The sequence below is a fragment of the Onychostoma macrolepis genome, chromosome 21, assembly GCF_012432095.1.
Source record: "Onychostoma macrolepis isolate SWU-2019 chromosome 21, ASM1243209v1, whole genome shotgun sequence".
Taxonomy (NCBI): Eukaryota; Metazoa; Chordata; class Actinopteri; order Cypriniformes; family Cyprinidae; genus Onychostoma; species Onychostoma macrolepis.
Window position 1 is genome coordinate 30,636,007 of NC_081175.1, and position 72,089 is coordinate 30,708,095.

The 72,089-nt window shown below is 37.6% G+C and overlaps 2 protein-coding genes across 6 annotated transcripts in view; both read left to right on the forward strand.

Annotated features, from left to right (window-relative positions):
- The first annotated feature begins 5,177 nt into the window (after positions 1–5,177).
- Positions 5,178–58,922, forward strand: znf462 (zinc finger protein 462). 5 transcript variants are annotated; one of them, XM_058757342.1, is made up of 13 exons: positions 5,178–5,306; positions 28,266–28,522; positions 28,632–34,006; positions 35,045–35,182; positions 38,598–38,950; positions 41,418–41,536; positions 43,847–44,038; positions 46,077–46,347; positions 47,429–47,565; positions 50,027–50,250; positions 51,333–51,552; positions 53,279–53,390; positions 56,102–58,922. In XM_058757342.1, the coding sequence occupies exons 2-13, from the start codon at positions 28,297–28,299 to the stop codon at positions 56,289–56,291; spliced, it is 7,557 nt and encodes a 2,518-aa protein (XP_058613325.1). In that variant the 5' UTR covers positions 5,178–5,306; positions 28,266–28,296; the 3' UTR covers positions 56,292–58,922. The 5 variants fall into 5 exon arrangements, with proteins under 5 accessions (XP_058613325.1, XP_058613328.1, XP_058613327.1 ...); XM_058757345.1 differs by having other exon boundaries at positions 41,418–41,467; XM_058757344.1 differs by having other exon boundaries at positions 38,601–38,950.
- Positions 58,923–66,264: 7,342 nt separating this feature from the next.
- The window catches only part of rad23b (RAD23 homolog B, nucleotide excision repair protein), a 15,273-nt gene continuing 9,448 nt past the window's right edge, over positions 66,265–72,089 (forward strand). The window contains exons 1-3 of the mRNA XM_058758609.1: positions 66,265–66,482; positions 70,109–70,190; positions 70,446–70,525. Coding sequence (XP_058614592.1) covers positions 66,417–66,482; positions 70,109–70,190; positions 70,446–70,525 — 228 coding nt within the window. The 5' untranslated portion in view covers positions 66,265–66,416. The remainder of the gene's footprint in view (positions 66,483–70,108; positions 70,191–70,445; positions 70,526–72,089) is intronic.

The window sequence follows — 72,089 nt, forward strand, 5'->3', positions numbered from 1 at the left end:
GGAATTCACTCTTAAAAATAAAGGTGCTTAAAAGGTTCTTCACAGCGATGCCATAGAAGAACCATTTTTAGTTGCACAAAGAACCATTCAGTCAAAGTAGTGAGTGTACAGCTTGTATAACAGTGTAAATTTGCTGTCCCTCAAAATAACTCAACACACAGCCATAAATGTCTAAACCACTGGCCACAAAAGTGAGTACACCCCTAAGTGAAAATCTCCAAATTGGGCCCAATTAGCCATTTTCTCTCCCCGGTGTCATGTGACTCGTTAGTGTTACAAGGTCGCAGTGATATCACGCAGTGCATGTGGAAATAGATATGTACATTTCCTGAAGAAAATGTGAGTGGTGCATGCCGTGGCATATCACTGCGCCTGCTGCGGCCATGTTACGGCAGCAAACTTCCTTGATTATTACGCCGGAATGGGAGCATAGTTCCTAATCATATCGGCCTAGAAAATCGCAACTTCTCATTTTCCGACGGTCTTAGTACACGATAGAACTACAGAAGAGTCAAGTTTTAAATAGAAAAAATATCGAAACTCTTTGGTCATTTTTGCACGCGATGCTACCGGTCTAATCGGATTCAATGATCTATGCTAAGCTATGCTAAAAGTGCTATCGGCTGAATAGATTCCAAAACGGTAAAACTCAACTTATTAACTCTGAGGGAGTTGGAGAATGAGCCTATTTCCAAAAAAAAAAAAGTGGAGTGTTCCTTTAAAGAACCATCTCTTTCTTACCTTTGTATAACCTGAAGAACCTTCTTTCGCTACAAAGAACCTTTTGTGAAACAGAAAGGTTCTTCAGATGTTAAAGGTTCCATTTAGACGAAAAGGTTCTTCTATGGCATCGTGAAGCACCTTTATTTTAAGAGTGTAGTTCAGACAAAAACTGCAAAAAAAAAAAATGACCCTTATGACTGCTTTTGTGATCCAGGTTCACATAAAATTATTATTCAAGACAGTCCTGAGGTTATTTTTCAGTGCATAATGACCTGAAGGTTTGTTTATGGTATTAAGCTGTTGATTTATACTTCTCTGTGATTATTTTTGACATACGGTAAACTGAAATGGGTTGGACAGTGTTTTTTTTAGAGTTTAAAAAGCATAATTTCTTCCAGTGAGATAAGATGTTTCATGCTTTAGGTTTCCTCCAGATCTCTCCATGCATCTCCTGTAATTGATCTGACCGCTGACGCGACGCGTCCGAGCCACGTGACCGCCGTGACGGAGCTCGGTCGAGTATATTTGGATCCTCGTGCTGTGTTTTGTCTTGTTGAGACCCGCAGACCCGTCCTCAGCAGGACCATCTGAGGGTTTGACGTCTGTTTGTCTGTTTTTAGCCGCTCTGGAGGAGAACCTGGCTGGGTTTTCCCGGTGCAGTCTGTCCTGGTCCTCCCAAATTAATCAGATTTACCGCGCCGACCATATGTCGAGACAGCGTGAACCTAGCCACCCTGATCCCAGATCAGCCTCCTCTGAACACGAGAACCATCAACAACCGCTGATGATGCTGCCGCTTCTGCACTGGCTCTCAGCAATAAAGGTTCTTCAGAGGTTTAAAGATTGCTCATTTTAACACGTGTGATCATGCATTTCCTTATTAGCCTAAATCATGTCTAAAAGCAGTCCAGACATATAAAAGCCTTTGCATTGTTTGAATGAAATCTTTGATTTCTCTTAAAGGAATAGTTGAGCCAAAAATGAAGATGTTCTCTTAGGTCATCCAAGATGAGGATGAGTGTGTTTCTTCATCAGGTTTATTGAAATGTGTCTCTGCATCAGTGTCTCAGTAATGGATGCTCTGCAGTGAATGGGTGCCGTCAGAATGAGAGTCTGATAAAAACATCACAATAATCCACAGCACTCCAGTCCATCAGTTAACATCTGGAGAAGACAAAAGCTGAAACACATCCATGATCCATAATAACTCTACCTCCAGTGAAAAAGTGCATCTGCTGTTGTCTCTCATCAAAATCCAGCCACATATTTGTTTAGAGCTGTTTTTGCTTGATCTGCAGATTTCTCTCCTGATTCAGACCAGAACACTTCTTCACTGGAGGAAGAGTTATTATGGATTATGGACGTCTTGATGCTGGATGTGTTTCAGCTTTTGTCTTCTCCAGATGTTAACTGATGGACTGGAGTGGTGTGGATTATTGTGATGTTTTTATCAGCCGTTTGGACTCTCATTCTGACGGCACCCATTCACTGCATTGGTAAAACTTATTGTAAATGTGGTTTCATGCTGATCTTTGACTCTAAATTCAGTTTATTTGACTGTCCTCAGGTGTTTAGGCCAGTAACGTCTGCACTGCTCTTCTAAGACGTCGCTAAACGTGTGAAACATTTAATGAGGTGCAACTGTGAGTCCTGAGGGGAAATACTTCGGTAAGTCATCACCTCGCAAGGCCGCTGTATATTACACCTGCCTTTGTGTCCAAATATTTACCTGAAACATGATGCAGTGAAGTCGAGCACGTAATAAAGATTTAGAGCTCACCTGAGACTAAACAGAAACATCTTCTGTTCTCTTTCATCAATATAAGTTGGTTTTATTTTGATGTTTCTCTCAAGGGTTGTGCTCGGAATAGAACACTAGCTCACTGCACAGTGTTCACTGGATACTGTCTGCTGTAAATTTTAATAGTATTTTGCAATGACTGATGTTCCAGACAGTAGTATGATGCATTTTTGTCACTCGACCTCATCGTGATGCATTACAAATACAGTCATTTGACATTTTTAATCGAATTTTGTCTGCAAATGTGTTAGCTTTTGTCACTGTGGGATATTCTGTGCATTGTGTCCTCTTGCATTTTGGCAACAGATGCAAAATTCACATTTTATATACTTTGGAAATATTTGGTAGTGTGCTATTTGGAATTTAACCAAGACTTTCCCATCAGTACTGCAGCAATTGGTCTCTAAATAACGAGAACTGTTTGACTGGCAGATAAAAAAATGAACTTTAAGTGGTCTTTATATTACTTTATGAACTATTTATTTTCACAGAAATACTTATGACTGTTGAACAGACTCTTGTTGCTTTGCTCGGCTCTTAAAAATGGTTAATGAATTCAGGTCAGATTTTCTGAAGACCTGATGAATTGATGAGAGATTTTATTTGAGTGAATGTTGAAACATCCACATTAAAAGTGTTTTTACAGTGATATTTTATATTCTCTCCAAGATTAATTGATTTTCTCTACAGTATATGAAGGTGGATGTTGAATAAAGGTGAAATATCAAGACATTTATTCTTCAGAAATGAGTGCATCAGTGAAGCATCCACAGTATAAGAATTATGAAACTCATGTTGAGTTTAAGTGCTCTTTACCAGTAGGACAGGAGGTTTTTAACTTTTAAGTCTGACTTTACTGACATATTCTTCATATCTTGATGCATTTATGGCATTGCATTTACATTTACGCATTTGGCAGACGCTTTTATCCAAAAGTCAGTTCGTGCATTCCTTGGGAATCGAACCCATGACCATTTGAGTCGAACATTATGTTGAATGTCATTCAAAGCAAAAATGGAAAACATTGCAAGTAACACTTTCCATGTCACTGATTTATGATTCGGTTGTTCTGTGTCAGTCAGACTCATTGAGTTAGTGGTTAAGGGCAGTTAAAAATCTAATTGACCATTGTGTCAAGTGGCCGTGGATAGCGAGGAAAGGGAGGAAACTGCTCAGTCCTGTCATTGGTTCACCGGCGGCCATAACTGCACCATACATTTAGATTTAGGATATTAAAAACGTTGTGGGAACATTGTTTTAAAATGTTTTTAAAACGTTGAAATGTCTAGTATATATTATAGCATTATTTAAAGGTTACAAAAACCTTTCTTACAACATTTTATTTTCCCTCAAAAATAATAACGTTTAATAACGTTAAAATGACTAGTTTTTTTGTCGTGATTAGAACATTATTTAAAGGTTCCTAAAACGTTTCTTACAAAGTTCTATTAATTTTATTTTTAACCCCAAATATAACATTATTTGAACGTTTATTTTTAATATTCCAAGAACAATAATATTTCTAGCTTACTAGTCATGATTAAAGAACGTTATTTAAAGGTTCCTAAAACCTTTCTTACAAAGTGCTGCTATTTATTTATTTTTTTTTTACCTCAAATTTAGTTATTGGAACATTTATTTTTAGTATTCTAAGAACAATAAAATGTCTGGCTTTCTTGTTGTAATAAGTACATTATTTAAAGGTTCCTAGAACGTTTCTTTCAAAGTTCTACTAACTATACTTTTTACCCCAAATTTAATGTTATCGGAACGTTTATTTTTAATATTCCAAGAACATTAAAATATGTAGCTTTCTTATAAAGTAGTTCCTATACGGGTTCTTTAATGTATTTATACTAAAATGTTTGAATGTTTATTTTTAACAAGTAGAAATGACACCATAAGGACGTTATGATAACGAACGTTTCTCAACATTCAACAGGTAACAATAACATCACGAGGACGTCGTTCTATTAATGTCTTCTCAACATTTTGAGAATGTATATCAAATATTAAGATAAAAGATTGCATAAAATAAGAACTTTTTTCTAACATTAATATAACTCTTAAAAAACGTTGTGAGAACGTTCCCTGTAGTCAGAAATGTCAAAACATGACATTACTGAGATGCCATCAGAACAGATGGTGCACGGCTTACACTGTACACCAGGTTCGGATGAAATCAACAAACACAACCACTCCACGAGATTCATAAAATGCAATTTATTTGGAATCAGTGACGCTAAAATAACATCACGTGACTGTGGTGTTTATACTGCGCTGGTTAATGAGCTTCATAGACGCGAAACCCATTGAAAAGGTTCCTGCATGGTGCTGGAGAACATATGAAACGCACGGCGGAGATACGCGCGCGCGGTCTGTAATGACGCGTCCTCATCATATGGCTCATCATAACGTGTCATAAGCGCCGTGAGGGGCTCCATGTTTGAGCTCCATTACTGCTGGAGTCATGAGAGGCTCTGTGGACCTTCCTCCTGTCTCACTGTCTCATCGCAAACTCTTGTGCACCCTCTGGTGCTTGCTAGACTCCAAAACTTCTTTGTGTTGCCTGCTTAGCAGATTGTCTTCCTTGTCTCTGAGGCTGCTCATTATTCAGAGACAGCCGGAGCTCAGGTCATCTGCAGCTGCCGTACTGAAGAAGAAGAAGAAGAAGAAGAAGGAGAAGGAGGAGGAGGAGAAGCAGCAGAAGCAAGAGGGAAGATGGCGATCATCCTGCTGCTCTAGACCGGGAACAAGTTCGCAGAAGATCCAGGATCCAGCCGTGAGTATTCGGTTTCACGATCGTCCACATCTCGCCTCGCTCCATAATAACGCGCTGGAGCTCGGGATCCGTGGAGAGGCGCTTTGGGAATGACCTGGAAATGCGCTTTTAATGCTTCCCAGACCCAAACCGAGCGAATCCTCCAAAAACGGGCACCTTGGAGCTCGTGCGGTGACGCGTCGCTGGAGCGTCTCCTCGCGTGTTTTCCTCCACTGGAAGGAGCGTCGCGCCGCCGGTGAGCGCATCCGAGCGGCGAAACGCGAAATGTGACTGGCGCTTTTCTGGAAGCCATTGCACGGATTTGGAGCTCCGCGTCCATTAGTCAGTCAGTCACAGACGGACGCGACGCGACGCGTGCAGACGCGCGCGCTACGCTCCCGTGACGTGACCAGAGTGTTACAATGTGGCGGCGTGAAAATAGCCTTGTTGTTTTTCCGCGACGGGCTCCAGGTGTTTGTCGCCGCAGGTGTAGAATGACACCGAGGCTTCCTCCAGAAAATGGAGTCTGGAGAACAAAGGTTGACTTTCTCCTGCTGCCACTGGCCACTGCATGGAGCTGGACGCGCGTTTGGTGACATTTCACGCTCGTTTGCACTTTTTTTTCTTCTTTCTATTAACTTGATTCTGCGTGAAGTTTGCCATGCGATAATATTTTCTGCCGCGGTAAATCCGCTTTTGGAGTAAACCGTTGAGTTTAGCGTGTTTGTGTAATGTTCTACAGTGGCCTACAGACGCTCCTCACGTAGTTCTGTAGAAGATCTCACAGGCTCAGAAATTAAGTTTAGTTTCATTTTAGTGGATGCATGCATTGCATTGCACGTTGAAGGCTGTAGAACTTACAAATGCCGAACTTTTCTTTATGTAGGCTACGCTTCCCTTTATGCACCTGTGTGTCGTTTGGGAGCAGATCTGAAGCTTCTGCTTGGAAGTGAGAGTGAACGTTTGTGCACTTGTCTGGCTGTGGTTTAATAATCTGACATGCATGTGTGATTGTGACATGTTCAGCGTTGCACACCATCAAAGCTTTTTGGTGAAAGGCAGTTGTTTCTCCATTGGCTCTCTCTCTCTCTCTGTGTGTGTGTGTGTGTGTGTGTGTGTGTGTCCTTCTGCAATCGCTCTGGCCACTGTGAAATCCCGCTGACAAAGACAGCGCGCTACACACACACACACACACTCTCAATGCGACAGACGCAGGCCAGAGGAACTCAAAATGGTGGCACGTCTCCCATGTCAGGGCAAACAGGTTCTCTCACATGAAGGTTACTGGCTGTTTTTAAGGGCCTGCTGCTGTCTGATGTTTCTAAGCAGGTTCTTTGTGGTTTATTGAGGCTGTGAGATCATTCTTTGTAATGTTTTCACTGGTGATTGAATGCAACAAAAAGCATTTTGCATGCAATGATGGTTTAGTTTGTCTTTGGGACTCGTTCTTCCACCTCCAAATCAGTCTTAGATGCATTTTGGGAAGGATTTTTGGAGGGGTCGGGGAGGGGGGATATGTCTGTGGTTTCACAGTAATGACTTTGATCTGGTCGAGCGTCTGACCTGGAAAAGCTAAAAGCCGTCTTATGCAACTGTTGAGCACACGGCGATGGCTCATGGTTCAAGCTCACCACTGACCCACTTTTCATGAAGATCCAGTCTGTTCAGCTCGCTGGAGAAGTGCTTCGATTGTGAACTTTGTTTTCAGTAAACCAGTCCACTAGAGAGAATATTTACTGTCGGTTTGCTTAACAGCGATTGGTATTGTTGTAGTATTTTTGGCCGTTGATTAGGTAGATGATTGTAGTTCGTGCTCGGAAGTTTGTCAAATCTGTTTATGACTTTCGGTGAAGCTCATTGCCACGTCCTTTATTGTCTCTTTGTCATGTTGAACACAGAAAACGAATGAATAGACACAAAGGCATCATCTATTTTTAATGATAAACCAATGAGGGTGAAGTTAACAGGGTAAACATGAGCTGTTCCAAACCCTAGTGAGCTGCCTACCTAGACAGCATCGCCACAGATTGTAAAATCGCTGCTCTTTACAGTGTTTGAGATGTAATGCATCAAGTGTATATAGCGTTTTCACAGTGCATAAAGTTTTAAAGCAAGCATGTCTGATGTAAATGTTAGTGTGCTGATTTATTAGGGTTTTGTGTAATTATAGCATGTAAACTCTCCTGAAGTGAACCGTGAGCCGAGTCTCCGCTGAGTTAGTTATGCTCGTATGACCCCTATGTAGACAGCATGAAGCTCAGTAGGGTTCAGAACAGCTGTACCCGTTGACTTTATTCCACGTTTAAAGCAGGATATTCATCCAAAGCTGCTGTTCATGAGTGTTTCGTAATAGAACCGTGACTGTCATGAATGCACTGTTGTTCTCCAGGTGTGCATTATGAGATTAGGCTATATTATGATAAAAGAAAAAGTTTCACAAATGCATCATTCCCAGTGTTGCCATCCAAATAATGCCCAAATTGAAGGCTATGAAAACAAATATAGTAAATGCATACATGTAAACTATGCTACACATTATAAATACAAATGTAAATGAATACAGTTAAAATAAGTTGTTTTTATTATTCATATCTCATCAAAATAATTGAACCTGTTTTAACTCAGTTTTCAAGATTTAAAAAAAAATGAAATTTACTTTTTTTACAGTGTGCAACAACTGCTTATGTCTTTATCTTGTAGGAAAATTTCAAATTGGGAGCACATAAATGACCAAAGGAAGTCATATTTAGGAGTGTGAAACTGAATTGTAGAGGTTACACGAGTTATTTTATGAGTGTTGACTTGAGTAGTATTAGTTTTTGCTGTGATATTGGTATTAAGATTTGTGAAATTTCACTGGTGTCTAAAATCGTTTATCGTGTTGATTGCCGATTATGTTCATTATTGATTTTACGGCCACACAATTTGGGGATAAAAAAATAATTGCGATTTTTCTGATAACAGTTTTGTGATTGCGCTTTAAAATGCAGTTTCTTTGTGTGATTATAATTATGTATGTGGCTATAAAATAATAATAATAATAATCGTTTGATGATGATGATTACTAGTAATCATATTGTTTTAAATTAGTGCTGTCAGACGATTAATCGCGATTAATCGCATCCAAAATAAAAGTTTTTATTTACGTAGTATATGTGTGTGTGTACTGTGTATATTTATTATGTGTATATATATATAAATACACATACATGCATGTATATATTTAAGAACAATGTTACATTTATATATTAATATATAATGTAAATATTTTCAAAACATGCTGTATTTATATATACATAAATATAAACAGTACACACACATATTATGTAAACAAAAATGTTTATTTTGGATGCGATTAATCGCGATTAATCGTTTGACAACGCTATTTTAAATGATTCTTTTTTTATTCGATATATGTAAATTGAGTTATGAAAAATAATTAATAATACTAAAACTAATAGTAGTTTCATATTACGTTACAGCTGTAAAATTACAACATTACTAGTACTAATAATCTTAATAATGGTTGTCTTAATTTCTTTTCTTCGTTGAGCTTTTATTTGGGTGGAAAACCAAAAAAGCGCTTCTCATTTTGGCTGTTTGCATAATTGCACCAAGCCACATCACAATTTTCAGTTTTATTTCAATTAATGGCGAGTCAGATAAAGCAGACGCATTGAACTCTGATCTCACGGAGGTTTTCCAGGCCGCAGATGTTTGTGTGCATGGAGTAATGTGGTGATTTCATTTGAATAATTTTGAATGTCAAAGGCTGCTTGTGTTATTAATAAGGTGAGCGATGTGGAGAAGCGTCCCGCGGCTCCAGGCTATCTTCTGCTTTCTTCAGGTCACCTTAATTGCTCTCATTGTCCGTGCATTTTAGCATCTCCGATGTCTCTGCGGAAGATGTTGTTGCTCCATCGTAACGTCTGCTTTATCTCTTAAAACTCATATCGAGATCTTTGACTGATGGCAGGCTTTAGTAAAGAGATGCACGTGAGATCACGGCTGATTAAATGCTTTCCTACAGGAGAAGCGTGCTGCGTCTCAGATTGTTTTTAAGGACGCTGCTCGTTCCAGACGGCTGAAGGGCTTCCATTTTGATGGTCGAGTGATCCGAGCTACAAAATGGACCTTTCAGTCGGATGAGGCCGCTGAAGGAGGCAGAAACTCACAGAAGCGCTGGAGTTCAGAGTTGTTCCTCAGGCGGCCTGACAGAGAGAGAATAAGCGAGACACACAAAAGCCAATTGAAATGGTCCAGTGGACGCTTTCTTGACGTGATGCATTGGTTTCTGGAGTCTCACACACATTCACTCTTATCTAAAGAAGCCATATGTTATGTAACGTTCTGCTGGACGTTAGAAACGTGCTGCATTTATTTACGTAACCTCGTTTGGGTCATAATTAGTTGTTGTGCTGCATGCTTTGTGTGTTTTAATTGAAATGCCACAAAACTAACAGTTTAAAGAACAATATTTCAAACAAACACTTGTCTGATAAATGAATGCATGTAAATATATATATACTCTAGAATCCAATATTCAAGTCTGGTGATGCATCTTCATGTCCATTATACATTAAATGCATAATACATGATACAGTTGCACCATAAACCCTGTGAACACTTAAGAATTGTCTATATTTTAGGGCTGCATGATTTGTGGAAAAAACTCTTTTTTTTTTTTGTGATTTGTACATTATACATTATTTTATGACTAAAATAATTAATAATTATAATATAATAACTGGTTATGATTACCAAAATAAATAAGTTAAATAAACAATATTTAAGAGAAATAATACAATAATACTGTTATTTTACATTACAAGTGTAAAATTACAATTCTAATTTTTAAATGAATAATCAATAAGAATAATAACATTTTAGGGCTGCATGATTTGTGGAAAACATTATACATTATTTAATGACTAAATTAATAATAATAATAATATTATAACTGGTTATGATTACCTAAATAAATTAAATTATTTAAGCGAAATAATACAATAATATTAATACTGTTATTTTACATTACAAGTGTAAAATTACAATTCTAATTTTTAAATGAATAATCAATAAGAATAATAAAATAATAATTTTTAAAAATCATTTTGAAACATTAAACCATTTAACACTTCCACAGTGTTTTCCTCATTGATTTCACACTGTTTTTGTTTTGAGATGAAGATCTGATCACACCGTAGTAAATGCAGAATTGCTTCTTGCGCGACTATTTCGTTGCACAAGTGTTTTCGGTCCTCGTTCCTCTGGCGGATCCTTTAGTCTGATTTCTTGGTTCTGCTGGCTCCTCTGACCTCAGATCAGCCTGAAATCTCATCCAGAACGCCGCCTTTATTTGCGTCTCACACGTGTCTCTCAGTCACACTATTCAAGTGCAGTTTATTCTGAGACTCTTGAGACCACAAGATGAACTTTTCTCTCCTCAGCGATGACCGAGCTGATCTGGCATGATTCAAGATCTTGAAGAAACTTACATGACACCCAGTAAAAATCTGCTCATCCAGATCTCATTTTGGTGTCATGACGTTATTTTGAGTCTTATGTGACAGTGAGAGGAGTTTTATAACAAGCATCATTACTCCAGTCTTCAGTGTCACGTGATCCTTCAGAAATCATTCTAATTTGCTGCTCAAGAAACATTTCTGATTATTATCAATGTTGAAAACAGTTGTGCTGCACAATATTACTTCAAATATTTTCCAACGTTAAAAAAAGAAATGAATACTATTATTCATCAAGGACGCGTTAAATCACTCAAAAGTGGTATTTATAATGTTGCAAAAGATTTCTATTTCAAATAAATGCTGTTCATTTGAACTTTCTATTCATTGCGAATCCTGTAAAATAAAATGTATCAAGATTTCCACAAAAATATTGTGCAGCACAACTGTTTTCAACATTGATAATAATCAGAAATGTTTGTTGAGCAGAAAATTAGAATGATTTCTGATCAGTTAATATGTGACCCTGCAGAAGCAGTCATAAGCAGCACAGCTATATTTGTAGCAATAACCAACAATACATTGTATGGGTCAAAATTATCCATTTCTCTTTTATGTCAAAAATCATTAGGATATTAAGTAAAGATCATGTTCCATGAAGATATTTAGTAAATTTCCTACCGTAAATATATCAAAACTTCATTTTTGATTAGTAATATGCATTGCTAAGAACTTATTTTATTTTATTTTTGCACCCTCAGATTCCTATCCTAACAAACCATACATCAATGGAAAGCTTATTTATTCAACTTTCAGATGACGTATAAATCTCAATTTCAAAATTGACCCTTATGACTGTTGTTTTTTATGACTGGCTCCAGTGTCACATATTACAGTATAATTTGAAGGTGGGCCTTCAAGTCCAAAAGGTTGAGAATCCCAGCTTTCTGTCATGATGTGGATGTTTGCAGTGAGTTGGTCGGTGTTCTGTTCTCTGATGATCCAGCAGTATCTGTGGCTCTGTGCTTCTGCAGGATCTGCAGATGTGTCTGGAAACATTCAGCGTTCTGTAGACGGCTCTGTTCCTATAGAGGCCGAGCGCAGAGGCAGGACAAGGCGTCCTTTGAGAGCGAACAGCGGCGTTGTTGTCGCAGATCCGCTCGGCTGGAAGGTGCCAGTGTCCAAGTCTGATTAAATATTGAAGAAGTTGGAGGGAAGCAAGCTCTCGTCGGTGAGTTAATATTAATGGATCGCTCGTCTTTCTGACGTGTGGCTACAAGAGCGTTTGGTTTGGTGCCGTCGAGTCAAACTGAGAGGTATGGATTCTCTGGAGAGGGACGCGGGACATTGGCATGTTGTGTTGCTATTTATAGATGTGAGTTTCTGGAGTCTGTCTGTTTGAGATCCTTCAGCTCCACGGTCATGGTTCATGTTCAGATTCTGGTTTTTCTTGCATGAACGTTCATAGTATTATTCTGCTTCTCCGTCTTCACTTACTCTTGAGTTTTCTTGCATTTTCTCCAAGTTTTAAAGGAGAAGCTTCATAATTCTGCGCAAGTGCATTGAACAGATCGTGATCAGATCAAACTAAATATGACAGAACTATGTGGATGATGGTCATTCCTAAGAAACGTACAGATATTGGCATAATCTAATCATACAAACACTTGAATGATTAACAATCAACAGCCTGGTACATTGATTATCCACAAGTGCTTTTGGTGCATGTTAAGCAGGTATTGTGTACAGTAAGCTCGGTCACTGTATAATTTGGCAGCCAACATGCACTTTTTTAGGTGTTATTGTCATGAGTTGAAATGCAGAATCATCCACGGTCTGTTATGCTTTCAGGTTAGTGAATGGTTGGTAACTGGTTCTTCCTGTACTCTTCCTGTACTTCCTGTACTGTGCTGCATTTTCAACACAAGCAGAAGAAAATATGATCTGCTTGTGGTGGCCGATTCCAGCATTAAAGATATAGCCTTTACAATCAAAATGTGAGATTACTAAAATACACTAACATTCAAAAGTTTGGGGTTGGTGAGTGTTTTTTTTTTGTTTTGTTTTTTTAAGAAGCTCACCAAGACTGCATATATTTGATCAAAAATGCAGTAAAATTATGAAATATTATTATAATTTAAAAAATATTATAAAAATATAAAACTATTTTCTATGTGAATGTTAAACTGTTATTTCTGTGATGCGCAGCTGTATTTTCAGCATCATTACTCCAGTCTTCAGTGTCACATGATCTTCAGAAATCATTCTAATTTGCTGCTCAAGAAACATTTCTGATTTTTTTTTTTATAAACCGTTGTGCTGCCTGATATTTTTGTGGAAACTGTGTTTTTTTTAGAATTCACAGATGTATAGAAAGTTCAAAAGAACAGCATTTATTTGAAATATAAATCTTTTGTAACATTATAAATGTCCAGACTGTCAATTGTGGCACTTAAAAAATGTGGGTTTCAGAGATAGTCCATTTAAAAGGTTTTTCTACCCCCAAAATATTGTCTGTAGGTGATTTTGGATCAGAGCAGCATGCTGAAACAATGTAAACAAACAGGCATGAATTTACACCGGGATTTGTTCTGAAGTGTCTGTAGCACATAATTATGGCTGTTAAAAGTAGTAAAGATTCACTGTTTGTATGAACTGATGATTATTTGCTGTAAACATTAGTTTCCATACAAACTCAATGCAAACATTTCTCAGACGTGTTCTTGCCTTTGTGGAAATGATTTTAACGACACATACAGGTCCTCTGACATCATGCAGTATGGCTGGTTAGATTAATGCTGTGCTGCAGATGACTCGAAGCTCAAGCACAGATGCGAGTGGACATTTCAAACGAGGTTGTTTCTTTAGTAAACACTTGATTTTTAGTCAAGTCCAAAACCTCCCAGGCTTCAGCTGGGAATAGTCCTTCATTAGGAGATCCAAATGGAAGAACATCTCTTGTCTTTGGTCGAGCGTGTCTTCACGCTTTGATGTTCTATGCGGTTTGATGGTAACACTTATTGGCTTGAGAAAACGGCCCGAATCAGGCCAAAGACAGAAAGAGAGCAGCGGAATTGGAACTGAAGGTTTCCTGAGGGAAAACGCTTCCTGGTTATTTTCCAGTGTTTTGGTCCTGAGCGTTTCATTCTTTTCCTCTTACAGTCGCTCCCAAAGCTCTGATGGCCTCATTGGATGCTGAAGCGTGAACGTTTATACAGTAACTTTTTTTGTTTAATGACACTATTTGTAGCATCTTGCCCTCTTGACCCTCAAAGTTTGTATAGTGCAGTAGTATACTGTGGTGTGGTGCAGTGAAGTATAGTATCGTGCAAAGTAGTGCAGTATAGTATGGTATAGGGTTGTGTAGTCTGGTGCAGTGAAGTATTATACAGTGCAGAGTGGTGTAGTATTGTGCAGTATAGTGTAGTGTGGTGCAATATAGTATAGTGCAGAGTAGTGTAATATAGTGCTGTAAAGTATTGTATAGTCTGGTGCAGTGAAGTATTATACAGTGCAGAGTGGTGTAGTATAATGCAGTGTAGAATTGTGTGGTGCAGTGAAGTATAGTATGGTATAGGGTTGTGTAGTCTGGTGCAGTGAAATATAGTATAGTGCAGAGTAGTGTTGTATTGTGCAGTGTAGTGTGGTGCAATATAGTATAGTGCAGAGTAGTGTAATATAGTGCTGTAAAGTATTGTGTAGTCTGGTGCAGTGAAATATAGTATAGTGCAGAGTAGTGTTGTATTGTGCAGTATAGTGTAGTGTGGTGCAATATAGTATAGTGCAGAGTAGTGAAATATAGTGCTGTAAAGTATTGTGTAGTCTGGTGCAGTGAAATATAGTATGGTGCAGAGTAGTGTAATATATTGCAGTGTAGTATTGTGTAGTTTAGTGTGGTGAAATAGTATAGTGTAGTGTAATATAATACAGGATAGATTTGTGTAGTTTAGTCTGATGCAATAGTATAGTGCAGTATAGTTTAGTGTAGTGCGGTGAAGTATAGTGTAGAGTAGTATTGTGTAATGTAGTTTATTGTGATGCAATATAGTATAGTGCAGAGTAGTGTAATATGGTGCAGTATACAGTTGTGTAGTACAGTGTTGTTTTGCGACGTGTAGTGTCTTGCAGTGAAGTATAGTGTAATGGAGTTCAGTGTAATGAAGCACAGTGTAGTACAGTACAGTATACTCTTGTGTAGTATAGTATAGTGTAGTGTCATTTACAACGTGGAGACCAATTGTTCAGTTTTTGTTTTCTGTGAAAACATTGTTTTGTTCTGTTTTAGTCTTATTTTCTGTGAAACTGAGATAAAATAGACATAAAAAAATAAAAATATTATTAAAAAAATCTAAACTATAATAAGTGTCTCAAGGATACTAAAATAACTCTAGTTGGAAGTTGTGTTTTCAAACATTGAAGTGTTGCCAATATAACTCAAGACATTTCCATTTACAGATCTTGGAGATCTTTTTCTTTTAATTAGTCTAAAAAAGATCTTAAATTTGTCTTCATAAAACCTGCACAAACCCTGGTGATTGTTCACCCAAAAATGATCTTTCACTTATTCTCCATCATGTCCTTCAAACCTGTATGATTTACTTTTTGTTGAACACAAAAGAAGATATTTTCAAGTGTGTTTTTGTGCTTTTATTTCCGTACAATGAAAATCGGTGGTGTTTTGGACCCCATTGACTTTCATTGTATGATCAAAAACAATTGAAATATTCTTCAAAATATCATCTTTTGTGTTCAACAGAAGAAACTCATGCAGGTTGAAACGGAATTCTCCTCCATGACTGCTCTCCAATACCATGCGTTTTCATGCATTTTTGATGCGAAAGATAGAAAGAAAGAAGAAAGAAACTTCGTGCTTGATGTCAAATGATGCAACATGCCATTGGTGGATGTGTTTCTCGTAACCAATCATGGCGCACCAAGCTTTAATATGCAGAAATTAGTCTTTTGAGATGATTTGGGTTTGAGTAAATGATGACTGTTTTTGGGCGAGGAATACAGGTTACACACCATAATCCAGCGCGCGAATGAAATATCTGTACATTTTTGGCGATCAGATTGGTGTTAAAGTGCTTGTGGAAAGCGTGACCTTGTTGAGTGGAGGATCTCCAAGAGTTTCATCCATCATCATTAGATAAAACGTTCCCACGCCTGAGGCCGGCAATTACTGAAGCTCAGAGAGGATGAAGTATGTCTTTTTCAATAATGCAGAGCTGAGATTGTGTCTTTGGTTACAAGTGTAAAGTAGCATTTTTTTTAATTACGAGACATTTCTTTGATATGCCTTAGAGCAGATATCAGATGCACATTGTGGTTTTATGGGAAGCATGTCGATCACTCGTGTGTGAATCTGATCAAATACACTGTAGAAACTGATGAATTTACTGAAAATACTGTTTGAGGCATGCTATGCTTTAATTCAGTACTTGCCGTTTCTTTGTCATTATTTGTGAAATGCACTAGCAGTTTGAGTGAAAATTGTTTAAATCTTATTTTTATGTTCTTTTTTTTCAGTGTAATGCTTTAATTATTTTGTGATGATTTGCAAAGGTTTACCGAATGGCATTGATATTTTATTGCTCAAATGTTGCACGTAGGGCTGGGCAAAGTTTTTTTCAATTTTTCTGGGCAATTTTTAATTGCACGAGTCTTAATGGCACTGCAGTATCAACTCCAATGTCTCTGATGTTTCTCCTGAAATAGACAAACCTGAATGAGACTCAGCCGCTCAGATATTGAGTTCCATACTGAGATGTTGCAGAGGTTTTGAGACGTGTGTTTCAGGAGACGTGATTTGTGTTTTCCTCTGACGTTAGTTTGTTTTCGAAGCACGAGGAAGCTGGTCGAGGTGTTGGTTCTCGTGTGATGCATGTCGGTCTCTCGAGAAAAGGCCAGCAGGGTTTGAAGAGTCAGGAAGATCTGCAGCCGTTGCCTTGAGGAGCACAAAATGGTGGATGACCAGTGTCGGCTGTGAAATGGAGTCGCTAGCGTTGATGCAGGAGATAATTCAGTCAGGATCAGTGGAGCGAGGTGACTCTTCAACCGCAGCCTGAGTTTCTCAGAAGCTTCAGCTGAACATCACTGATCTCTGCTGTCTGTTTCTGCACTCATTATGTTGACGCTTCCAAAATGTTTTTTTTTTTTTTTTGCAGTGATTCCATAGAAGAACCATTTTTTTGCTCCCAAAGAGCTTTCAATGAACAGTTCTTGGAGGAACCATTCATTATTGTGACCTTGGAATACAAAACCATTCATACATTTTGAAATTGAGATTTATACATCATCTGAAAGCTGAATAAATAATCTTTCCATTGATGTATGGTTTGTTAGGATCGGACCATATTTGGCTTGAGATGCAACTATTTGAAAATCTGGAATTTGAGGGAGCAAAAAAATCAAAATATTGAGAAAATCTCCTTTAAAGTTGTCCAAATGAAGTTCTTAGCAATGCATATTACCAATCAAAAATTAAGATTTGATATATTTACGGTAGGAAATTAACAAAATATCTTCATGGAACGTGATCTTTACTTAATATCCTAATGATTTTTGGCATAAAAGATGTATAATTTTGACCCATACAATGTATTGTTGGCTATTGCTACAAATATAGCTGTGCTGCTTATGACTGCTTTTGTGCTGCAGGGTCACATGGTCATATATAGTCTGAAGATCATTTTAATGTTCTAAAGAACCTTTTATGCAATTTCATGGATGGTAAAGGTTCTTCACGGAACATTAAAAACCTTTATTTTTAAGAATGTAGGGTAACTAGACCTCCTGTTTTCTGATCACAGTCCTGGTTTGTGGTGTCCTGTTCACTGGAAATATCCCTGGTTTACTGCACATTTAAAACGGCACGCAAAAACACTGCAAAAAAGTCCAACCAACTTTAGCAAAAAACTAAATTTATTTTATAAAAATATTAAATATTAATATTAAATACAATTAGAAAATGTTAAATCTGATCAAACACACTGTAGAAATTTACAGTATATTTGAATGTTAAATACAGTTTGTTTTCATATTTTGTTTAATTTTTGTAATTGGTTTTTGTAAAGACATTTTGTTATACTGTTTTGATCTGTTTTTTTTTTTGGTCACTATTTACTGTTTTTAATTATTTATTTGTTTTAGTTTTTTTTCATTGTATTAAAACTGGTTAAAGCTGCAGTCCGTAAGTTTTGCCTCTTTGTCGCCATCTCTGTTTGAAAACCTGGAATTGCAGTTACTAGTGGAATTATCTTGATGAATATGTTTTGAGGAGTATGTGTATCAGTCTGCACGGGTGTGGATACTGTACTTAGGAATCACAGATTCTAGCCTACGTCTTGGAATATATGACCCAAATAAGTCTTTTCACCGGATATTGTCATCTGAACGAGTAAGTAACAAGTCTGCCATGTTTGTTCTGACCAACTGAGGAAATCGCGCTACCAGTCGTGATTAAATCTAATGATTGGTTAGCTCATATCACATCAAACCGTGCAATTTATTATTATTATTGTTATACTTTATTCTTAAATTATTAATGTTAACAACATCAGCATTGCATGACAATGAGTATAGTGCACCATCAAATGATTTTTTGACATTTAATTATTCCAGCTGCTGTGAGAAAAGGCTATCCTCACATGCGATAACCTACTAGCCGGGACAACTTCTTTATGTTTACAGACGTGACATAATGACGCAGCGCCATGCTCGAATTTCCCACAAAATCCTACCCATACCACTCAGATTAGAAAACATTATTATAAGCTAACTGTTGTGAATCGGGCTAAAGCAAGGTGATAGTTTTGAACACTGGCTGGTTATGTACTTACTCAAATATTGATTTTTGGATCATTTTTAACCAAAAAAAGAATTAGAAAAGAAACAAGTGACTGTCATTATGAAGGAGTCGTTGAATCATTCAATCAATTTCGTAAAAAAATAAAAAGTTAATTTGGAAACTAAACAAGTGGCTGTCATTGAATTATTTATTCAAGCAGTTCGTACACTGTGATTCTTTCCGAATATAAACAATTGGCTGTCTTTGAATCATTGAATCATCCCCTTAATCGATTTGTTCAAAACATGGATTCAGCAAATGGCTGTCATTATGAATACATTTCAAATGATTTGTTCAGCACTGATTCTTTCAGAAAAGAAACAAGTGGCTGTCTTTTGAATCATTGAATCATTCATTTAATCGATTTAGAAAATAAAACGAGTGATTCATTATGAGTGAGTCATTGAATTCATATGATTCATTCAACAACACTGAATCATAGAGGAGTGAGACAAAGTAACTCAACAATGTGTCTAAAATGGAAGTTACTCAATATTTACTTGTTTATGGAGCCGTTGTATAGAAGCAGTATCATAGTTGTGCTGTTTTCTGTTTCTCGTGTGATATTGCTGATATATCAGTCCATTACTATGTGTTTTATAAAGAATGGAGTCTCTCAGGGGAGCTTCATTGTCTTGCTCATGGACAGACGAGTGGAGAATAATGCTCGTGTTTTTGCAGAAGGGGTTAGCGAGTCTTAAATCGACTCTTGGGAACGGCTTGTGTTGGATGCGTCTCAGAAGCTTCATGTTGGTTTGTTAATGGCTGACCTATTTCTGCTGCCATATGCTTCCTGGAAGGGATTTGCTTTGAAACATAAAAGCCAATGATTTGGATGGAGGAAGAAGATTATGAGCACATCACTCCAGAAGATCTCACATCTGTTGATATGAACGTCAGAAATGATGCGACGCGCTCATATTGATGCGTTTGGATGTTTGTGATTGTCTAATTAGTCACTCTTACCGGGAGTTTCTGCGTTCTTGTATTAGATTAGGATCTTTGCATTTGTTTGTTAAATTGGGTTATGTTTGAACACGAGATCAAAATATATAACCTCACATGTTTGGATTAATTACGATTTATTTATAGATTTTGTCTCTCACCAAGGCTGCATTTATTTGATAAAATACAGTAAAAATTTTGAAATATTTTTACAATTTAAAATAACTGTCAATATCTGTGAAAATGTAATTTATTTCTGTGATGCAGCTGTATTTTCAGCATCATTACTGCAGTCTTCAGCGTCACATGATCTTCAGAAATCATTCTAATATGCTGATTTGCTGCTCAACAAACTTTTCTGATTATTAGCAGTGTTCAAAATAATCAATCTTTAATTTCACCCCAAACGTTTGTAGTTTATCACAGTTTACACAAAAATATGATAATTATGGTATCATATTATTATGATTTCTGAAGGATCATGTGACGCTGAAGACTGGAGTAATGATGCTGAAAATACAGCTGCGCATCACAGAAATGCATTACAGTTTAACACACATTCACATAGAAAACTGCTGTTTTAAATTTTAATAATATTTCACAGTTTTACTGATTTTACTGTATTATTGGTCAAATAAATGCAGCCTTGGTGAGCAGATGAGTTTTGACCGCTAGTGTGTGCATTTCTGGGAAAGATTATTTTAAGAGCCTATGAAGCCAAATCTTTTATATTCTTCGATTCTCGAAGGATCTTTGAGGCTCTTTTGTAGACGTGATGTTGCAAACGGTCGGAGTCGTCGTTATGTGTTACTCATGCCATTTTTTTTCAATCCGGTTTATCAGGAAACTCCAGTGAGAACAGGAACCGGTTGTGTGTCTGATCTCATCTGGCAGATCTTTGGCGCGGACCGAGCTTTATCATGAGAATCATCTGAGACTTCTTCCTCATTTGAGGGAAGGCACATGACCCAGCGCTTTGAGGAACTAGAGGTTTGCAGAGCTGTTTCTCCTGCTGTAATGGAGAATATGAGAAGTTTTGTGACTGGCTGCGTTTCCTCCTCTTCTCTGGCCTCTCGTGATCTCGAGCGTTTTGTGCGATCGAAGGAGTTCTGGAACGTTCTCCAGCTTCAGAATGCTGGGTAGGTTTGTGCAAACCCTCAGTCCAGGGTTATTTTGGTTGCTTGCGTAACCTTTGTGTGCTCAACGAGGGCACCATTCCCGATTCAACCCAAAATAGCTCTCTGAGCGCGCTTTAGGAAGTGTTCTTCAGGAAACGGCCCGTTGTCTACCACGATGAGGTTTCTTTATATGTTCAAGCCTCTAGATGATGTTTGATGCATGTTGATTTGTTTGTGGTGACTCTTTAAAGGGACAGATCACCCAAAAATGTTCATTCTGTCGTCATTTATTTACCCTCATGTTGTTACATGTTTTTATCTTCTATGAAACATAAAAGAAGATATTTAAAATAAAAACAAATAACACTGGACCCCTTTGACTTTCATTTGATTGACAAAAACACCATAAAACATCCATAAAATGAAAGTCAAAGAGTCCAGTGTTGTTTGGTTCTTTGAAATGTCTATTTTATGTTCCACAGAAGACAGAAAGTCTCTTAGATCGTTTCTCTGAAGCTCTTCAATCTTTTTTTTAGAGTAAATTTTCAGTACAAATCTGATTCTGGGATAATATAAGTGTACTAGTAAGATGCTATTGAATTATTTTGTTGTTTTTTTACTAAAAACAAAAAACGAATTCAATATGCTATAGAATTTTTAGTAAACTAGAAATTAAAGTAAATCCATAAAAAAAAAAAGTGAAGAGAATTCCATTAGTTATGTACTAAATTAAGTTAAACTGAAATAAAAATGAATAAAACAAGCACACACATTACTAAACAACATTAAATTTCTCTTTCTTTTACTTTGACTATTACAACTTTTACGAAACCAAATTTATTGTATTAAATGGTAAATATAAAAATAAAAACTGATTCAAAATATGAATAAAAACTTATAGTATCTCAGTGATACTAAATGAAGACTGTATTGAACCCACTTCTTTGTCAAGTTAAATATTAATATAAATAAACCCAAATTTGACACAATGCTCCTCTTCATTTTATTTTCGCATCAACTGAAGTAGCAGTAGTTTTGACATCTCTGGTCCTGCTCCAGTGAGGTTTATGTGGCAGAAATCTGTTGATCGACCCTGTCGTGTGTTTTACATAATGTGTTCCATAAGCTTATATAACAAGCAGTTCTGCAGTGAGAACGACACACATGCTCCAAACCGCACGCTGAAGATCCCGTTCCACCCGTCTGCACGGACGCGAAGTGAAAGAACCAGATCTTCAGTTCCTGTATCATCTCCAGACTGTAGAAAGACAGAAACGTGTTTGAGGAAACAGTGCCTATATCTATCTCTGCTGCTGTCCTCGTTCGTTTTTAACCCTCATAATGCATCCAAAATCTATTTTCACATTCTGGGTCTGTTTGTCACAAATATTTTTTTCCAGTTAAAACCGTATTGTATCTGATCAGCAACTTCTGAAAAAAAAGTTTCAATGTTTTGAATGTTACAATGTTATTTTTGCATTTACCCCCTTTTATTAATTTAAGAAATTGAGAAATTCTTTGACATTTCAAAATAGACATGAACCACACCAAAACAAATATGATGTAAAATATACATAAATTTAGTTTCAATATTGAGAAGGAATTTGCTTTCGTTATATAATTGTATGAAATTTATAACAACATATAATTTAAGAATTACTGGTATTAACCCCATTGGAGTGAATAGAATTTAATGATTGAATTTATAAGTCATGAGTGCTCAAAACAGTCCAAATTTATAACAAAACATCAAAACAATATAAATATTACTCTGAAAAGTTTTCACGCAAAATAAATTCATTTTACTTGCATAAACTTTCACTTTCAGATTAAAAAAGTGTTAAATTTTTCATGCTGCAGTGGTTCATCAATAGACATGCACATATGCATGTTCATCAATAAAATAAAATTCAGTCCCAAAAGTGTGAGATATGCAGAAAAGGTGAATTATATTTTATAGAAGTGTTTTGACACTTTTTGACACCTAGTGGACCCATTTCTCAAGTCTGTGATGACACGTTTAACGGTCACCAGCATCGTAAATCCTCAAATTTTATATATATATATATATATATATATATATATGTATGTGTATTTATTTATTTATTATTTATTTTTTTTAATGAATGTACATTTATAGCACAATACTTTGTATTCTATCACCTTTGCTTCAAATTACAAAAAAAAAAAAACTGGTTAACATTAATGCGAGGGTGTTTCTGACTGCCGTTATCAGTCTCTCTCAATTTTTTTTCCTTTTTTTGACAGTCATGAAAACACTATCGTAAAGTTTTTCTTTTGCTATTTGAGCAAATGGGAATGCAAAAAATATATTTGTGGTACTCTTCCATTCACTGCTCTTGAAGTCAACCCAACTATGACGACTTCTGCTGCTGAGAAACACGGAAATGTGAAAAATGTCCGTGGTGAGCCATATGTACCCGGGTCAAAAATGACCCGGACCTGAAAAGTGTAACTTTAAAAAAATTATTGTACAAATATGTATAGATAGATAGATATATAGATATAGCCTACTGTGTATTTTGAAGGTCTTGAAGCATTTGATAAGTTTCGTTCACTTTCTAAAAATGGCATTTTTTGGAAATTATGTAACTCTTCTAGGTTAAAACAGACCTGAATACGGTTTGAAGGTTAAAATCTTGCAATATTTTTCCACAGAGGAAAGATCTGAGACTAACATGCTACTTCAGTGAAGCAGAATTGCCTGAGCTCTGAGCGATTAAATAGTCCTCGAGCGGCTACATCATTAAAAACTCTTAACGCACTCTATCTGTTTGTTACAATCGAGGTAAATATTAATACTAGTTTCTGGCTGTTTGGTTTTACCCTGTGTGATTTGTTCTTCAGCCGTCAACCCTCTATTCATTTGCTGAAAATGCTGTTAATCAGTGCGTCATTATTCGTTCATGAGAGCTGATTAGATGTTTCTGGTAAAACATAATGAAGAATGTGAATGTTTAGCCAGAGTCCTGTCCTGTCTCTCTCTCGCTGTCTGTTGTGTGAGATGGTGGACCAACGGTTAAGGACAAAACCCCTGTACTTCTAATCAGCTTAATGTTGGCTTATTCAGAGAGTGTCTTTGAGAGGGGCGGCTGCGCTGAGATCTGGATAGAGGAGGCTGTTAAGGCAGGTCGGCCGGTTGGTGATTAACAAGCGTCAGTAGACTTTGGAATCTGGTTTCGTTGGGATTGTTGGGATTGACCGGCGTTCACTGCTTCCAGTTTTTTCCCATCACTCTCTTGTCTTCCTCATTCTTAGCCCAAGGCTGCAGATGTTTTGTGAGCTCTGAAAGAGGGAAGTTCAAGCATGCTTTGCATTTTTAGACCCCCTCGTGAAGCTTTAGTTCCTCTGAGCTCGTTTTGAGGACGTGAGAGACTCTTGACTCTGTTCATGCTCAAAATCAACCAGTCAGCAGTCAACCAGAATAGACTAGTTAGTCTTGAGGAAGCCTGGTACAGTTAGGCTGGTTTAGGGTCATGGTGACCAAATGTCTTTGAATTTAGTGTTGAGAGCAGTGAAATGAAGACATTGATGTAAGGGACCATTCAAAAAAAAAAAAAAAGATGAGGGAAGTGGAAATTTCACTTGATTCAACTTGAACATTTAATTAGTTTATTATCAGATTGGCTGTGCAAGTCATTTAAACATCTTGTCTAGTTAAATCTTGAATTATTTTGAGTTGAAGTATTGGGGATTTTTACAGTAAATGGGGAAAAAATGCAGGGTCTAAAGATGTTTTTTAAAAATTGCAAATACTTGGCATGCACTGTCAACACATGAAAACCGGTAGAGCTCCTAATTCTTATACACTGTGTTGAAGTCTTTGGCACATAAGATGCTTGACAGAAACATTTGTTTTAAGACAGTTCTTTGTCTTTTACTTTAATGTGCCAGTAGGAAACTTCTCCAAGATGCTTGGAAGAACAACCAGTCGCCAAAGTACAGTACTGCGAGAAGTTTCAGCCACTGCTTGTAAGAGTTATTTATTAATCATGTTGATATTTGGTGCGTCCACCCTTTGCTTTGTCCCAAACACGTCTGTGTACCATTTTTAGGAAAGTTTGCTGGTTGTTCTAATGTCTTGGAGAAATTTCTGCAGTCAAATATAGTAGTGAATATTTGAAGTTGATCGAAAACGTTCATCAAAGTTGTCTTAAGGGAAGAACGCATTTTGGTTTTAGGACAACTTTGATGAAAGGTTTTGATCCACTTCAAATGTTGACTAGTGTATAAATAACCAAGTGTTTTTGTGAAGCATCTAATATGCCAAAGTGTTTAGCACAGCGCTGTACATGTTCCAGATGCACACCTTTGGACGCTCTGTAAATCTCTTTGGGTAAAAGCTTCTGCCAAATGTTTAAAGGATCTTTCAGTATCACGTTGAAGCACAACATGGTGCCAACATGTACAGCTCGCAACACCAAAATCGTGGGTTGAATTCTTATACACTGTGCTGAAGTCTTTGACACATTGGGTGTTTCACAGAAACATTTAAGTTTTTTGATCTGGTGCTTTAGTGTGTCTTCAAGATGCTTGTAACATCCAACCTGCGAGAAGTTTGTTTTTGAAAGTAATGTCGTAAAAAGGATTATGTGCATTATTTATCACATCAATATTTGGTGTGTCCACCCTTTGCTTTGTCCCAAATACACCTGTGCACCATTTATAAGAAAGTTTGCTGGTAGGTTCTTCTAACGTCTTGGAGAATTTCCGCAAGTGTTATAGCCAAGTGTTTTTGAGAAGCGTCTAATGTGGCAAAGTCTTTAGCCTGGTACTGTACATTCTCCACTTGCACACCTTTGGATGCTCTGTAAATCACTTTGGGTAAAAGCTTCTGCTGCATGTAAAATGTGATATGTTTTTTTTTTTTTAAATCCCAAGATGTTGGAAATATGACAGGCTGAGCTCAGGCTGGCACGCCAGAAGGTTTTTTTTTTCTCTGTGGTTCTGCTGAGCTGTGCAGGCTGAAGGTTTTGGGTGCGTTACATCTGCTAGATAGATTTCTGTCAGCTGCTCTCCAGTGGCAGTGAGAGGATCAGATCTGTGAGTCCATGTTACGCTCTGCCTGAACACCTCAGCACACATTGCTGCTCTTAAAATGGCTGCCCTTAAAGCTCAAAGGATCTGTGGTGCTCAGTGGCTGTCAGAGCCGCGCCAAGCACATGAAAGCTTTACAAATTTCACCCCATTAGCCTGGAAGTATCTGATGCTCCGGCGGATGGGCTGCTAGGTGTGATTTGTTTTATGTCCGCTATTTTTGCATTTGTGTTTTCCTCCTCTACCAGACATTATGGATTGTCCAGATATGGCTGTCGAGATGAGTGTAAGTTTGTTCTGGGTTCCTCTCGAGTGCTGGAACACATCAGGGTGGAGCTGAAACTCGACCGCGAGAGACAATGGGCAAACCTGCCCTGGGACACACTGGCAGTGTTGTTGAGAATGAAGGTTGAAACCAGTGTCTGTTACGGTTTGAGGCCACAGGTGATAAGCCATAGGTGTGAGAGCTCGGATGTCTTTATTCTCGACAAGAAATCTTCTCATCTATCAGGAATTCCAACCATTCAGCCATGAAACCTGTTTTCAGTCTAGTGTCTGTATAACTATTGCATGTGCCAATTTGATGGGTTTTAACCCTTAAGTATTAAACCCATAAGCACTGATGCATAACTCAGCATACACCGTTTGTACGGCAGACATGATGTGATATTGCCGTCGTTTTAGTGTTTTCATCAGGTGGGCGAAGCAACCATAATGTAGGGTGGGAATTAATTTGATAACACTTTATTTTGATAGTCCTCTTTGGAAATTTGGTTGACTTTAAGTAAACTAGCAGTCATTAGAGTATTAGTAGACTGTTTGCTTAATATCTGCTAATAGACGTTCAACTGACTATAAGTATCTTCGCAAGTACATGTCAACTTATTCAACTAACCCTAACCTAACAGTCTACTAATACACTAATGAGAGTTAAGAAAGCTACCTATAGTATCTAAAGTGGACTATTGAAATCAAGTGCAAAACTTAATTTTATCTATCAGCATTTGATTGCAACAGGAAAAGACAGTTAATATTCTTCAGTATTATTTTTACCCAACTACATGGCCTTGGTTACATCAGTAGAAAGGTTTTTGTTAGCTTTTGATGAAAGCAAACAATCTTTTTTTGCTTTAGAATTGCATGAAATGATATTTGTGCAAAATAGGAAGGAACCGTGAAATTTATTAGGGGATTTTGATTTTTGCATCGTATTGAAGGCACATGTGTTCTATGATAACTATAGTTCATGCATTTGTGTCTCTTATTTTAATAACAATTGCAGGTCCTTAATAGTATTTCCGTCCCTTTTATTTGTGAATTAAGAGTCTAATCACTGATTTGATATCAATTTATCCTCACAACTGGTAAAAATGGTCTATTGTGCCTTTAGAATGACTGACTAAGATCCAAGTAGAATTTATTTTGTTTGTTTTTACAGCATTCAAGGCCTCCTCTAATGTGTAGCATTGCACTAAACCCATATAACACTGGCCTTGACATTGAGGCCTTTTCTTGCAAAAATCACCCGCAGAATGTGTCCTGTTGAGAGAGCCGGCCAAGGCTGAAGATTTACTCTGGTTTGTGTTGATGGCTTTCAGATCTGCAACGCTGGTACCGTGCTGTACGACTGTTAAATGCATTCCTGTTGTTGAGTTCATGCTAATATTCATGTCCTTGCCACACAGATCAAATTGAGAATGACCCATGATGAAAGAAAAACATGTTCGCTGTTTCTGTACATGGTCGCTTGGTATTATAGAGAAAAGCAGCAGTTGTGGTTTTATATGTATTTTTGGATAAAAGGTTTACATGAGGTTAGTGCTGAATTAGTTTTATTCAAGTCATATGTTCCTAACATACTCTCTGTAATTTCTGGCTCAGTTTGTAGATTTTCATGGAAACATTTTATTGGTTTATGAAAATGTTCAGTGCAATCTAATGAAATATTGCAATATTCCCAAATACAGCAGGGATTTGTGCACAGACAAGCATGTGTATATGCTGAATTTTGGCAGCTGTGCGAGTATTAATGAAAAAGTATTGATCAGGGACAGAATCATACTTTGTTTCAGCTCATTGATTGGCATGGTTGCTGGGTGCTCTTAGGTCACGGGACATCATAATGCCACCTCTAAGTGACGGCCCGCCCCATAATCCTTTGTGTTTGCACTGCATCTCTGAAGCCCTGAGCGTTCCTCATCCCTCGGCGGATTCACTCAATCTTATTTCAGAAGGGCTTGATGCAATCTGATGGAACACGCTGATGTAAATACCAAGGCCCACTGGTGTGCTCCAGCTGAGGCTTATCCCTGGGTAATAAAAAAATGGAACAAATCAGCCCATAATCCCTTCTCAGCTATTGTTCTTGGAGCAGACTGACCACTCGCCAAAAAAAGAAAGATTCTTCTGTTGAATTCTGCCAGAATTTCAGATTGCTTTCAACTTTCTGTGAAATACAATGCTGTAGAATTTCCTTTCCAAGTGTTTGTTTACAGCCTGTGTTTCTGTACTCTTAACCCTTTCTTTTCTTTCTGTCCCTAACCAGGTTTCCCTGATTTTCCAGGGAGTCCTAAGCGATGGAAGTGCTGCAGTGCGATGGCTGTGATTTCCGTGCAGAGTCGAACGATGAGCTCAAGGCGCACATACAAGACGTCCACACGGCCTTCTTGCAGCCCGCAGAAGTGGGAGAAGGTGACGGGTCACCCAGACGATCCAGGTCAAATTCGTTAAACTCCCTCAGCCAAACAGAGGACGAGGAAGACTTGAGCAATCACAATTACGACTCGTTGAAAAAGGAAGCAGGTATATCAACATTTTCGATTCAGAAATAATGACACATTAGCAGTTAAAGAAACTACATCAGAAGAGCTAAACTTGTTTGAAATAGTTTCTTTCTCTGTTCATGTTTCAGGTATTAAATCCTTTAACAAAGACCTTGGGCACTTCTCTGGTTCAAAGAAAGCGAAACACAACCAGTCAGCAAAACCTTCAAACAAAACGTCAACTCCATTTTTCCAGTGCAAGTTCTGTGTGCGGTACTTCAGATCCAGCTCTCTTCTCAGCGAACACACCAGGAAGGTCCATGGAGAAGCAAGCGATGAGAGATCCCTCAAAACTTCCAAGCAGGCCAGCTGCAGCGCTACGACTTACGATGGTGTAGGAACGGTCTTTTCCTGCCAGTATTGCACTTATAAATCCCCACACAGAGCACGGATTCTGAAACACCAGAAAATGCATCACAAAGAAGGTCTACCAGGCCACTCGGCTCCTCCTGCTGGAGCAGAGGTTTTGGATTTGGACTCTGACGCCTCCTCCGTTGAAGAACAATGTGAGGAGTCGCCAGAGGATGTAGAACGTAATGTGCTGGAATCTATGATCAAACCCCAGTCAAGAGGAGGCTTTAACTGCGAGTGGTGTGGATTTCAGACTTCACAAAGGCAGCAGTTAGCCGAACACATGATGAAGAAACACCGTAACATGGTGAAGATCATGGTATCCTTGCAACAACCCAAAATACAGGACGGAAGTGCGGGATCCAGCAAGTCTGATTCTGCTTCATCCAGGAGAAGCACTCCAACCTCCAATTTGAACCTGAATGATCTAGCTAGCAATGAAGGTTCCTCTGCGAATGCCTCGTCAGTCAAAGGATCCTCTGGCAATGCATCACTCAAGGCCACTTCAGGGATATCAAGTTTTCAGTACTCACAGCTCACAGCAAAAATACCCAACAGCACAGGATCTTCCATACTGTCAGAAAGATCGACTTTCACCATGTCAGATATGTCTAGGTCTGGCATGGATCTAGATGCCAGCATGCTGAATGATTCCAGAAGCAGTTCAGATAATGAACTCTGTGACTTGGATGATCCCAATTACACAGAGTCAGCTGAGGATTCTACTAAGCTGCTTCTGTCAGAAGAGGATAATGACCTGCTGGAAACTAAAGGAGTTCCATTCAAAAGGCACATGAACCGGTTCCAGTGCCCTTTCTGCTCCTTCTTGACCATGCACCGACGTAGTATTTCTCGTCACATAGAGAACATACACTTATCTGGCAAAGCTACGGTGTATAAATGTGACCAGTGCGCCTTTCTTTGCACCAACCCACTAAAACTTGACGCGCACAAACAATGTCATGGTGGGTCTTCCGAATGGGACACTATGGACTTAATCAGCGAAAGTGTAGATGGTCCGGCTGAACGCTCCGAGCCAGTGAACGGAGGAAATGGCAGCTCTAAAATCAACGGTAAAAAATCCAACGCAGTCGAGGAACAGCAGGGTCCTCATCGGTGCTCACTGTGTAATTTCTCCACCGTCACACTGAAAGGTCTACGTGTCCACCAGCAACACAAACACTCATACTGTGATGGAACACAAGCCACGGGCCAAGAGGGTTCGACCAATGAGCAGCAAGATTCTGAATCCGAATCCTACAGCTCTTCGAGCTTCGTTCAGAAAACTCAGACCTCAATCCTTGGATTTTCAACCAAGAAGCATCTTATTGGGAAGACGGCAAGAAAGTCCATCAACGATTTGCCTTTGGATCTCTCTCCTGTCAAAAAACGCACAAGGATTGATGAAATTGCAAACAATCTCCAGAGCAAGATTAGTCAAAGCCAACAGCACGAAGATGTGATTAACCTTGAGGAGATGGATGACGACGTGGAGGAGAATGGGAATCACATCGATTTAGAAACAAGCAAAGAGAGAGAATCCTCTGATGCTCAAAGTCAGCACTACACCTTCAACACTCAGCACCTTCATGTTAGAAATTCTGGAAGTGTTCAGACAGAGCGTGGCGTTGGGAAAAGAAAACGCAATCTGCAGTCCAAACTCAGCTCAAGAAACATTCCTGTTCAAGTAACCATTTCTGATGATGAAGACAATTACAGTGCCTCTTTGGAATCTAAAGATGCCCAAGATCAAAACAGTCAGGATAGCAGAGAGCCATATCAAGACAACACTGAATACAATACTGAAGAACCTGGGAACCTGTTCTACTGCAAACATTGTGAGTACCAAAACAAGTCTGCTCGCAGTGTCAGCACACACTACCAGAGGATGCACCCTTATATCAAGTTTAGCTTCAGATACATCCTGGACCCAGAGGATCAGAGCGCAGTCTTCCGCTGTCTCGAATGCTTCATCGAATATAACAACTTCAATGATCTGCACCAGCACTATATGACACACCATCCAGAAGCAAGTAATGTTTTGAACTTTAACCAGCCAGATCTGGTGTACATGTGCCGTTTCTGTTCTTACACAAGTCCAAATGTGCGAAGTCTGATGCCCCATTATCAAAGAATGCACCCTTCAGTGAAGATCAACAATGCCATGATCTTCTCCAGCTACATGGTCGATCAGCCTCATAAGGGTGCTGCTGAGTCCCAAACACTGCGGGAAATCTTGAATTCTGGGCCGAAGAGTTTTAGCTCCACCTCATCTGGGTCCAGATCATCATCCAGTCCTGCTCTCAAAAGCATCTGCAAAACGCCAGAAGCAAACACTGAGGCTGAAGCTTTTCGAGAAGGTCTGGGTGGTAATGTGGTGGTGTACGACTGTGATGTCTGTTCTTTCTCAAGTCCCAACATGCACTCAGTACTGGTCCATTATCAAAAAAAGCACCCCGAGCAAAAGGCCTCGTACTTCCGCATACAGAAGACCATGCGGGTCGTATCTGTTGACCGAGCACAGTTGTCAAACAATTCAACCTACAGCCTGACAAGCACCCCCAAGTCTTCAAACGTCATCTTGCCTGTGGCTCCAGATGAAGATGTTTACTACTGCAAACACTGTGTCTACAACAACCGCTCTGTAGTGGGCGTTCTGGTCCACTATCAAAAGCGACATCCAGAGATTAAGGTGACGGCAAAGTACATAAAGCAAGCACCCCCAACCCCAGGACTGCTGAAACTCATGGATGAGTTACAAATCGCACCCCCTAAACAGTTTCTGAAGCAATTCAGCAACAACGGGATTGAGGGGTCAGGTAGTTCCAACACTAAAGGAGCATCCGACAAAGGGGAACCTGAAATGCTGTTCTTCTGCCAGCACTGCGACTATGGGAACCGCACTGTGAAGGGGGTCTTGATTCACTATCAGAAGAAGCACAGGGACGTGAAAGCCAATGCCGACCTTGTCCGTAGACACACGGCTGTCGTCCGGAGTCAGAGAGAACGAGCGCAGATGATCCAAGCGGGAAGTTCCACATCCACTGCAACTGTAGCTACTGAAGCAGAAAAATCCAGGTCGTTGCGATCTTTGAAGTGTAGACACTGTGCATACACGTCTCCTTATGTGTATGCCTTGAAGAAGCATTTGAAGAAGGATCATCCTACTGTGAAGGCCACGGCCATGACGATCTTACACTGGGCTTATCAGGATGGTGTGTTGGAGGCTGGTTATCACTGTGAGTGGTGCATATATTCCCACGCTGAACCAAGCGGGCTGCTCATGCATTACCAAAGACGCCATCCTGAGCACAACGTCGACTACACCTACATGGCCAGCAAACTATGGGCTGGTCCTGATACTTCCACTAGCAGACAAGCTGGGAACTCTGAAACGAAGCATTACCAATGCAGAGATTGTGCCTTTGAGGCATGCTCCATCTGGGACATTACTAACCATTACCAAGCGGTGCACCCTTGGGCCATCAAAGGTGACGAGTCTGTCCTACTCGACATTATCAAGGGAAACCAAGCACCTGATAAGCTGCTCCCACAACTGCCCAAAGGACACGTTTCCATGTCCAGTCCGTTCAACAGCAACCAGCAGGAAGAGGCTGCAGTTGAAGTCAGCCGCCCAACACATGAGCGACAGCCTAATCTCTCTCTGTCTGCCACGTCATCCATCTCAAACAACCCTTACCAGTGCACCGTGTGCTTGTCTGAGTACAACAGTCTTCATGGGCTTCTGACCCACTATGGCAAAAAACACCCGGGCATGAAAGTGAAAGCTGCTGACTTCGCTCAGGAAGCAGATATCAACCCTAGCTCTGTTTACAAGTGCAGACACTGTCCATATGTGAACTCGCGCATCCATGGAGTTCTCACACACTACCAGAAACGACATCCTTCCATCAAAGTCACGGCGGAAGACTTTGCAGAGGATGTTGAGCGGGTAAATGAGTTGGTTAGCGAGGGGGATGAGCGATCTAAAACCCAGAGGCAGGGCTACGGTGCTTACCGCTGCAAGATGTGCACTTACACACATGGCACTTTAGAGAAACTCAAGATACACTATGAGAAATATCATAACCAATCTGCCGCAGACATGTTCAAAACAACTGCCACGCAGTCGCCAACCAGAAGAGACGATTTGGTTGCTGAATGTAGCAGCAGCAATGTGACCGAAGTCTCTGAGATCTGTGATTATAACGTTGCGCTTCCCGAAGTTCCAAAGAGCGACAAGCACGCGGTGTTTAAATGTCAGCTGTGCAAATACTTCTGCTCCACCCGGAAAGGTATCGCTCGTCACTACCGTATCAAGCATAACAATGTCAGAGCGCAGCCCGAAGGGAAGAACAATGTCTTTAAATGTGCCCTCTGCTCCTACACCAACCCCATCCGCAAAGGCCTCGCTGCACACTACCAGAAACGGCATGACATCGATGCCTACTACACGCATTGCTTGGCAGCATCCAAGACTGTGGGGGAGAAACCAAACAAGGTGATGGTGCCCTTGGCATCAGAGGCAGAGGCTCCAGCGATGAGCGAAGAGCTAAGGCTTGCGGTGGACCGAAGGAAATGTTCACTCTGCTCCTTCCAGGCTTTCAGCAGGAAGAGTATCGTTTCTCATTACATAAAGCGCCACCCAGGAGTCTTTCCCAAGAAGCAGCCCTCCAGCAAACTGGGCCGTTACTTCACTGTGATCTATTCCAAGGAGGCAGAGAAACCTCCATCTACGGAGGAGGTGGAAGTCGTTGAAGTTAAGGATGAGGTGGAACCTGAAGGAGATGTGGACTGGCTCCCCTTTAAATGCCTGAAATGCTTCAAGTTGTCGTTCAGCGCGGCGGAGCTGCTGGTGATGCATTACAATGACTGCCATGATAAGGAGCTCAAGCGGGATTTCGTCACCATTCCGAGTCCTGCGGAAGATGGGACGGAGCTCTACCAGTGCACTCACTGTGAAATCAAGTTCTTGACTCTTCCAGAACTCAGCGTCCATCTGATAAACCACAATGAGGATTTCCAGAAAAGAGCCATGAGGCTGGAACGAAGAAAACAGCTTCAAAGCAAGCAGAGGACGACAGAGCCACCAGAAGCCAAACCAGAGAATAAGGTGAGTTTAAACACCTTGTAATGGGTAAAAGTGGTTATAACAGTTGACTAACCTGGGCCCGTATTTATCAAGCTTCTCAAAGTGTCATTTTACTCTTGAGAATTCATGAAATTTACTCCTACTTTCAAACTTAAGTATAAAAGCAAGTTATCAAGAATCACTCTTACTCTTACAGTTATTTAAGACAAGGTCTCTCAAGTGGTTAGGAGCTGCCAGTAGGGGCTTGTGATGGCACTGACGTGCGCAAATCTTTCTGGAGAGAGAGAATGTTTTAGAAATGACAACGAACAGTTATTCAAATGGTATCGTTTGGACAGAGCAGGCATTATCTTTGTCAGTAACTTGGTGAGGGATGTCATATCACCACTAACTTTACACAGCAATGCATTTTCATCGGAATTGAACATTGAAGGTTGTGATGACGTTTTGTTTCCTTGCCATAATGCATTTTCTTAAATTCTTTGTCAAATGTCTGTTGAATGTAAACTCCTCTTAGGATTTTCACCATTCAATGTGAATTTATCTGAGAATATTCTCAAGGAGATTCAGTGATTGGTCAATGCCTATGTCGTCATCCAAAATCCCATTTGAAGTACAGCAAAGTGTCGCGAATCATCTCTAAGACTGACATTTAAGATTTAGTCCTACTCTTCACCTAACTTTTAAGCGCAGCTTTGAGCCAAGAATTTTTTTTTTACTCTTTTACTCAATTAATCGCAGTGTTTTTGTGAGTAATTCTCAGAGGCTTGATTAATACGGGCCCTGACTAACTTTCAAAACTGTAATCGGTGTGATTTTCTCTAGCATTGATCTGATTGCTTTAGGAACATAGGAAGTAGAATAACAGCAGATGATGTTTTGGGTGTTAGTGTAGCTTTTACATTTGGATTTAACATCGACCACCATATGCGAACAAGTACATTGCAAGCAGCCAAAACTGGCGACATAATCTTCAGCTTCATTGATTCTAGTTGCAAGTTATAGAAGAAAACTAGATTGCATCTAATGATCTACTGTTGTCATTATCTCCTCCTATAGGTGGACGGTACGCCCGATAAGACTCCCATCGGCTACAGGTGCAACTTCTGCGTGGAGGTCCACCCCACCCTCCGGGCCATCTGCAACCACCTGAGAAAGCATGTTCAGTACGGGGAGGCCAAGGAAGGACACGTGAAGGTATGAACATCCATAGTTACTTCATGCTTCATCAAGGGCTTTTAAAAAGCGTGAGTGCTTGATAATTCTGTGACTTTGATTTATAGTTTTCTTCTTCAGTTTTCTCATAAGTTTTTGGCCTCTTATTAGATTTGTGCACTATCTAAATTCAGACCTTTCTTCCTGAGGTGGCCTCTCTTCTTCTGCTCTATTCTAATAGCAAGTGCATTCACAGGCCGTTTGGACTCGTTTTTCCTTCCACTCAAGTGTCTAGTTCACTTGTTTGGATGGTTAAACCACTACAGTTCGACTGCACATACAATGAAATGGACAAATAGAGCAAATCCTTGAGTATTGCAGATGAAACGGGGAAAATGGACGAGTGCGGTGTTATGACATTTCCTTTAACTCAAGCGTTTTATTTCCTTGTGTGGGCATTCATGAGGACAGCCTTGAACGTTGGTCATGTAATTAAATCTAGCGGCCTTGTGTTACACGTTTTGCATATAAAGATGGAAGGATTTTCTTCTTAATTCTGAAGCTCTTTTCTGAATGTGGACTAAATTTGGTATTTAGAAGCCAACAATATTGCTACCAACCTCTTTGAGCAGCCTTTCTGTCAGGAGCGTACCCATGACACCTTAAAATGCTTTCTAGGTAGAGTAGTTGAGACAAAACATGTCTATGGACTTCAAAAAATTTTAGGTTAACATTTATATTAATGTAGACAGGAAAGTGTATTTCTCAGATCCACATTTAATCAACTTTTATCTTCAGTAGTTGATCTAAAATGGTCATGTAGTGTGACAAATGAATTGTTAAAAGTACAGAGCTTGTGAAATCGCTGTGCATAATTAAACAATGAATTGGTAAAATGCTGTTTAAAGAGCATAAATGTTAGTTTCAATTAGTTAATGCATAGTTGCAATATCTGTATTATAGAAGAAATGTGTGCCGTTTTGTACAGTGCAATGGTTTTCATGAGGACTTTGCTTATTAACCATAGCGTTTAAGGTGGACGGTTTCTGCAGAGAGCTGCATTTAGACATGGCCGAGTCCAGTTTTTTTTTTTTAATCACAGAAGAATCCCGAGACTCTCGATGCAACCCTTCCGTCTCTCTGAAGAGAAAGCCAGTTAGGTCGCCTTGACGGTGTGGCATGGAGAGAGGCGTGTAAGCGCCTTAGTGTTAGTATTCCACGGAGAGTGCCAGTGCTGGCAGGGAGGCCCGTGCCTGAGGATTTGAACGGAAGCCCAGTGAGGATCAGCAGGCAGGACGGATCGCACCGGACACTAGGGGGCAGCGCTCACAGCCACAGAACACACTGAACGGAGACACACGGGCAGGGATTCCCAAGGTGTTTCATCAGCTGAAGCCCTTTGAGCTAAAATATTTTTGTAAATTCCTCCTGAGAAGTTAATTCAATAATTTATTTAAAATTTAAAAACCCGTTTGCATGCACGTTGGTTAATATTCACGCCATGAAGTGTTTTAGTGTTTAGTGTTCGGTTTGATTTGTTTTTATTTTAAAATTGGAAAAAATATATATTTAATTCAAGAGAAAAAAATGCATGCAATGACCTAAACAGGCATAATTTTTACTAATTTTATCAAAAACGTTAATTTTAATATGGATGCAGAATGCTTACCAGGTATGCATGCCATCAGTCCTAGAAACAAAATTCTCAAATTTTACAGAGAATTTGTATAATTAACATGTTTGATTTATTTAATTAATAGTTTTTCATCAATTCGAATTCCAGTTTGGGAAACCTTGCACTACCGCATAGAATACTGTGCTGCGTACTATTAATTTTATCATCGTTTTGAATCCGTATGCAATGTTACATGTTTAAAATAGTATATGACCTTACTGTTGTGGCGTCTAGTTATCATGGGCATTTGTTATGGTTATCCATGTGCATTTTTTGTCTTTGCAATCGCATTGTGTTAAATATCAGTCTGATCAATATAATGATTCAAGAATGGGTTGTAAAGATAATAGTTGACATCACTTTTTAAAGGTCGAATCTGTCAGTCTAGCATCAGAGTGGTGCATTTTGCACAGACAGACTCACATTTCTTTCAGAAAATGTCTAAATGTGTTTTTTTTGGTTGTGTTTGTGCCTCTGATTGGCTGACGGTGCAGGAGCATCTTATTTACATCCGTCTGAAGTGCAGGGTCCGTTCTCTCTCTGAGATGCTGAATTTCCTGCGGCTGTAAAGCAGCAGATGTCTCAGAAACACACAGGAACCTCTTGGCTATTTCTAAATAGGGAAAAAGGGATGTCCCGATGGAGCTCTCAGCCTCAGAGAGCTTTAATGGCCATAATCAAACACGGATAATCTGTGCTTCAGTCCAGAGCTGATGATCACCTCCAAACCTGGAGAGAAATATCAAATATCAGTGTGATTTATCAGGATTAAAAAAGATCAGGAACCTTAAATATGTCAAGAACATGACTAGTTTTGTAGTTTCATATTAGAAATGCGAAGTAGGCAACACCAAAGCTCCAAAAGTATCAAAAAAAATTCACATAGTGTTACGTTTCGAGCACGCAGGCATGTATTGGTCTGATGAAGAGCCTGCGTGCTCGAAACGTAACACACTATGCAAATTATTTTTTCTTTGATACTTTTGGAGCTTTGGTGTTGCCGACTTCGCATTTCTAATATGCTTCTACTTGTTTTTTTAGTCGAGCACCCATTTGAGATCGATGTGCGTGCTGTTGCTCACTCTTTGTAGTTTTGTAGTTTCACCACAAAATGAAGAATACATGTAAACCAGGGTGTCAAACTCAGTTCCTGGAGGGCCACAGCCCTGCAGAGTTTAGCTTCAACCCTAATTAAACACACATGATCCAGCTAATCAGGTCTTTCAGGCTTATTTGGAAACTTGATGGTATGTGTGTGTTGGAGGAGGGTTGGAACTAAACTCTGCAGGGCTGCAGCCCTCTAGGAACTGAGTTTGACACCCCGATGTAAACTACAGATACCTGTAAACCAGGGTTCCTCAAATCTTTCCCTGGAGGGCCAATCTGCGGCAGAGTTTAGCCCCAACCCTGATCAAACTCACCTACCTGTGATTTTTCTAATGACCTTAAAGACTCTGATAAGCATGCTCAGGTGTGTTTGATTAGAGTTAGAGCTAAACTCTGCAGGAAAGTGGATCTCGTGGTCCAGATTTGAGGATCCCTCCTGTAAACTATATACTGTATACATGTTTTTGAAAGAAGTGTCTTCTGCTCACCAAAGCTGCATTTATGTGATCAAAAATGCTGTAAAATATTATTAAAATATAAATAGCTGTTTTCTGTGTGAATTCATTGTAAAATGTAACTTATTCCTGTGATCAATGAAAATAATGTCACGATGCAAAACATCTTGCAGATTTGGTCCTTTACTATATGAGTAATATCAGTCATTTCCTCTGACAGCAGGAAGCAGCAGAGATGCCTGTTGCTGTTCCCGTGGACGGAGTCACCAACGGCGACGTGGAGGATGTGGTTGCCATGGACGCTGACCCATTGGAGACTGGTGCATCACCGGCTGACGTCGCGATGGAGACGGAGGAGCCGGTGCCAGTGGAAACGGAGCCGATGGTTGGAGCGCTGGAGCCGGAGAAGGAGCGAGTGGTTCCTGGGCATCCATGCAGCATGTGCAACCGCATGTTCATGTCCATGCAGGGCCTGCGCTCTCACGAGAGGAGCCACACGGCCGTAGCGCTCGTCAACAGAAACGACAAATACAGCTGCCAGTACTGTCAGTTCGCCTCGCCGTTCAGACACAAGTGAGTGAGACTTCACATCACAAACACCCTAAAACCTACACACTTGGATAAAGTGCAATGAAAAACCAGGCTAATCATGTATGAGCAAACCTCTCAAAACCCTTCAGAATATAGACAGGAATAAAACTGTAAAGTTTGGTGTATGTAAGTGCTTCTAAAATGGAGAAACAAACTCACAGCCATTAAAGATATGCATTTTTGCCATGTTTTTAGGAATAAAAATGCTCTAAAAACCAGCGTGAATGATATGTGAACAAACCCCTTGGTAAAAACCTTCAGAATATTAATAGGAATGAAACTGTAAAATTTGGTGTGTGTAAGTGCTGCAGAAGTGGAGAAACAAACTCAGGGTCTTTGAAAATATGCATTTTCACCATGTTTTTAGGAATAAAATGTCCTACAAATCAGTGTGAATGAAATATGAACAAACCCTTCAGTAAACATCTTCAGAATATTAATAGGAATGAAACTGTAAAATTTGGTGTGTGTAAGTGCTGCAGAAGTGGAGAAACAAACTCAGGGTCTTTGAAAATATGCATTTTCACCATGTTTTTAGGAATAAAATGCCCTACAAATCAGTGTGAATGAAATATGAACAAACCCTTCAGTAAACATCTTCAGAATTTAGATTGAAATAAAATTGTAAAATTTGGTGTGTGTAAGTGCTGCAGAAGTGGAGAAACAAACTCATATTGAGAAGACTGCATAAAATCTATATACTTGGATAAAGTGCAATAAAAATAAATCAAGTGATATAAATCAAGCGAATGATTTATGAAGAAACCCCTCACTAAAAATCTTCAGAATATAGAGAAGAATAAAAATGCTGGTGTATTTAAGTGCTGCTGAAGTGGAGAAAAAATCCAAGGACCTTAAAAATATGCCCGTTTTTAAAAAAATATGCCTGTTTTTAGGAACAAAATGTCCTGTAAATCACTGTGAATGATATAGGAACAAACCCCTCAGTAAAAACCTTCAGAGTATAGATGGGAATAAAATTGTAAGTTTTGGTGTATGCAAGTGTTACTAAAGTGGAGAAAAAACTTTTAAAGATACACATTGGAATTAAAATCTACTGACGCAAACAGATAAAGTGCAATAAAATAAACACTTAAATTTCCACTGGTCTAAAATTTCAAAATGGTCCAATGCATGAAAAAACAGTTTTTGTTTTATAGTGTCTCGCCTTAAAGCACTACAATAATAAACATTCTTTGTGAATTCTTTGTCTCTTACATCAAACAAAGAGAGAAGAGTTAAGAGAAAACGTATGTGAGATTTAGATTGAGTCGCGTCTCCTCATTTACTTCCTGTGAGAATGGCAGATATTTTGACAGAGCAGTTAGTCTCGTCTGAAGCGCAGGACCTTTGTTTGGTTCCCTGGAGTAAATCCGCCTTCACTGGATGTTCTGTGACCCAGAAAGCTGCTGCATTCATGTGCCACACGGGAACCGCGGATAAAAAAACACTGATTCCCAAGATCCCTGTCGGAGACGGCTGTTTTGTCAGAGTCTCAGCGCTAAAGCAGGGATCTTCTGCCGAGAGGTGTTCCTTTCACAGATCTTTAGGGTTATCATTAGACGTGTCTCCGCTGAGCCTGTCCTTGTGGAATGGTTCAGACGTCCTGAATCTTCTCAGGGCTTTTGTTGATGTGACGGCAAACACCAGCGTCCGCTGACAGCACACCTGTGACACCTGCTGAGCGTTAGTGCATGCTTTACATATTTATTTTATTTGTCTTTTTTATGAGAATAGAGGACAGGAAGTGATAGAAATCAGGAAATCAAACCTGTATCGTCCACATGAGCTCCAGAGCTCGAGATCAGAGCGTGTACACTACAGAACAGTGCTGTTATTGTTAACTAAAACTGTTAAAAATCATTTTAGTTACTTGAAATAAAATATAAATATGAGATACATTTCTGTATAAACTTCTGTTTTGTATTGTACTGTATAAAAAAATAAAAAAAAATAGGTAAGTATCATTATGTTGGGTGTTGTTTCTTTTCATTCTTTGTATGTAATTGTGCTTTTTGTTTTTGCATAAATTATGTAAAAAGTGTGATGAAAGGATTTTTAGTGAAATTCCAAATAAAAATATTTAAATAAACTTAACAAAAAATTTGTGTTGCCTTGGCAACTAACAAAAATTTAAATAAGTTGAAGTTGAGGTGCAAAAATTACTCAAATTGAAATGAAATAAAAAAAAAAAGTGTTAAATAGAATCTTTTTAAAAAATGCATAAAATTGCCAAAGTGCATAAAAAAAATACTAAAAATTTAAATACATTTAAAATGAAAATGTAAAAAAATGCTAATTCTGAATATTAATAAATACTATATTAGTATATAAATAATACTAAAATAGCACTGGTGCAGTAACCACTTGGTAGAGAACTGAACATCGCTCATTGTGGATGTAGTGACTCCTCCATATATGTGTCTGACCGCTGTCTTTTTTTCTCCAGTCTGGACCGTCACGTCCAGTCACACCACGGACATCAGAAGCCCTTTCGCTGTAAGTTCTGTCCCTTTAAATCCTCCTACCTGAGCCGCCTCAAGAGCCACCTGCACAAAGCACACGCAGGTGAGACACCACACACACACACACGTCCATAGGCGTAATGGTTTTTATAACTGTATTTTCCATCGCCCTGCACCTAAACCTACCCCTTACAGCACACTTTCTACATTTTTACTTTCTCAAACTCATTCTGTATGATTTATAAGATTTTGTACCCACGGGGACCTCCATTTAGGTCCCCACCGTGACACAAGTCCCCATGAGTCTGTGTGTATTCAGGTGTGTGTATAAATATATACACACACACACACACACATAATTAACTACCTTAATGGGGACATTACATACTTCTGTTGCTTTATATATGGCTGGTTATAGATTCTGTAACCCTAAGCCAAACAGAAACTACCCTAAGATGACCACAAAATAAGGTGTTGTCAGGTTTAACTCACTTCTAGGTTCATATTTGTCCCCAGAAAGCAAATCTCTGTATTAAATGTGCTTCAGTCTGGATTTATAGCTTGAACTGGTTTCAATATTCTTGGAGACGATTGACTTGTGACTTTAACAAGATGATTGAAATGAGTTTGAGACATTATTGTGAGAAACTCAAACAATATGACCGTCAGGACGAGATGAGTGACGCTTTCGCTGCTGGAGAGAAGATGAGATGGTAATAATAATAACTCGTTACATTTATATAGCGCTTTTTTGGGTACACAAAACACTTTACATGAAAGGGAGGGATCTCCTCAGCTACCACTAGTGTGCAGCATCCATCTGGATGATGCGAAGGCAGAACGAGCTTACTGGTGGAGAGGAGACATGTCAATCAGTGTATGGGGATGATTAGGAGGCCATGATGATCAGAGGCCAGTGGGCGAATATGGCCAGGATGCTGGGGTTACACCCCGATTCTTTTTCGAAGGACATCCTGGGATTTTTAATGAGCACAGAGAGTCAGGACCTCGGTTTAACGTCTCATCTGAAGGACAGTGCTTTTTACAGTATAGTGTCCCCGTCACTATACTGAGGCGTTAGGACCCACATAGTCTCAGCCTCAGATTTTCAAAAGTATGTGAAATATTTAAAGTTATATTATCTTTAAAATACATCCGAGAGTTTCACACACCGGTTTGTTATTGTGGCGACATTTCCACGCCCCGAAACGTGACGCTAAACAAAACGAACTATGATTGGTTGTTTGACATGTCGGTCAAACGGCCTCATGGACGGGCCTTGACCAATGAAAGCGGCCATATATTCCAGACCTTCAGCCGTCAGTCAGCTACACGAGACTAGGACCCACACAAACCACAGGGTGAGCGCCCCCTGCTGGCCCCAGGAGGTCTCCCATCCAGGTACTGACCAGCTCAACCCTGCTTAGCTTCAGTGGGCAACCAGTCTTGGGCTGCAGGGTGATATGGCTGCTGATGAAGTTCTCAAAGCCACACCTGTAATTAACATGAACGTGTGTGTGTGTGTGTTTTTGTGACACATGAGGACACAAATTTGTATAATGACATGGGTATGACGGGTATTACAAGGAGAAGGTGGTTTATGAGGACATTTCAAAAGGCTTATAAATCATACAGAGTGAGTTTTTTTGAGAAGGTAAAAATAAGGTGAAATGCACAGTCTCCTGTAAGGGGTAGGTTTAGGTGTAGGGTTGGTGTAGGGCAATAGCACATACAGTAAGTACAGTATAAAAACCATTACGCCTATGGAATGTTCCCACAATTCACAAAAACAAACGTGTGTGTGTGTGTGTGTGTGTGTGTGTGAGTGACCAAATGTCCCCACAAGGATAGTAAAAGGTGACATTTTTGACATTTGACAGCAGCCTGGGGTAGGTTTAGGGTTAGGGGATAGAAAATATCGTTTGGTCAGTATAAAAGTAATAGAAGTCTATGGAAAGTCCCCACAATTCACAGAAACAAACGTGTGTGTTTTGTTTTGTATGCGTGTGTTGTATTGTGTGTGCATTGTAGTGTGTGTGTTGAGCTTCAGATATCTCTCACACACTCATCTGATGGTAACAGTGTTTCTCTCGCTGGACTGTGAAAGTCACTGAAGGGCAGAGCGACAGAAATCGAGCGCCGTCCTTCTGCTCTCTGTTACCCATCAGCCCCCTCTCTTGCTCTCTCTCTCCTGCTCTTTTGAGGCGTTTGAGGCAAACGGTAAGAGAAGGGCGAGGGCTGATGAAACGGACATGAGCGAGTGACATCATTCGGACAAAGACGCTGCGTCTGTGAGAGAGACCGATTAAATGTGTATTTGAGAACAAAAAAAATTGCCAAAGTGATTGAGGAAAACGGTCAATGTTTGCACAGAGCTGGTTTGTGTTAATGTGGCGGTGTGTTTGTGTTGCAGGTGAACACACGTATAAGTGCATGTCGTGTCCGTTCTCCACCATGACCATCATCCAGCTGAAGGAGCACTCGCTGCAGGAGCACGGAGAGACGCTCACGCTGCCCAAACTCAAAGCCAGAGCCGCGCTGCGCTCCACACGACCCAACGCTGAACACGACCAGCAAAACCTGGCCCTCGACCCACAATGCACTGGTAAGACCCAACACTGGGGTTAAAGGTCAGTGCAGAAGCACCCTGATGCTGAACATGACGTGCATGTGAAAACAGACCAATTCTTTAGTGTTTGACTTCTTGCATTGAACATTTTGATTATAATTGGCAACAGTTATACATGCATTTAGAGTAAAATTCCAAATATTGGCAAAAGGGTGAAAAATATTGTTTAGGCTGTATAAACTATCATTCAAATGTATCATTCAAATTTTTTTTTTTTTTCATTAGTGTTTTTGTTTAACAAGAATGCATTATATTGATGAAAAGTGACACTAGGCTTGAAGTCAATGCAGAAGTCAAGTCACCTTTATTTATACAGCGCTTTATACAATACAGATTGTGTCAAAGCAGCTTTACAGTGTTAAACAGGATAAAACAAAACACTGATGCTGAAAATGACATGCATGTGAAATATGATTCTTAATTTAGTGAAAAACACAGTGAAATCAGACTGGTTGTTTAGTATTTGACTTCTTGCATTGAATTGCATTTTGAATATAATTGGCAACAGTCTTGCATGCATTTAGAGTAAAATTCCTGATATTGGCATAAGTGTGAAAATATTGTTTATATAAACTATCGTTTGAAAGTCGGTAAGATTTTTTTTATTAATTAGTTTTTATTGAACAAGAACACATTATATTGATTAAAAGAAAATATGTACATTAATAATGTTACAATAGATTTCTATTTCAAATAAATGCTGTTCTTCTGAACTTTCTATTCATCTGTGAATCCTGAAAAATAAAATGCATCACGGTTTCCACAAAAACATTGTGCAGCACAACTGTTTATAAACATTGATAATAATCAGAAATGTTTCTTGAGCATCAAATCAGCATATTAGAATGATTTCTGAAGATCATGTGACACTGAAGACTGCAGTAATGATGCTGAAAATACAGCTGCATCACAGAAATAAATTAGTTTAACACATTCACAGCTGTTTTAAATTGTAATAATATTTCACAGTATTACAGTTTTTCTGTATTTTCGCGATTGATCACATCCAAAATGAAAGTTTTTGTTTATATAATATATATGTGTGTACTGTATATTTATTATGTACATATAAATACACATACATGCATGTATATATTTAAGAAAAAATTTACATTTTAAAGCCCTAATTTAAAATTTACGTTTTACTCCCCACTTTCAATTGTTTTACTTCAATGAAAGGTTAGAATTTTGTGAATTTTTTGAGTGAAAGATCAAAAGGATAAACGATGCAGATTTATTTTCACAGCTGCCTTTGCTCATATTTATCAAGGGTGCCAATATTAGTGGATGGTACTGTAATAAATATACACAGTACGCTTATATATTATGTAAACAAACTTTTATTTTAGATGCAATTAATCGCTTGACAGCACTAATAAATGTTTTTTTTTTTTTTATTCTATCTTTACATAGAGGCCACATCACACTCGCTCAACATGTAATTATTGTGCTAAAACAAGGGCTTTGAGTGTTTGTGTCCCTGCAGCACAAAAGCAGTCATAAGCAGCACAGCTATATTTGTAGCAATAGCCAACAATACATTGTATGGGTCAAAATTATCCTTTTTTCTTTTATGCCAAAAATCATTAGGATATTAAGTAAAGATCATGTTCCATGAAGATATTTAGTAAATTTACTACCATAAATATATCAAAACTAGTAATATGCATTTCTAAGAACTTCATTTGAACAAATTTAAAGGTGATTTTCTCAATATTTAGATTTTTTTGCACCCTCAGATTCCAGATTTTCAAATAGTTGTATCTCAGACAAATATTGTCCAACAAACCATACATCAATGGAAAACTATTTATTCAGCTTTCAGATGATGCATAAACCTCAATTTCCAAAAATTAACCCTTATGGCTGTTTTTGTGCTACAGAGTCACAATTAATAAATGGTTATATTCGACAGAATCGCGCACGTGTGTCTGTATGAGCCGAGGCAGATGTTAATAGCAGGTGCAGACGCAGTAACGGCGCTGATGTCTTTGTCTCGCTGCTGTCGTCTCAGAGTCTGCGGGGTATCTGGAGCCAGCAGATGTTCAGCAGCAGTTGAGTCACTTCCAGCTGGCGTCTCGAGTCCAGGCCGATGTTTGCTCCAGTCCGTCTGATCCGCCGCTCGAGGGTCCCGCTCCTCAGGCCCGGCCCGACTCCATCCTCACCTGTGAGTTCTGCGAGTTCAGCTCCGGCTACATGCAGAGTCTGCGCAGACATTACCGTGACCGGCACGGAGGAAAGAAGCTCTTCAAATGCAAGGACTGCTCCTTCTTCACCTGCTACAAGTAAGAATCACACATCAGACTAATATCAGCCAGTAACACCTTTATTTATTTAGTTTTTAGTTTTATTTGAGCAAGAATAAAATAAATGCAATAAAACAAAACAAAAAAGTGCAATCCATTCCATATATTGTGCAGGGAGAGGCAGAAAATCCAAAGGGCTTCTTTAGAGCCTCCACCTAAACAATAAAGAAAACAAAAACGTATACAATTAAAGAAAGTGCTAAATTACAATAATAAATGTATAAATAAGTAAATACGGTAACTCTTTACAATAAGGTTCATTAGTTAACATGAACTAAGCATGGACGATACTTCTACAGCATTTATTAATCTTAGTTACTAATACATTAAAATCACAAGTTGTTTTTGTTAACATTAGTTAATGCACTGTGAACTAACACCGTTTACTAGTTAATATTTCAATAATTTAACAACACGTTCACAGTTATCTGATGTCGGTTAATATTTACATGACACGTAAAATAAAATCTAATTTCATCCGTTTTAGTAAGCATTTTATTTTTTCTATTTTGAAATTTACATTTTATTTTACAGTATAAAATGTTACTTTTAGTATTTTTTTTAATTAAAAAATTATTTAAATATTTTATTTGATCATTCTTTTCATTTAGTTTTTTCCATTAGTTTTTATTTTTTAAATATTTTATTATTTTGTTTTAAGCGTTTTATTTTAATTGTTTTTATTTTAAAATTTAATTTACGTTTTTGATAAGTCAATTTGATTTGTTAATTTTAAGTTTACATTTTATGTTTCTTTTCTTCAGAAAGATACTTTTTATTTTGACATTTAATTTTATAATTATTAATAATTAGCTTTTCATCGACTCATTTTAATTTTTGTTTTGACATTATTTTAATTTTACAATTTTAGGATTTAATTAATTATTAGCTTTTCATGAACCCCAGTTTTGGAAACATTGGTCAAGAGTAAGATAGTTGTAGATTGGACAGTAACAGGAAAACACCATAACACAACATTTATAATATCAGATATTATGTCAGTTATCAACCTCTGCAAAACAAAATCTAAAAGTGAATGCGGTGTTTGTGTGTTGCTCAGGTCCACGTTCACGCTGCATGTGGAGGGCGGTCACACCAGCGGCCCGGAGGAGACGCCCAAAGAGCTGCGCTGCCCCTTCTGTCTGTACCACACCAAACACAAGAGCAGCATGATCGACCACATTGTCCTGCACAGAGGTCAGTTACTGAGAAAAAGTGAGGAGGAAATTCTGATCATGAGATATTTCTCCTCTTTATCTTCCTTTTCAAAATGCTACTTCCTCAATCGAATGGTTGCAGGGTTTTTTTTTGTTCGTTTTTGGTCTTTTTTGCACATGCTATTGTTGGAACGTAACTATCCACCTTATTTTTTAATGCAGAAGCAGGCTGTTTCATGTGAATGAGCGAGACTTTTGATTCATTAGTTGCCGTTGTTAAATAACTGCTGTAAAACCATTTGAGCTACAAACCAGTGTGTTTATGATGATGATAATAAATTAAATAATATGATAAATATCAGTTTGAAACAATGAGTACACTGCAAAAAATGATTTTCTTCCTTAGTATTTTTGTCTTGTTTTCTAGTGTAATATCTGAAAAATTCTTGAATCAGGATGCATTTACTTGAGTAAAATGACTAAAGATATTATGTCTTGTTTTCTGAAAATATTATATACATTTTGTTAGTTTTTGCTTAAAACAGGTAAAAATATTTGCCAGTGGGGTAAGAAAATAATCTTGTTTAGCCTTTGAATTAAGATTATTTTTCTTATTGACAGATATTTTTGCCTGTTTTAGTCAAAAACTAACAAAATTTGGATGATATTTTCAGAAAAAAAAAAAAAAAATGTTTAGTCATTTTACTTGTCAAGTAAATGCATTTTAATTTAAGAATTTTTAGATATTTATACTAGAAAACAAGACAAAAATACTAAGGAAGAAAATAAATTTTTGCAGTGTAGCATAACAGACTGGTTTTGTACAGCTAAAATATCTGGAAGCGAATGACACTGGAAACTTGGCACACTGCTGTGCTCGCTCTTACATTTAAGAATAAGGTGGATATTTTGTGTGTAGTTTTTAAGTTTCATTATTTTTAGACATTGACTTCAGAAGATGTGGGTCAGTTGGAGGCCACACTCCAAAATCTCATTAACGTGACATGAATCATGTCTGAGGATGTTTAAAAATGATGTTTCACTGTGTTTGAGGAATAAAATGTTGTATAAATCAGTGTGAATAATATATGAACAAACCTCTCTATAAAAACCTTCAGAATATAGATTTTTTTTTTTTTTTAAAAGGTTTGGTTTATGTAAGTGCTGTTGAAGTGGAGAAAATAAACTCGTTTTGAGAAAATGGCATGAAATCTACAAATGAAAATAGGTAAAGTGCAATAAAAAAGCAGGTGAATGATATATGAACAAACCCTTTAGAATATAGACGGGAATAAAACTGTAAGTTTTGGTGTATGTAAGTGCTGCTGAAGTGAAGAAAGAAACTAACAACCTTTTAAAAACGTGCATTTTTACCGTGTTTTGAGTAATAAAATGGTCTATAAATCGGTGTGAATAATATATGAACAAACCCCTCAGTAAAAACCTTCAGAATATAGACAGGAATAAAACTGCAAGTTTTGGTGTTTGTAAGTTCTGCTGAAGTGGAGAAAAAACTCACAACCTTTTAAAAATAAGCATTTTCGCCATGTTTTTAGGAATAAAATGTTGTAAAAATCAGTTTGAATGATATATGAAAAACCCTCAGTAAAAACCTTCAGAATATTGAGCGGAATAAAACTGTAAAGTTTAGTGAATGCAAGTACTGCTCAAGTGGAGAAACAAACTTTTAAAGATGTGCTTTGTAATTGAAATTTATAGACGCAAATAGATAAAGTGCAAAAAATTAAGACTTAACTGTTTATTTAGGATGTTTTCATTCCACTAGTCTGAAAGACGACATGATATGGAAGAAAAATAGACCAGAATCTTGAAATTGACTAGTTCTTGAAAAAACAATGGTGTTACCTCTACAGTCTCACCTTAAAGGTGTTTTTTTCTTTTCTTTTCTTTTTTTCTTCAAATATCCAAATTAGCAGTATATGTGACCCTGGACCACAAAACCAGTCATAAGTTAGTTTTTTTTTTTTTTAAATTGAGATTTATACATCATCTGAACGCTGAATAAATAGCTTTCCATTGATGTATGGTTTGTTGGACAATATTTGTCTGAGATACAACTATTTGAAAATCTGGAATCTGAGGGTGCAAAAAAATAAAAAATATTGAGAGAATCGCCTTTAAAGTTGTCCAAATGAAGTTCTTAGCAATGCATATTACTAATTAAAATTAAAACAGAAATTAAGTTTTGATATATTTACGGTAGGAACTTTACAAAATATCTTCATGGAACATGATCTTTACTTAATATCCTAATGATTTTTGGCATAAAGGAAAAATGGATAATTTTGACTCATACAATGTATTGTTGGCTATTGCTACAAATATAGCTGTGCTGCTTATGACTGCTTTTGTGCTGCAGGGTCACATTTTATAAAATATGCATAAATATGTGAAGATGTTGGTCATTTAAGGCCACACTTCAAAAACACATTGCAGTGCTGTGAATCAGAATGTGATTGTGTTGTTTTTATGGTTCTCAGAGGAACGCGTGGTCCCACTGGAGGTGTCTCGCTCAAAGCTGTCGCGTCATCTGGAAGGTGTGGTGTTCCGCTGTCATAAATGCACCTTCACCTGTTCCAGCGAGCTGAACCTGCAGCAGCACATCCAAAAACACGAGGAGCTGAAGCCCTACCAATGTCAGCTCTGCTACTACGACAGCAAACTCCTGCATGAGCTGGAGATCCACCTGCGTGAGGAGCACAAGGTCTGTCTTCTAGGGCTGGCAAAATAAATCAATGCATAGCGAATCGAGAAATGATTCAGCATCGAATCTGAGATTTTCAGAATGCATGGCGATTCTTTCTCGAGTCCATTATGAGCTTAGTTTTGAACAGCAGGTGGCGCTGCATGCTTTAGAAACAGCCTTACTCTGCTTGTTTCCAAATCCTTTACACATACTTCACAAAATTTGAAAAGGTTGAAGCGAATTATAAGGGTGTTCACAGTGGCCTGTGTTTACGTTAATCTCATGTCATAAAAGCATTCTGAGCCGAGGTGAAATTACAGCCTCAGCCGAACACACAAGCGCTGCTCTTCATCAGCATTTGAGTGTGTGGATAAAAACTAGAGTAGAGCGCCATCTGCTGTTGAAATATAAGCTCAGAATCAATTCCAGAGAGAATTGCGATGCATTTGTAAGATCTCAGAATCTATCCACGAATTGATTCTGTATCGATTTATCATCGCAGCCCTACAATCTGTACGGTTAAAAGCACTATATGACAATCTCAATGGTTAAAAGCGCTCTATGACACAATCCGTTAGGGCTGGGAAAATAAATCGCTGCATTGCAAATCAAGAAATGATTCGGCATCGATTCTGAGATTTTCCGAATGCATCGCGATTCTTTCTTGAGTCAATTCTGAGCTTAGAGTAGAGCGCCATCTGCTGTTACAATGTAAGCTCAGAATCAATTCCAGAGAGAATCGCGATGCATTGAGGATCTCAGAATCTATCCACGAATTGATTCTGTATCGATTTATCATCACAGCCCTACAATCTGTATTGTAAAAAACGCTATATGGCGCAATCTTAATGGTTAAAAGTGCTATATGACACAATCCTTTAGGGCTGGGAAAATAAATCGATGCATCGCAAATCAAGAAATGATTCGATTTTGAGATTTTCCGAATGCATCGATTCTTTCTTGAGTCGATTCTGAGCTTAGAACAGCAGATGAATCGGTTCTGCATCGATTTTTCGTCGCAGCCCTACTGTCTTCTGTCATGTCCGGTGTTTCTGTGGCTAGTTAAGGAGCTGTTACTCAGTCTAACCCGTCGTCTGCAGGTGATCCGTAACTTTGAGCTGGTGGGTCGGGTGAACCTGGACCAGCTGGAGCTGATGAAGGACAAGACGAAGGACGTGAGCAGCAGTGAGGAGGAGGAGGAGAGAGGAGAAGACGAGACCGTAGAGGAGGCAGACCAAGAGGAGGAGGAGGAGGAGGAAGAGCTGATGGAGGAGGAAGAGGAGGAGAAGCTTCTGGAGAGCAGACAGAAGGAGGTGACAGGTAACGGTCTTCATGTTCGTCTCATGTTCATTCTGTGCTTCTGTAGAGATGATCAAAAACAGACACGAAACTAAATACTTTACTAATCCAAAATCTTTTTTATAAAAATAGCAGTAACGCTTCACCTCCTGTTAAAATACCTTGTTGTTGTATTATATTTGTTGTATTCCCTTCCTATTGAATATTTTTAAATCTTGCCTTAAAACTAATTTCTTTAGGGTAGCTTTTACTTAAATTTGTATGTTAATTTTATACTATTGTTATTTTGAAGTGTTTTGAATGCATGTTTACTTTTTTGCTTATTTTATCATTTTTATATGTGACCCTGGAGCACAGAAGCAGTCATAAGCAGCACAGAAATTTTTGTAGCAATAGCCAACAATACATTGTTTGGGTCAAAATTTTAGATTTTTCTTTTATGGCAAAAATCATTAGGACATTAAGTAAAGATCATGTTCCATGACAACTTTAAAGGTGATTTTCTCAATATTTAGATTTTTTTTGCACCCTCAGATTCCAGATTTTCAAATAGTTGTATCTCAGCCAAATATTGTCTAATCCTAACAAACCATACATTAATGGAAAGATGATTTATGCAGCTTTCAGATGATGTATAAATCTAAATTTTGAAAAATTGACCCTTATGACTGGTTTTGTGGTCCAGGGGTCACATATGGTGTAATTTTATGTTTTATTTGTTTATGTAATAAACAGTGATAGTCACCACTGATACGCTATTACTAAATATAATGTAGAAACTTTAATTTTCTGGAAAGCTGCTTTGCAACAATTTGCATTACAAATAAACTTGAATTGAATCGAATTATGTAAAGCACTTTGAGAAGTAACATTTAAAGGCGCTATAGAAAATAAAGATTATTATGAGTTTTTTTTATAGTGAGGTCAATATACCACAGGTAACAACAATAGGTTTCCTGAAATGTAGTTTAAATATACAAAGGCAATTTTGTGCATATTTCCAGACAATAAATCTGAATAAAACCAGGTTCAGAATGCTTGTTTGATTTTGTTGGCATATTAGAGTTAAAGGTTTTTCCAGAGGGGTTTTTGGATTTCTCTTTTTGTCACTCCATTAATCAGAAAATACTGTCAACGGACAGAAAACAAACACTTTTGCTATGTTTTCAGTGTTCTATAAATCAGTGTGAATGAAATATGAACAAACCTTTAAAATACAGAGAGGAATAGAACTGCTAAGTTTGGTGTATCTAAGAAAAAAAAAACTGGTGGATAAGGATTGGAATTGAAATCTACAGACGCAAATAGATAAAGTGCAATAAAATACTTAAATGTGTATTTTATATGTTTACTTTTCACTAGTCTGAAAGATGATGTTATAGAAGCAAATTAGACCAAAATCTCAAAACTAACCAGTGCATGAGAGAGCAGTGATTTTGCCTGTAGTGTTTAGCCTTAAACTGTTTTTTAAAATATCCAAATTAGCATTATCTCATTAAATATGCATAAATATTAGCATATTGCAACAAAAGCTACATGGACTGAACAGAAAATGTGTTTTTAGGATCATTTTCAGTTCATCTCAATTACACTGCAATGTACTGTGGATAAAAGCATCTGTAGCTGTTAAAAGATGCAGATTTTCCACACGTGACATTTTTTGAAATCCTTTCGACCGTTTGGGATGTTTCCTGCACATTTGTTTGTTGAACTCTCAGAAAGTCAGAGTGGTTTTGTTGTGTTTTAGGTGATGCGGAGTCTCCCAGCAGCAGCGGCGTCAAACGTTATCCGTGTGAGTTCTGCGGCCGCACCTTCACGCTCAGCTCTGAATGGGAGCGACACGTCCTGCGACACGGCATGTGAGTCTCCAGATCTCTGTGATGAACTTGACCCATTTAATCCCACCGGTCACAATAGTGACCGTAAAAAAAAAAGGTTTGGGTACCTACACATTTTCCATTTAAAAATTCCATACTTTTCCAGACTCAAATTTCCAAACCTCTCAGTAGATTTTCGGACCATATTTAACGTGAATGGTTCATACAGCATTATTTTCAACTTTATATTTGGTACATGTGACCAATTTTTTTTTTTTTTTTTTTAATTGGGATTTATACATCATCTGAAAGCTGAATAAATAGCTTTGCATTGATGTATGGTTTGTTAGGATCGGACAATAGTTGAAAATCTGGAATCTGAGGGTGCAAAAAAATCTAAATATTGAGAAAATAACCTTTAAAGTTGTTCAAATGAAGTTCTTAGCAATGCATATTACTAATCAAAAATATATATAGTTTTGATATATTTACGGTAGGAAATTTACAAAATATCTTCATGGAACATGATCTTTACTTAATATCCTAATGATTTTTGGCATAAAAGAAAAGTCAATCATTTTGACCCATACAGTGTATTGTTGGCTATTGCTACAAATATAGCTGTGCTGCTTATGACTGGTTTCGTGCTCCAGGGTCACACACAGTACAGTCAGCTGTTAATATTGTATTTTTTCAGACTTTTTTTTTTTTTTTTCTCGAAGTTACAACATACAGAGCCCCTAAAATACTACCAATAATAATAAAATACAGACTTCTGCATGCACGCAAGAAACTTTTTTTGTGCCCTCAAGAAAATTCACATGTGCATGGGACCCCTAAAATGAGAGCATGGATGCATAATTAGTAGAGATCTACTTGCTCAAAATTTGGCTTTCCTTGTGGTAGTACCTCTAATGTAGCACATCATCTGTGGCGGCGGAAAAACCATGCCATGAAATGAGCTGATGGCATAATACAGCTGTGTGCATTGTCCTATTTGCCAAGTTCAAGGGTCTATAAAAAAAGACTGGTACTGTAAAAAAAAAAGTGTTCAAAATATGGCTTTCATTAGGGCAGTATATCATATTTCAAGGCCTTAGGTCTCTTTTATGCACACTCTGTTGCGGCCAAGACACCACACACCACAAATTGGCACAACAGGTGTCTCAGTGTGCATTGTCTTGTATGCTAAGTTTAATGGATTCTTGTGCACACATAAAGGTCTGTATATTTTTCTTGAGGCTATTTAATACGGTGCTAAGAATATCGTGAGAAGAAACCCAAAACGCAAAACATTTTGCATAATGAAATGGTGCACCTTGAATTCATTCAGTCGTGTTTGACAATCAATAAGAAAAATAAAGAAATAGCTGCCATAAAAACACTTCTTGTATGATGAACTTGTTTCAATGATGAATGAATTAAATTCTTAATTTTCAAAAGTCTGGAAATGCAAATATTTTTCCATACTTTTTTTTCCCCGTATTTTTCCAGACCTGGAATTTACTTAAATCAGATTCCATACTTTTCCAAACCGCAAAGGAACCCTGTATAAAGCTCTAAAAAAACATACTGACTGATGTTTTAGTGCACTTCATGCAAATATGGAAAAAATAAACGGTCTCAATTAAATATGTGCAGTTTCACATGATTAGTGCAAATTGTCACATGACCAGGGCTGCGTTTTTTTTTTTGTTTTTATAAAGTTGATCGTAGCTCCATTGATGAAAATGGTTCTATGATCAACTTAGGCTTACGATGCTTTTGGGAAACGCAGCCCAGAGCAGTTTAATTCCTGTTTGCAGCTTGAGAAGATGAGGACTGCTCAAAGCTCAGAAACCAAAGGCTAGTAAAGTATATTAACATAAAGATATGACACAGATTTTTAGTACACATTATCTTTAAGGTGTCTAGTATTAATATATGAATTCACATATTCTATGACCACACTCAACAAAACTGAATACGAGTAAACATCTTGCTGGTCACAATAGTGACCGGTGGGATAACAGTGAATTTAGGTTTACAAATAAATCCAGTTGCACTAAACTGTTGCAATGACAAAATGTTGCACTAAATTAAAAGTTCAAATGTTACAATATTGATGTTGTAATACTGGTAGCACTAATATAAAAATGTTATGATATACATTACAAAAAAGTAACAATTTTGAAATACGTTGATGGTTGTATTTTTTTGTCTTTTATGTCAGTATTCCTATCAGTGTTGTATAAGCTGGGCTACGATATATATATATATATATATATATATATATATATATATATATAAGTATAATTCAGTACACACATTATCCCACAATTGTGACCAACCATAAAACACAATTTTTCACACTCTTTTCCAAAAAAATTTTTTTTTTTAATAATTATTGATTATTTCAAAGGGTTACGAATGACACAATTTGGATATTTTCATGTCTGGGGAAAATTTGTTAAAGGTCCTTGCACATGGAGTCCGAAATTTTCATATGCATTTTTTTTCGTATTCTTTTTTTCTCTCAAAATGCTTGCTACGGATGCGAAAACCTGATCTGATTTTTTTTTTTTTTTATGACGGACGAAAGTTTCGGAGGCAGCGTGTAAATGTGATTGACACAACGTGAGGTCATGTTTATTTTTTAACGTGCAAAAATTTTGGACTAGAATTTCAGACTCTGTGTGCAATGACCTTAACCCTTACAAAAGTGTTCCATAGTAACGAACGAGTTAAAGCGGAGACGTGTTTTGTGTTTTCAGGACTGTTAACGGCAGCAAGAAAGACGGCAGTCCTGTACCCTCGTCAGCGCTGCCTCTGATTGGTCCGGCGGCTGTGATTGACAGAGGGCTGGACCTATCCAGTAACACTGTGGATCAGTCTGACCAATCCAAGTGTCCGATTCAGACCGAGGAAGACAAAAAGACGCTGGAGACCAAAAACGACCCTTAGGAGCAAAACGAAAGCTGTAGAGAATGTCATGCGTTCCGTTGTTTCGTCTGTCTGTTCATCGTTTGTTTTGTTGCAGAACAACATCGGCTGCTTCTTGAGTGTTTGGTTTAAAAAGCTAGATTTGTGGAAGTGATGATCCGGTTTGGAGTATCGCTAGATGTTGATGTTTCACGTTTGTTCAGTTGCTGAATCTTACACTGAATTTTACAAAGTGTGACTTGGTCCCTCAGGACAGATGTTGATATATTGGTAACCAATAGTGAAAGAAACCGCGAGTCGAGATTCCGATCGAATCGCGAGTCCCTCCGTTCGTAAACCAGAGATTTTAATTTCAAACCCTCATTTTCTCAATGCACTTTTTTTTGTTACATTGATTTATTAAAATAAGCATACGTAATGAACAATACGTAAGAATCGAATGTCTTCCGCGGCGCCGATCGCACGCGCTGATAGTCTTGAAGACGGCGTGTCGCGATTGACGTCCGTTTCAAACGAGAGACGATCCATCCGGAAGCTTCTCGCTCGGATTCGCTCGGAACGTCGCCTGGCGGTTTCTGTTTTTTACATTTTAGCCTTGTGTTAATCTTCCTGTAGCTGAATTCCTTGAGGAATAGTTGTCATCTTATTTATCTAGATCGTTTGATTCTTTTAGACATGATTTTAGAGTATCAACACTTGCCCCAAAAACTCGTAGCAAATTGCTACTTTTGAAGATTTCGTCTTGCACTTCCGCTTCACTTTAATAACGACGGCCGTCTGTTGGTCCAGAGACGTGTTGGACATCGATGGATCGCAATCACGTGTTTCTGCCGGTCTGCTGCTGATTCTGACAGTCTGTTTAAAGGAATATTCTGGGTTCAAAACACACTCAGAAGAATATTTAGGCCTGGATGTAAGATTTGTGTTTTTGAATTGCAGTTTTAACATAAACTAATAAACCTGTGACGTATGCTTGTCAGTCGTATAGAAATGAAACCGGACAGATTTCTGCCTCAGTGTTAATTTAGTATCATTGAGATATTATTATAGCTTTTATATTATATTAAATATTTTTCATAGTAATTTTTTTTTCTGTTTTTTTTTTTTTTAAATTTTAGCTAAAATTAATAATTTTGTCTGTTTTGTCATTTTTATTAATTTTTTTTTTTTCTGTTTTTTTTTTTTTTTTTAAGCTTTAGCTTAATTTTAGTACATCAGGTTAAACTAAATTAAAACAAAACTACCTGAAAAAAAATATTTAAAAAAATACATAGTATATTTTAGCTGTTGAACAAGCAATATTCATTTCAGAAATTGGATTTTATTGACGATGACAAGCGTGGTTGAGTATTTAAAATATTCGTTATTAATTTTTTAGTTTATTAGTAAAATTACAGAAATCTGACCAGTTTCATTTATGCATGACTGACAAATATGCATCACATTAATTTGATTAGTTTGTTTACATCAAAACTGTGTAGATTTTATATGCAATTCAAATGCATAAATATTCAATTTAGGCCTAAATATGTTTTTGAGTGCAAGCAGCAGTTAGTTGAGAAACTCTAAAATAGATTCAAGATGCGTGATTGACAGAAGTGATTTACTCTAAACATGATTTGCTGAAGGACGAGTGAAAACAGCACTGATTCTGGTTCTTGAACTTGGATTGTTCCTTTAAATGGGAAGTTGAGCAGAACGAGACTCCGAGGCTTCTGTCGTTTGCGGAGAAACGCCACGAAGCCGTCGAACCGTAAGGCTGAGATTGTACGTGATGGAAGCTGCTGCTCAAAAACCCCAAAGCCTTATAGACGCGGATGTTTTACGCTTCAAGCTCTCGACCAATATCCATCATTTGAATTATCACACGAAAACAGAAAGCAAGCCTCTTCTCGCTACCAAAAGTGTCGCTTCCCAAAGTTTCGCTGAGATATGATTGTCTTTCCCGAGCATTGACTGGACATTGCTGAGGGCCGACCCAGATGCATTCTGGGAAACCTGCATGCCGTTTCGCAGCCATGTATAAACTCGAAGCTCCTCATCGGTAAGTGTTTGAAACTGTGGATTCTGTTTCAGAAAGGGGTCTGTTCCTTTAAGTGTTGTTCTGATATTTAACTTAACAAACAAAAAAAAAAGAGAATAGAAAGAAAGAAAGAAAAATACAAATCAATAGAAGACGTTTCTTTTGTTTTTTAGCTCTCCACTGTTCAAAGCTGTTGTAAATTGTCTGGTTAAGATTAAAAAAAACAATAAAAAAACCCCTCTTTTGTACCCTCAAACCCCTCCATGTCCTTCATAAGGAGTAGGCCGGTCTTTCTGAAGAAGCGTGTAGAGAAGCATCAGAAATAAGCTTTGAAGAGTCGATGGCGTCCGCTATCGTAACACACTGGATATCTGTAAATAGATGCGCTTTAGTTTCTATCGTTGCCCTTTAATTCTCTCCTCCTGTTGAAGGTGCGCCATCGTTGACCTTGACTAGATCTCCTGCGTTTGGCCTTTTCTTCTGTGAAACTCCTGATGATTTCTGATGGTGGCTTGTGATGTCGACTAGACTGGTTGTTTACAGTTTTATTCCTTTGATTTCTCTATATTCTGTAAATATTGTAATTCATTGTCTTTTTTTAACTTGGTAATAAAGTTATCAGATAACCTAAGCGCACTCGCTTCTGTTGTTTTCTGTTCAGGGCTTGAGTTCACCTCGTCTGTGATGAGATGGTTTACATTTCTGAATTAATAAATATATATATATATATTTAGAATTATAACTATATTTTCACTATTTACATTTATATATTAAGACTTAAAACTATATATTTAGATTTGCTTTCAGACGAGAGCACGTAAAACAGGAAATTATTTCAGATTGTTAAATGGTTGCAATATTTAATCATTAAATCTGAAATCTAATCATTAAAAATAATGCATATATTATATATTTATGATTCCAGTTCATGATGTTTTAAAAAGAACTTTAAAGAATTTTGTTTGTTTTTTTACATTTCTACATTTATGCACTTTAAGCTTTTATTAATATATTATTTTTATACAGTATATAATTATCAAAAACATAAACCAACATGAATACAAAATACTTAAAATAATCAATTTTTTTTTTTTTTTTTTTTTTTTTTTTATATAAAGGTAAGTGGTTGCAAACAATTTATTTTAGCTGCATTTAAATAAATAAAAAAATTATTAAAAGTTAGTCAACTAAATTTATTTATTTAAATATAGCTCAAATAAATTGATTGTAACCACCTACCTTAAAAAAAATGTAGTAAATTAAATGAATAATTTTTTTTATTGTAGATTTTCATGCCCTAGATCTTGATGCACATATTTAAACTTGATATTTCAAAACATTTTCAACCAGATGATTTCTTAGAACAGAGAGCAAATGTACTCAACCCAGAGATTTAAGCAATATTTTCATTGAGTTCTACGTTTGACATTCATCTTGTAGAGGTTTATTTCTAATCCCTGAGGAGATCTCCTGACTGTAATTGTAATGCGTCTCACGACTCCATGGAGAAAATAAACGCTTGTGTTCAAGGACGGAGTGTGATGAGCTGAAAACAGTGTGGAAATACCAGAGTTTGAACCAATGCATTTCCATGAGCAGCGTCTCGCGTCTGTAGAGTTTTCCATCTGTGTGAGGTCAGAGGAATAAACCCGGAGAGCAGACCGGCGGAAACCACAGAAATCTCAGGCCGCTGTCTGGGTGGCTCTGCTTTATTCAGGCTGATGCGGTTTTGATCGAACGCTGCTTTAGAGATGCTCTTCAGGGTCATGAAGGACAAAGCCAGAAACATTATTTCCCTGCAGTCCATCAGTCTGAAGAGGATGACAAGCTGATGATGAAATCCAGGAGGCAGCGGCTCTGATAAAGTCCTGCAGTCAGAAACACATCTGACCTTCAGAGCTGCTTTTAATGGATCATTCTCTTCATGAGTGCATGATAACATCAAGAAATGCTTTTGTGTTTCTTGGCGATGTCTTTGAATTTTCAGGAGATTTTGAGTCATGTGCATCAATTGATAGACAGACAGACAATAATTAGGGCTTACTATTAAAACTAATAACTGTTAAATTAATAACCGTATTAATTAACGTATATGTGCATAGTTATTTTGAGGGGACAGCAAATTTACACTGTTATTCAAGCTGTACACTCACTACTTTACATTGTAGCAAAGTGTCATTTCTTCAGTGTTGTCACATGAGAAGATATAATAAAATATTTACAAAAATGTGAGGGGTGTACTCACTTCTGTGAGATACTGTGTGTGTGTATATATACATACATACACACACACAAGCAAATATTGTTACTGTCTGTTTGAGCTGTAATAAAGAGGTCATGTCTGAACCCCAACAGAAGAGTTGATGTGTTTCGGAGCTGCTTTTATAAGCGCTTGATTTCACAGCTATAACATCATCTTTTAAAAAATATCTGCGAGACATGAGGGATCAGCGGATCAGAACTTCACACGAGTGTTTCTGCAGGAGGAGACCCTCGAGACTAAGAAGATCTCTGCTTTAAACAGCAAAGAAACGTCTGATGAGAGACAGACGGATATTTAACAGCACACGTGAACACTAGAACATGACCTGACATGCCAAGCCTCCGTGTTTAGTTGGATTTGTTTACACAATATAAAACAAATACAATGAAAACAAACAAGCAAAAAAAATACAGGTCATATACAGTACAGGGACAGGCAGAAACCTGCTAAAAAACATTTTCAAAAACTATTGTAGTACATTTTACAAGAAAATACAATCTCAGTCTTTCACATTTTCTTCAATGTGTTACCAATATTTAGATTTTTTTTGCACCCTCAGATTCCAGATTTTAAAATAGTTGTATCTCAGACAAATATTGATACTGATAATCAGATCACATCTCACATCTGTAAAGAGCTGTAGAATCTACAGTAACGTCATTAATACAGGTGCTGGTCATGTAATTAGAATATCATCAAAAAGTTGATTTATTTCACTAATTCCATTCAAAAAGTGGAACTTGTATATTATATTCATTCATTACACACAGACTGATATATTTCAAATGTTTATTTCTTTTAATTTTGATGATTAGAGCTTACAGCTCATGAAAGTCAAAAATCAGTATCTCAAAATATTAGAATATTACTTAAGACCAATACAAAGAAAGGATTTTAGAAATCTTGGCCAACTGAAAAGTATGAAAATGAAAAGTATGAGCATGTACAGCACTCAATACTTAGTTGGGGCTCCTTTGCCTGAATTACTGCAGCAATGCGGCGTGGCATGGAGTCGATCAGTCTGTGGCACTGCTCAGGTGTTATGAGAGCCCAGGTTGCTCTGATAGTGGCCTTCAGCTCTTCTGCATTGTTGGGTCTGGTGTCTCTCATTTTCCTCTTGAGATTCTCTCTGGGGTTCAGGTCAGGCGAGTTTGCTGGCCAATCAAGCACAGTAACACTATGGTCATTGAACCAGCTTTTGGTACCTTTGGCAGTGTGGGCAGGTGCCAAGTCCTGCTGGAAAATGAAATCAGCATCTCCATAAAGCTTGTCAACAGAAGGAAGCATGAAGTGCTCTAAAATCTCCTGGTAGATGGCTGCGTTGACTGTGGACTTCAGAAAACACAGTGGACCAACACCAGCAGATGACATGGCAGCCCAAATCATCACTGACTGTGGAAACTTCACACTGGACTTCAAGCAACATGGATTCTGTGCCTCCACTCTTCCTTCAGACTCTGGGACCTTGATTTCCAAATGAAATGTAAAATTTACTTTCATCTGAAAAGAGGACTTTGGACCACTGAGCAACAGTCCAGTTCTTTTTCTCCACAGCCCAGTTAAGATGCTTCTGACGTTGTCTCTGGTTCAGAAGTGGCTTGGTAGCCCTTTTCCTGAAGACGTCTGAGCGTGGTGACTCTTGATGCACTGACTCCAGCTTCAGTTCTCTCCTTGTGAAGCTCTCACAAGTGTTTGAATCGGCTTTGCTTGACTGTATTCTCAAGCTTGCGGTCATCCCTGTTGCTTGTGCACCTTTTCCTACCCAAATTCTTCCTTCCAGTCAACTTTGCATTTAATATGCTTTGATACAGCACTCTGTAAACAGCCACACCTTTCAGTAATGACCTCTGTGACTTACCCTCTTTGTGGAGGGCGTCAATGTTCGTCTTCTGGATCATTGCCAAGTCAGCAGTCTTCCCCATTATTGTGGTTTCAAAGAACAAGAGATACCCAGAATTTATACTGTAGGGATGGTCATTTATTCAAACTCAAATGTAAATATTCTAATATTTTGAGATACTGATTTTTGACTTTCATGAGCTGTAAGCTCTAATCATCAAAATTAAAAGAAATAAACATTTGAAATATATCAGTCTGTGTGTAATGAATGAATATAATATACAAGTTTCACTTTTTGAATGGAATTAGTGAAATAAATCAACTTTTTGATGATATTCTAATTATATGACCAGCATGTGTAATCACCAATCATTCTTACAGGTCATTCTACTCAACTTCACATCCTTTCAAACCTTTTACATGCTCATTTCATGCATGGACTATGATCTTCACAGGCTCTCAGTGAACATCTCCTGTTGATGAAATCAAGTGACTAAATGATGACAGAATGGACTCATAATGAAGCGATGATAAGAGGAGATGGCTGTGTTCCTCTGGGTCTTCTGAAGGTTAAAGAGCATGCCGTCCATACGGTGATTTCAGTTCTCCAGGCCAAAACCCTTCATATTTTATTAAACCGTGTGACGAATCTCTCTGTTGCATAATTCATTGTTCTCAGACTCTGTGGAGTTTGTGAAAATGAGCATCTAGTGCATTATTATTAGTCCGCTCTCATTTAAAAAGCATTTAAAACAGCAATGACTGATTATATATACAGCACTTTATGCAATATAGATGGTTTCATAGCAGCTTCACAATGAAGTAACAGAATTATGCATATTGATGTTTCAAATATTTTTCAAATATATTTCGAAATATACAAAAATGACACACACATATATTTTCCCCAGAATATATTTACATAAATATATTTTTGTAGATTTTAAAATGTATTTTAAAAGTATATACAGTGTGTATATATATATATATATATATATATATATATATATATATTAAAACATTTCAAAATACAATATTGCAATATTAAAATATATAACAAAAATTAAAATGATAAATCTAGTTTTGATATCTAGGCTTCTCCATATGCATTTGCATTTATCTAATGTACTGTATAAATGAAAATGGATTTTATTGCCCCTAAAATACATTTTAGTGCATGAAGGTCGAATCTGAATATATTTTCAGTTTTAAAAATATGTTCCATTGAGCTGTATTGTTTACGACATATATTTATCATATGTTTAAAATATACCTTGACCAGAAAAAAACAAAAAACAAAACATAAGCATTTGTATATGTTGTTATGTTCGCTCTGTCATTGTGAACTCATCTCACTGAAGCTCTTTACTGGGTTACTGGCCGTGTGATTGATAATATGTGATGATCTGTGGTAAATTGCCAAATTATATCTGTAATCTTTTATCTTTTTATACCTGCAGTTATAGCTCTAGTTCACTGTTAAACTTATTTTATTATTTTAGATTGGAAAAACTGCTTCTCTTTTTTTGCTGCATTGTTATGGAACGAGCCGCAGAGTGCTATAATGTTGGAAACTCTCCCTTCTTTAAAAGTTTTTAAAATCGAAACATGTACTTGCTTTAATTTTCTGATTTGTTATCGCATGAGTACACGGCTGAACATTGTTAGTTTTATGTGTTTGTAACTTTTCTGTGCCCCCTTTTTGGCCAGGAAGAGATTTTGCATCTCAGTGTTGCCAACTTAGCAATTTTGTTGCTAAATTTAACAACTTTTCAGACTACCCTAGCAACAGTTTCTTCCAAAAGCACCTAACATAAAATTTTGCTATTTTTTAGAATTTATTTGGCAATTTTTAGCAACTGTTGATAAGCGAATCAAATTATAAAAGGCACACATTTTCCATCTAAATTACACAAAAAGAGGAAACCAAAGATGCGTAGCATTACACACATCACGTGTATTACGTTTCCTGTTATTTGCAATTGTTCAATTTAATAATAATAATTTAATAATTGTTCATTTATGATACACCTTGTTTGTAGCTTGTACCTGCGATTGTTGATCAGTTAGTACACTAGAAAAAATATCTAGAAAAATGGAAAAGGTACTAGTAATTTTCCCTGTAAAGTTACCCTGTAACCCAAAAGCACAAAATACAATGCATAATTTAAAATGCAGGGAAAAAAACCTTGTGAAAAATCAATACAGAACATGTCTTCATGTTAACAGTGGATTGTGCTCTATTTCTACAGATTTGCCTTAAAGTGTATTAACTAACCACTTATACACTGCTTCAAATTGTTCAGAATGTGTAGTTTTACAAGTTTACTAGCTAATAAAAAAATCTTAAATTGTTCAAAAATGTTTAATTATTCAATATTGTATTAAAAAATACACTTAGGCCTATCTATATTTTAACATTATATTTTATGCATTTATTATTTTTCCAAACAAATCTAAATGAACATATATAAAATATATTTTTGCTGAGATTTGATGCAGTGACACAATGTTGCGCTGTGATTACGCAATGACGTCATCGCGCAGTGACATCACAGTGTCATTTAGCAACAAATCAACCTTCCTTTAGAAACTTCCCCTGAAAATGAGATGAGTTGGCAGCGCTGGTGGGACTATCCTGGTAAAACGAAGGATAAATAAATAAAAATAAACTAAATCCGTGTTGTCTCGTGGCAGCTGGTGTCTCGGGTTGGGCTCGGATGACGTCTTTGCGCGGCTCCCAGTGATTCTGCATCTGTTGCGTTTCCACTCTCTGCAGAGCAAAACAGTCCTGTTGTGATGAACGATGAGGCCAACTACACCGGATCATTCATGTTTATCTGTAGTTAATGTTAGACCAGTGCTTGGAGAAGAGTTGGGAGGTTAACAAGGTTAACCCATGCAGCGTTTATTCCAACGAACCAGTTCCAATGATCCCATGCATCCACTTTTAAAAATAAAGCTTCCAAAATAAGTTTTTAATCGCCGTGATGCCATAGAAAAACCATTCTTGGTTCCCCAAAGAACATTTTAGTGAACAGTTCCTAAAAATACACTTTCTTAGCGTGATTTTAATAATCTAAAGGAACATTTTGCACTGTTAATAACCTTTTGTCCAATGAAAAGATGCCATGGATGTTAAAAGTTCTTCATAGAGCCATCAATGGCAACAACAAACCTATATTTAAACTATATTTTTAGTGTAAGACAGTGTTTGTTCCAGAAAAATGCCATTAAAGGCATATACAAAGAAAACTGTATTTTTATTTATTTATTTTACCTATGCTTTGAAAATAATTTAACCAAACTACTAAAACAATTTGCTTTTGAAATGTGGTATAGACCTTAGTTAGGTTAGTTTTTTTAGTTTTTATTGGAAGTATAAACAATAAACTTCAACAATTAAATACAACATTGGATGACATTATGAATACAGAAATAATATAGGAAGACAATCAGGAAAAATTAATAAATAAAACAAAGTACAGAGGTAGTAAATTCAACAGATCATTATACAGTTTCACAAATTTGACACTTTTTTTGGTGTTAATATTTTTTAGTGTTATACTCAGGTAGTTAAAGTCACAAAGAAAATTATGTAATTTGGGTAATGTTGAAGAAAATTTACATTTATGAATATAATATTTTCCTAATTGTTTCCTTATTTCTTTCTTTAATAGTTCTCTTTCTGTGATGTGTTTTTGGCAGTGTAATTATACCTTCTATTTTATTATTTCTATTGCATACCCTCCTACTTTCTCCTGAATTCTATTGTCAGATTGTGCTTTCACGGAAAAGCAACAAAAACACAATTTCCCATCAGCGCTCTCGCTCACGCTTGCAGTGACGCAAACGCGTCGGTGCGCGGCGCACGCGCAGTGCGGCGTAAGGGGGACGTGCCGTCGAGTGTTTATGCGCGTAATGGCGGCGGACAGGTTGTGATGAGCCACGGCGAAAAAAACGCAGCCAGCGATCCAGCCCTCGGTCAGTTTCCACAGCGGCGACACGGAAGAACGCGAAAATGCAGATCACGCTGAAAACCCTCCAGCAGCAGACGTTTAAGATCGACATCGACGCGGAGGAGACGGTGAGAGACGAGCGCGCGAGGGCAGCGCGCGCTGCTAGCGGCTAACGGCTAACAGCTTTCTGTCAGCGTTGTCAATAAAACACGCGAAAACTCCAGTCAAACCACTCAAATACGCTGTAATTACGCTGTAACTTTAAGTGAATTTTAAAGACTAGCTGCTGTTTGCGCTCGGCGCTGTTTACGGAGTTCTGTGAACGGTTTAGCATTAGCACGTTAGCTGCTCATAAAATGAGTTTTTACTTTCACCGAAACAGGATAAAAGTTATCTAAATGAGACATAAAAGTAGTGCAGGCACTCTAAAATCACAATAATGGCCATTTAACCATCACACTGACTTTTTAGTCGTGTCAGACGGACAGTTAAAGAGTAACGTTAATTTGTGTGTTTTAGCAAGTCATGCTGTGGCGTTATAAAGGTTTTAACGCGTGTATGTGTATTATTAGTGTGTGTGAGAGAGGTGTATAAATACACACACACACACACACACACGTATGTGTGAATCTGCTCCATGAACATGATTCATGTGATTTCCAGACACGTGGATTGAAAAGACTTGAGATGTATACTTGAACACACGAGGGCTAAACATGTTTAAAAGAGCTTCGCTGATGGATTGATCTGTTTATTTTCATTAATGCAGTGCTTACAGACAGTTAATGTCTTTATCAGGCTGCTTTGACTGTGTTCTAGATGAAAGCTTTCTGTTAGATGTGCAGTTGGTTTAGTTTGGCCTCACAGGACACAGTTCATGAACTGTCTGCAGCTTCAGTCACTGAATGATATTACAGTGTTATCTCAATCTGCTGCTTGTCTTTGTGTTTTGGTCCCAGTTAGCCAGAAAAGATAACATTCACTGCAAACTGATGATACTCATGTATCTATTAGGGTGGATGTTTTGGGTATTAAAGGGAACTTTCACCCTAAAATGAAAGCGAGTAAATGACAGAATTTCCCTTGCTTTCAGTTAATGATTCCCATTGACTCTCATACATTAGTGCCCCCTCCCCCCTCCCCAACTGTTTGGTTACCAACATTTGTCACACACTACCAGTCGAGTTTTTGAACAGTAAGATTTCTAATGATTTTAAAGAAGTTATTCAGCAGCTGAATTTTCAGCATCATTACTCCAGTCACATGATCTTCAGAAATCATTCTAATATGCTGATTTGCTGCTCAAAAAAAAAAAAATTTTTTTTTTTTCAGAATTCTTTGATGAATAGATCCAAAGATCAGCATTTATCTGAAACAAAAAGCTTTTGTAACATTATACATTACACCATTCAAAAGCTTGGAGTCAGTGTGTGTGTATATTGCCAAAAGTATTGGGTCACCCCCTTCTAATGAAACCGGTTTGTCTACTTTAGTAATTTCCATGAGTACAAATCTTAATGTTTAAGCACATAATGATGTTTTAGGGAATTGTGTGCTTCTAATTTTAAAGCAACAGTTTGGACGGGACCCTTTTCTATTCTAACATGACAATGCCTCTGTGTATAAGGCAAGGTTCAAAAAGAAATGATTGAGTCAGTGTGGAAGAACTGCAGAAAGCCAGCTGAACACCTCTGCTGTGACTTTAAATGCAGATCTTGAGCCAGAAACTCTTTACCAAACACCAATGACTTGTACATATGGGATACAGTCATTTTAGACACTTCTAAAACTGTTGCAACAGAGATGTAAATACAATTTTTAAATACATGAATTATGTTTCCATCTTTGTTGCCACAGTTTTGGAAGTGCCTTTTTCTGTTCTAAAGAAGGGGGTGTCCCAATACTATTGTCCATATAGTGTATGTACAAGACACTGGTGTTTGGTAAAGAGTTTTTGGCTCAAGATCTGCATTTAAAGTCACAGCAGAGGTGTTCAGCTGGGATTCTGCAGTTCTTCCACACTGACTCAATCATTTCTTCTTGAACCTTGCCTTATACACAGAGGCATTGTCATGTTAGAATAGAAAAGGGTTCTGTCCAAACTGTTGCTTTAAAATTAGAAGACTTTTGGCAATATAGTGTGTATATATATATATATATATATATTTTTTTTTTAATGAAAAATTATAGAAATTAACACTTTTATTTAGCAAGGATGCTTTAAATTGATCAAAAGGCATGATGATAAAGGCATTTATAGTATTACAAAAGATTTCTATTTCAGATAAATGCTGTTCTTCTGAACTTTCTATTCATCAAAGAAACCTGAAAAAATTCTACTCTGCTGTTTTCAACATAATAATAATTATAAATGTTTTTTGAGCAGCAAATCAGAATATTAGAATGATTTCTGAAGATCATGTGACTGGAGTAATGATGCTAAAAAGTCAGCTTTGAAATCACGGCAATAAATACAATATTCAAATAGAGAACAGTTATTTTAAATAATAAAAATATTTCAAAGTTGTACTGCTTCTGCTGGCTTGGTGAGCAGTATTTAACAACAACAAAACATTAAAAATCTTACTGTTCAGAAACGTTTGACTGGTAGTGTATATCTTCATTTGTGTTTAACAGAAGAAAGAAACTCGTACAGGTTTGGAACGACTTCATGGTGAGTAAATGATGGCAGAATTGTGTTTTTGGGTGAACTTTTCCTTTAAACTTTGATAGTTTACAGAAGAGTTTTTATTTTTACCCATCTGCCTCTAAAAACTAGATAAAAAAACTCTTTATCTGGGGCAAACGACACATTTGTGTAGTTAAATAAGACGTGATCCTCCTCGGATGAGGTGAAGTGTCAGCAGTGATGGGTTAAAGGTCAGCTGGACCTTTAGGAAGGAAGACACTCGGTGGGTTTAGTCCACACTTCCTGTTTATCAGACCTTTTGGAACGGCTTATTCTTAGAAATACTCTTTCTCAGGACAGCAGCAAACATTTTGACCAGCTTTCCATTTCTGGCTCCAGTCAGATGTTTTTTGGAGTGCAAACAGCCGCGTCAGATCCGGTCCAAACCACTTCCATATTTGCTTTGAGATCCGATTGATATTGAAGTTTTGTAAATGTTTCAGTCCACATGGTCAGATCAGATATTGGAATAGTTGTTTTGTCGTTTGGGATGTGACCTAATGTCCTACACACTCATTTACACAAACACAGCACAAAAGCAGTCATAAGCAGCAGGTATATTTGTAGCAATAGCCAGCAATACATTGTATGAGTCAAAACTATACATTTTTCTTTTATGCCAAAAATCATTAGGATATTAAGTAAAGATCATGTTCCATGAAGATATTTTATAAATTTCTTACCGTAAATATATCAAAACTTAATGTTTGATTAGTAATATGCATTGCTAAGAACTTCATTTGAACAACTTTAAAGGTGATTTTCTCAATTTTTTGCAGCCTCAGATTCCAGATTTTCAAATAGTTGTATCTCAGACAAATATTGTCAATTATATTATCAATGGAAAGATTATTTATTCAGCTTTCAGATGATGTATAAATTTCAATTTCAAAAAATGACCCTCAGGACTGGTTTTGTGGTCCAGGGTCACACATGATCTGATGATGGTTTTACAGGTTTACGGCAGTCGTGAGCTGGTTTTAGTGCCACAGAAGAGCGTCTGTGTGCTTGTTTGCTCTCTCATATCGGACTTTGATTTGTTTTCTTCTGCTCTGTCTTTCACAGGTAAAGGCCTTAAAGGAAAAAATAGAGAATGAAAAGGGAAAAGATAACTTTCCGGTGGCGGGACAGAAGTTGATATATGCAGGTACGTCCTCAGCGTTTGATAAGGTGTGACTGTATGGCGTCTGTTTCCAGCTGATAAGGATGTGACCTGCGTAACGCACATGATTTGTCATCATCTTATTGTGTTATCGTGTGAAATGCAGTGATAATGTACAATTATGCAGGAGAATCATTCTGACATTTGTTTATGAATGACTGACGCCTGTCAGATTCAGACGCGAGCGCTGCGGACTGACGAATAACGGCTTGTTTATTTTAATTACTTTGTCTCCTGCAGGCAAAATCCTGAACGATGACACGGCTCTCAAGGAGTATAAGATAGATGAGAAGAACTTTGTGGTGGTTATGGTAGCAAAGGTGAGGCATTATCAGTCTTATCGCCTCCTGCATGCAATTGCTCCTCTGTGTGATTCTTGACGTCTAAAAAATTCTGAAATATGTTCAAGAGGAATTTTGAAAACATATGTAAATGGCTGAAGTGAAAAAGTGTCATTGCTTTGAGATTGAGACCATTTTTGGATCTAAATCAAGCAGCATATACTATTGCTTGTTATAGGGCCCTATGAAATCTGTTGTTTTCCCTTTTTTATTTTTTCTGTGTTCTGTTTTAATGGTTAAATTCAATTTTAGTCATCAAAAAGCATGTATAATAACACACACTACATTTTTAGGGCCCTATAAAATTGGTTTTATTTTTTCCTAAAGTATGTTTTATTTTCCCCCAGTTCCTTGTTTTGCGTTTTATTTTTGTTTTAATGGTTTAATTCCGCTTTAATAATCGGAAAGCATGTGTAATTAAACTTGAGCATTTTTACATCAGTTTAATAAAATTTCAACAGAAATGACATTATTAGGGCCCTGTGAAATTGGTTGTATTTTTTTCTTAAGTCTGTTTTATTTTCCCGAGCTCTTTGTTTTCTGTTTGTTGTGTTTTTCCGGATTCTGTTTTAATGGTTTAATTCCAATTTAGTCATCAAAAAGTGTCTCTAATCAATTGAATTCATAAAACTTTGATTTAATTTTCCCAGATTCATGATTTAACGCACATGTATTAAATAAAATATTGTAATTAAATGAAATTATTAACAATTTAATCAATCTTTTAGAATGTAATCAAATGTAAATTGAGCAATTCCTTTTATTTTTGGCAGACAAAGTGGTGCACAACCAAGGTTTAAAATTAAAACATGGAAGATAAATGTGCGAACACTGAACTGAATCCCCTTTTGAATCCTCTGAACAGACACATACAAGTAAAATTCTAACAAAATACCGATCTCGACAATCATTCTGGTAAACAGTGGGTTTTGTCTCAAGTGAACGAGAACAGCTGAGAAAGAAATCAGATGCGTATCATTATATTGGATCCGTGCATCAGGTCTTAAAGGGGCAGCAGCCTATAAATACCTGCTGCTGTCATCTAATCAAAACACATTTTTGACAAAGACGAATCTATATTTAATTTATACAGTGAACTCTATGCAGTGTTATTTTACACTTAATTATTGCATTTCTGTACCTGAATACTACCAACCTTATTTTATTTGTAACATTGTTCTGTTGTATTTATCTATGCTTGTAATTTGTGTGGTGTTATTTTTACTGGCTGTTCTCTGTCTCTTTAATCATGTTTGGTCTTTCTTAGGCTTTTTGCTGTGGTATCGAAGAAGTACTTAGCTTTGAATAATGGAAAGCAAAGTTACATTGATTTATTTTTTTTTTATTTTTTCTTCAAAAGTAAGGACTTGCCAAACTAAATTGACCGTGAAACGCATTTTATTGGATTGTACAGTTTTTAATGTAAATAGACAACGGTTTTATTCAAAGGTGTCTAACTGATATATTTAAAAATCTATCACCTGAATGCATTTTAGAATTTTTGTCTAGTGCACATCTGAAATGTCTTTTATAGCCTTTTGTT

What these genes read in the sequence shown, in the direction of transcription:
- znf462 (XM_058757342.1), top strand. Translation starts at nt 28,297, where the DNA reads ATGGAAGTGCTGCAGTGCGATGGCTGTGATTTCCGTGCAGAGTCGAAC. An exon ending in CTCGTTGAAAAAGGAAGCAG is followed by an intron (nt 28,523 to 28,631) that starts GTATATCAACAT and finishes TTCATGTTTCAG; the next exon opens with GTATTAAATCCTTTAACAAA. An exon ending in CCAAGGAAGGACACGTGAAG is followed by an intron (nt 35,183 to 38,597) that starts GTATGAACATCC and finishes TTCCTCTGACAG; the next exon opens with CAGGAAGCAGCAGAGATGCC.